The sequence below is a fragment of the Meriones unguiculatus genome, chromosome 14 (genome assembly GCF_030254825.1).
Source record: "Meriones unguiculatus strain TT.TT164.6M chromosome 14, Bangor_MerUng_6.1, whole genome shotgun sequence".
NCBI lineage: Eukaryota > Metazoa > Chordata > Mammalia > Rodentia > Muridae > Meriones > Meriones unguiculatus.
Window position 1 is genome coordinate 399,978 of NC_083361.1, and position 72,089 is coordinate 472,066.

At 45.4% G+C, this 72,089-nt stretch overlaps 1 pseudogene; it reads right to left on the reverse strand.

Annotated features, from left to right (window-relative positions):
- Positions 1–3,420: 3,420 nt before the first annotated feature.
- LOC132647075 (anthrax toxin receptor 1-like) lies at positions 3,421–50,770 on the reverse strand (annotated as a pseudogene).
- Between the last annotated feature and the right edge of the window lie 21,319 nt (positions 50,771–72,089).

Consider the following 72,089-nt stretch of genomic DNA (forward strand, 5'->3'; position numbering starts at 1 on the left):
CTGTTTGGGGCTATGTTTTATTGCTGTTTGTCAAGTTACACACTGTTTGAATGATTTTTTTTTAAACCTTGCTCATTCTAAAGTCAGCTCAAGCAGGTTTCTGCATTTTACTTGGCTAGTCTTATAGTTTATTCTTCCATATAAATTTTAAAATTATTTTGGTAACTCACATGGAATTTTTTTTACTGGGATTGTACTAAAAGAAAATGTTAAATTTAAAACAAATAATATCTTTGCAGTGTTCTGCTGCTTCTCTGTTTAGTGACAATGACACTGTCACTGCTAATAATGAAGTAACACCAGCAAGACTGTTCACGGCCATGCCTGTGAGTCCCCTGAGCCTCCTAACAACCTGATCCAGAAGCTGTTGTCACAAGCATTTTACAGAGAGAAACCAAGGCACAGAATGTCGCACACTGGGCACAGCAGCGGCTGGAGGTGAGGGAGCCAGGGCTCTCTCTTGCTGTCTGCCTCCAGACACTGCCCTGTCCCTGGAGTCCAGGCCTCACAGTTCTTCTCACTTTCTCTGTATTCCCCATAAAGTTTCCCCTTATGTGTCACTCATATGTCTTCTTGTATGTCTTTACAAATTGTTCTCAATAGATCTTGTTGTTACATTTTTCCCAGAATATCTTTATTTTAAAATATTTTACTTATTTTGTATGTATGTGTGTGTGTGTGTGTGTGTGTGTGTGTGTGTGTCTGACATGAGTTTTATTGCCTGACGCTGGAGTCACAGGTGGTTGTGAGCCTCCTGATGTGGGTGCTAGGAACTGAACTCAGTGTTGGTGCGTAGATACTCCTAGGTTGCTTAGCCACTTGTGATGCCATCATTGGTCGCCGCTGCCAGGGGCCTGGGATAAAAGGCCCCCTGCTTCTTACTTCTCTCTTCTCTTGCTCTCTCTTTGCTTAGGTTTCTCTCCCAGGGACCCCTTACCATCTCCCTTCCTCTTCTATGCTCTTCCACTGTTTCTTCTCTGACTCTTCTCCTTCCCCCAAATAAATCTCTTCATATTTAGATCTGATGATTGCGTGACATTTTTAAGACTTGTGAACTAACACTCAGGTCCTCTAGAAAAGCAGACAGTGCTCTTAACTGCTGAGTTATCACCCCAGCTCCCTGAGATATTTTCTAATGGTCACCAATGAATTCTGGGAAAAGGTACTGGTAAACATTGAGGTATTTATAGTTGGGGATAGTGGTAGGGGTGAAGACAAGAAGAGAACGACGACTAATAGATATAAAAACATCACAATTAATTTTTTAGTTATGTTAGTTTCTGACTTGAAAATTAGAAAAAATAAGTGAGGTGCCACTTCTGAAGCATCCAGTTTACTGGCCCCCGTATTGTCTAGCAATAAACTAATGACTCTAGTTTCCTAGGAATGCAAAGTCATTTCAAAGTATTTGAAGGTGCTGATGTCAGCAGTTCACTTGTGTTGTTAACGATGTCATGGCACTATCTGATGTGGCAGAGATGGCCATGTGCAATATGAACACAAATAAAATCAAGTGAATTTAAAATTGAATTTTTCAATCATGCAGCCAGGTTTCAAGTACTAACAGCCACAGGCAGCACGTGGGGTCACAACGGCTAGCTTTCTAGAACATTCCCACCATTTGCAAGATGGTGATGCCAGAACCATCGGGTCGCCATTACAGAGGAGCCAGAAGGGCCATCCTGCTATTTCCTTTCCAACTCTGAACTGACTACCTTTCATGGGGATTTTGTGTTAGAATGGTGCGGCTTTAAATCTGCACAAGGAGGTGCGTGTCACTGTGCTAAAGAAGTCTTATCTGACTCTTCACTTTCTAAGTCATTTTTAAAATTTGGGTTAACAGTGAGCTGAACACCTTCGGTGTCACCAGTTTTGCTCTGTGACAAGCAAGTTCCCTCTGGGATTGAGTCATCATCTCTGTCTCCTGCAGCCTCAAGGCTGTGCTGGGAGTGGGATGAGTGTGCCATTGCCGCTGCTTTCCTACTCCAGTGGCCTGTGTTTCTCTGTGAGGGAGGAGAGGGCAGGCCACAGAGTGCACACCAGGACAGGAAGGGGAACCAAGGGACAAGATCCCAGGGTTGACAGACCAACTGGCAAGTGCCAGCTAGAGGGTAGGCCTGTCCTGTGTGTGTCTTTCTCCCAACCCTACCCGTCATCATGCTCTCACAGAAGGCTAGTTCTGACAGGAAGGTCAAATCCTGAGTTTCTGCCTTTTCTTGGGATTGGTCTCTGGAGGGTAAGTGGGGTTCATTTACAGTGGCCTGGGAAGCAGCTTCCACACTGTGCCTGCTCAGGAACACTGACAAATCGTTTCAAACAGCACACACATTTGGGACATATGAGAACATTCCAAATTTTTAATAAAACCAGCTGAGTGCTTTCAATGTTTGATATTATCCCAAGCCAGAAATTCCAGATGTACGAGGAAGCCGCTGCTTGTGTTTAAACTATCAAGAGGGTTTCAAGGTGTCAAGGAGAGAAAAAAAAAAGGTGTGTCCAATTTTCCTAATTTAAAAATAGGTTCAGACCTACTGTCTTCTGGGGCTACAAGGGGAAAACACAGAGTGGGGGGTGAGCTGCCCGTGGGTGAGATCTGCATTCCTTCCCCCCTAAACCTCTGGACTGGACAGAAAGCATGAAGTAGGGGAGTGCACAGCCTGATGGAAAACGCAGCACAGTGGGGCTGCTGTTTGTCACTGCAGACAGGGAGCCAGTAATTGTGCGTGTGATGGACACCAAATACAGATAATAACCAGGCTCCCAGCATCTGCCCTCCTTGAACCAGACCTCCCATCTCTCCTGGACAGCCACCGAGTCACACACATGTCTTTAAACTCAGATCTTGCCAGCTGCAAATGTCTCCCAGAGGCCCCACTGTTATGACAGTTCCTTTTTCCTCATGAAATGCACTTAGTTTTACTTCCATATCCCTGATTTCATGTAAGAAGTTCATCACGACGAGAGTTTCATGGCCCCTGCAATCAGGATTCTTCCAGACTGAAAAAAGTCCCAGAAGCCACACAAGCGAGCTCAGTATTCTGGTTCTTGCTTTATTCAGGATTAATCAATCTAGACCATCTTGTTTCCATTCTTACTCTAGAGTGCCCAGTGCTTTGCCGAGAAGCCTCAAGCTCTCCAGAGAGTGAGTACAGGTAGGAAGCAGGTACTCATTGACTCCTTAGGGCTAGTTCAGTGGTGGGGTTGGGGGGGGAAGACTCTGACTGTTTGTGTCAAGCCTTGTCCTGATTCCCCAGCCTGGCACCCTTAGACCTACCCAGAGGGGTCCAGACTTAGGTCAGAACCAAGGGCATCAAGGGACCAGCTATTCCTCCCTGGAGGTCTCATCAGCATTGTAGGCCCCTGTTTGTAAGTGGCTGGCTGTGCTGGCAAGCCCTCCCTGTCCCCCGACCCTGACCAGTGTCACCAGGACTTACTGAGTGTGACTGAGTCATTGATCTTGAAGCTGCAGAGGACCCTGTCCACACTGCAGGCATGTCGGAAGCCATTTCCTCTCATGACCACTTGAAGGGACTCTGAAACGAGGAACAACAGCACACATTACTGGACCAGCACCTGCTTCCTGTCCACTACAGAGCCTCTGGCTGCCGTCTCAGAATCCCAGGCATCAGGTCAGGTAGGACAAGAGCAACAAGAAGGCTGCATTCCATTCTCTGAGCCCTTCTCCCCATGCTCTCAGGGAAGGCACAGTGCTTCCGGCTCCACTTCCTCATTTTGTTCCTGCCTGCAATGCCTTCCTCCCTCTGTTAGAGTCTTAGCCACTTTTTAAGTCTAGACAGTTCTAAAACAGCCATAGGGGACCCAGGGAAGAGTCCTTCACTTCCTCCCTAACATCCCTCCTTGAGTCTGATTTACATTTTGGAATATCCTGAAAGAATTTCTTCAGAACCCAGATGTCTCATAACTACAGCCCATGGCACTCAGAGCCTGCGCTAAACCACTGTTGGGCACTCAGGGTAATGTCTGGTTGTGCCCTTTGGTATCGTTCTCCCCCAACCAGAAAAGCGTTCCTTTAGGTCAATAGTGGTATGACGGCTCTGCACCTTTCCTCTCTCCGGGGTGCATGGCTGTCCCATGTGGCCTTGTGCAGGTGTCACTGTATTCAGCTGCTGAGCTTTGTGGGGGGTCAGGTGTCAAGCATGATGTGCTAGAACTGACACTGGGCCTTCAGTGAAGGGGCGTTTCTCTGGGCTTGCATATCAGTTTCCCATTGGTAGAATGTATGCCCATTATCAGTGTGTGAGACTGACGTTGATATATATATGTATATATATATTATACATATAATATATATTATACGTATAATATGTACATATAATATATATTATACATATAATATTTACATATTTTATATATATATATATATATATATATATATAATTTCTTTATAATGTTGTCCTACCAAGGGGTAAAAACAGTTAAGGATGTTTAAGAATACCTGTTCGCATTTGATGATCTCAAACAATTGACTCTGCTTGTTTACTTACTTATTTGTTTCTGGGCACCTGCCAGAGGACAGCCTTAGCTGTTGCTCCTGAGGAGCCGTCTGCCTTGGTGTTTGCAGCAGGGTCTCTCCCTGACTTGCTTGCCAAGTGGGCTAGGCTGGATGCCAACGAGGCTCAGCTGCCTTTGTACAAGTGTGTGCTGCCATGATGGCTTAAGCTTTCTTCTTTCTTCACCCTGTGTGGGGGGATTGAACTCGGGTCCAGGGGCCACACGTTTTTCCAGAGGAGCCGCCTGGCCCGCTCCCGCTCTCCTTTATCTTGACCATCCATGTATAAAATGAAACTGGGGTTTGGAATAGTGCTTTGGCAATATACAGAGACAACAAAAAGCTGGAAGAAAACTGCTGCGTTTGTAAAAGTGCATCTGAGGTAAACGGCTGCCCAAATAGAGACTGTTGGAGGAAGAAAGGGATTAAAGAGCTAGCCTATGGGGCTCTCTTAAAAGTTAAATAAATGCCATGAGTTTGTGTCACATTCATTCCCAAGGAACTCAGAGATCTTGTTCAACAAAGCAATAACGGATAGTTAATGGCCCCTCACTGTGCCAGCCCAGTGATGAGCGTTGTATGGATCTGATGTAATTTCCACCTGCCCGAAGGAGTGCGGCTGAGAGGGTGATCTCGGAGAAGTTGAATAATCTCTCAAGATCACACAGATAAAAGCCCTCAGACCCAATCTGGCACCCAGGGCAGCCAGGCACCAAGGACCACTCAGCCCTCATCTGCTACCTCTTAAGGCCACCTGGCTGAGACGGATGCTCACTGTGCTCTGACTGTGGAGTAGTTAAGGAGTCAGGCCAGGATGTCTTTAAAGCTCATCTTCTCCCAATTTTGGACAGTTGTGCTCATTTGTCAGCCTTGTGGAGCTGACCTACATATGGAATAAGAATCTGTGGGGAAGCTGAGGCACCGTGGGTTGGTAGGACAAATAAGATGGAAGGGGAGGAATCAGAGGAATGGGGACCAGGAGAGCAGGGGAATTAAAATTCTGACCTTTGATGATTTTCCCAGAACCAGCAAAGCTGAACTCAGGTCAGAGCCTTGGTTGGGAACTCGATTAATATGATTTGTCAGGACTAAAGTCTCAAGCAGTTAGGATTTATATATGCATGCTGATACTTGCACATAATTGCTAAGTTTCGAAAATCGGATTTAAAACTTTAGATGCTCTCCACCCCAGTGCATCTTCGTACATTGGCTGGTTCAATGGGCGGGGAGATTCTTACTGCATCTTAGTTTCTTAGCGAAGCTGGGAAAACCTATCCTGTGTTTCCAGTTTGAATGCAAAACATATAGACATCTGGTGGACACTTCTGCTGATTCCACATGTTTGCTGCCTCGCCTTTGGCCTCCCTTGTTTTCTCACAAATCAGCAAAAGGAGAGAAGATGCTGGAAACAGGCTGCATGCCAAGCTCTCGTCTCTAACAGCGTGTCCAGCACTGCCAGTTCAGCTGCTGAGCCCTCTCTAAAAGAAACTCCCCACGTGTCTGGTTGGCCCAGCCTCAGGAAGCTGAGGAAGGGAGACAGGGGGACCCACGATGGAAACCAAACCAAACTTAGGCCTGGAGAGAATTGCTGGGGTGAGAGGCGGGCTGCTGCCCTCCCTGGCACAGTTTCCATGTCAGCACACACATTTGGTTTGCAGAACAACTCAAACATCCTACCCAGAAGTCTCACTGGAATGCCAGATCCTTGTGCAAAGATGTTATCCAACTCTGTGCAATGAATCTGCAGCAAGAAGGAACAGGATCCCCCTCACCTGGGACACCCCGCTCTAACCCTTGTATCCTCAGAGCTCCGCACCTATTATTCACAGCACACACCTCAGTGCTCATAGGAAATGTGCAACTGACCGGCTCTAGGACACCAGCTCCTTCACGAAGTGTCGAGATGGACTGTGGGCCATCAGGAAACAATTATCTACTTCCAAGCGGTCTTTGATTCGATCTTTTGTGTCATTTTTCCTTTAAGGTATGTATTCTCAAGACCTATAAGCTCATTAGGATCCTTTTTGTGATTTTTATCCCTAATGATAATTTAAGGTTCCTGATGTTCTTCTGGATGCTTTCCTGTGTCTAACCTGAGGTAAGTTTACCTTCATGTAAGCTCCTTAGATGAATCTAAGAACAAAAGGGAAAAAATCAAGGTGCTCATGTGTTTGGGTCCCAGCCAGGTCTAATCTGTGCACCTTTTCTGGTCAACAAAGGGAAATATGTTCACCATCATTAGTCACTACAGAAATGCAAATAAAAACGGCGTCTCTATAAAAACTACTGTTTCCCAGCCAGTTCAGTATCTGTTCTGAAAGAGACAGGCCTATGTAGTGCCAGGTGCTCTGCTAGGCAGTGTGGCATGGAGAGAAATAAGGTGCTTCAGCAAAGGAGCTAATGAATTTTGAGACTTGAAGCTGCCCCTGCCCTGCAGGCTTCTTGATGTCTCACAAGGTTGCTGCATATCCAAGATTGCAAAGCCAAAGCTTGGTTTTTCTTCATGCATGAGATAACTTCACAATCAAGGGCCTTCCTCGGCTTCTAATTACTTTAAAAAGCACATTGTATCCACACACAACACATGAATAACTCAGTCCTCACAAGAAGCTCACAGAATTCAGGGGTGACTGACCTTGAAGTTGATCACGTCTAATCCAGTTTAGGCTCCGCCCTGCACAGGCCCTACACAGGCCCTGGCATGAGTTCATGTGGTCATATCTTTTGTCAAATTTCCCTCTCTTGTGTTTTTCGATTTATTCATTTTATGTGTGTGTGTGTGTGTGTGTGTGATTAGCCTGCATGTATGTGTGTGTACCATGGGCATGCTTGATGTCCTTGGAGTTTTATCAAAAGAGGGAATCAGATCCCCTGGATGGTTCCAGATGGTTGTGAACCATCATGTAGGTGCTGGGAACCTGGGTCCTTTGCAAGAGTGGTGAGTGCTCCTGACATCAGAGCTGTCTCTCCAGCCCACCCACTTCATTCTTACAAGGTACACTATGTAGCTTAGGTTGGCCTTGAACTCTCCATCCTCCTGCCTCAGCCTCCTGAGTGATGGGATTGTATGTGTATGTCCTTGGAGACATTCTCCTGGAGTGCCCCTGTGGTGAACACATTTCCTGTGTTGCCACCTGTGTTGCCAAACAACAACTTATTTGAACATAAAAAGAATATTTTCTAAATTGCTTATCTTTGGGAAATTAACACATTTCTCTGAATAGTTACCATGTATTTTTCTAACAACTTTACATACATGTGTATGTATTCCTGTGTGTATGTATTCGTGTGTGCACATATGCATTCACATAAGTATGGATTTAGGCATTGAGACTCAATAATATATATGTATGTATGTATTTAATGTGATGTTGACATAGACTTAGGGCCTACCTCCTTGGCCATTTTCAATTGCTCTAAAATGCAACCAATAATTGAGAAGGAAACCAGCAAGCAGGCCCCTCGATCACACCAGTAAAACAAGCAAGCTCTTTCTGCAGCATCTACTGTCTCATCAGGGTTGGGGGACATATTTTCTGTTGATAATTAATGACCAGCATTTGGTGTTCAGAGATACAGAAAAGGAGCATCAACAGGGGCTCAATAGTGAATGACAAAAGGTCCAGGGGGACAGGGACCACAGACTCCATCTTTGTTCCTCCATCACCCGCAATGTGCCTGTCCCGCAGCAGGTTAAAACAACTAGTAAATGAATGAAACAAGATTAACAGAAGCCTATGTCTGAGAGGAGCATGCTTGGAGCCCTAGGCAGCCCATTAGTGTGTAAAGCAGGGCAAGACCCCAGTTTTCACCACTTAGAGATGATATTGTGACTCAAAGAAAAGGCTACTCTCTAGAAATGTTTATCTCCATTGATGATAAACTGTAGTGGGCCTCATGGTGATGCCTGCAGTTCTATGCCACTGTTTTGTAAGGCCTGGTAGACTAACAATTAAGACAAATATATCAAACACACAGAGTACTTAACAACATTTAATGGGAGGCCCAGGGCTCACTGTGACCCTCTGGTGTGGAGTGTAGGGCTGTCATAAGGAAGAACAACTCTACTCACAGGCATGGTGACATGGAGATCAGCTTTGCCCTGACGTGAGAATCCAATACTTCTATCTTTTCTATATTTCTGTTTCTATACTGCTATCCCATGTCCCACGAGAGAAGGGGATTTTGACAGTCAATTTCAGGCTTTCCGGAAACTGATATTTTCTCCTTTCTTTTCCTTTCTCAACAGCAGATTTAATTAACAATTCTTATTTTTTTTTAAACACACCTGTCTCTTGTTCCACTTTTACTCCCTTACCCAAGAAGCAAATATAGATTTGAACCCAAAATACCATCAACTGAATGAAAGCGAATAGCACTTAATTTTGATTTACCTCCTGTGCATTTGGTGGATGGTTCAGCTGCTAGAATTTCGATGCAGGATTTCTTTGAAATCTAGGTGGAGAGGAACTAAAACAGGCAATTACTGGTTTGTTTCACTAAAGAAGAGACGAAGTTCAAGGACCCTGGAGTGCAAGGGAAACGCTGGGCAATGCATCGCCATCAATGCCACACATCAATAAGCCAGGCCGTGGCAGATGTGCCAAGTGTCCAGACAGCCATGAGAAACATTCATTGGCTGGATCCTCTTGTATTTATTATGGGTTTTAATTGAACCTATTACGCAGGAGTCCTTTTTTGAACCAAGCGATTCAATACGGCATTACAAATGCTATCTCTAAAATTCCTTCCCTGGAATTTTAGAACAATTTTATGAACAAGTCAACAATCCGTAGGTCCCTCCATGATGAAGTCTCAAAGGATGCATGGCTGATCTTTTGACGACGGCTGCAATTTGGCTTGGAGGATAGCTCCTTACAACAAAATGTGACTTTTATGTGACATGATAAACAATGACCAATCCTAGTTAGGAGCAAAGCCAAAGGGGCAGATGGCAGGGGATAAATTGGAGGGTTTATGGGGAGACAGTGGTGGGGCTCTAGGCTGAGCAGTCCCCAGAAAAGGGACTGTAATGGAGAGCAGTGCGGTCAGCTGGGTACAGTTGGGAAAGCAGGGAGCACAGTGGACATGCAGGGCACAACACAGTGGAGAGCAGAGAGGAGGGGCAAGTGCAGACATGGCAGGGGAGACCGTGCAATGGCCCTCCTGCCCCAGGCAGGGCGGCTCACTGCTCAGTTCCTTCCATAGAAAAGGTCTGGAAAGTTGACCTGGCATGCTCGGCTCAGCAAAGATCCCCTGGGTTAGGGTCACACCTAGGTACTTTGTTTTGTGGCTATTGTGAGGGGTGCTGCTTCCCTAATTTCTTTCTCAGCCCTTTTGTCTTTTGTATACAGGAGGGCTACTGAAGTTTTTGAATTAATTTTGTATCCTGACACTTTGCTGAAGGAGTTTATCAGCTGTAGGAGTTCCCTGGTAGTTTCTGGTGCTTCCTGGAATCCTGGGGTAGGGAGAATCCCCTTGGCAGGAAGATGATTTTTCCTGAAGGAGGCCTCCTCCACTTTTTGGGTATGGTTACTGTATGGCCAGTGTTTCTCAGGAATTGCCACGGCTCACCTCAGGCGTACAGACCTGAGTAGTAGCTGTGGTCTTTGTTTCCTCTCACCCGTAGAAGTCCTTGAGACAGCTGCCCCGCTGCTGGGTTTCTCGTTCTGAATTTAGTGAGCTGCTGCTGTTGTTACACTGTTTTCCAGGTACAGCCCTCTTGCAGAACCTGCTGATTCCCTAACTGTGGGGTTTTTCTCCAACAGGGAAACTCAGGCTGGTACCCTGGGCACACAGTTCTGTCTGGGAAGGTGAGAGGAGCGCCCAGCCAGCCTCTGGGCCAGAGGCTGAGTGCTCTGCTCTGGGCCTGGAGACTGTGCGCCCAAGTTTGAGATGAAGGCTGGTGGCACTGCTCTGGTGCGGAGGCTGTGCACTCCTCTTAGGCTGGCAACTAAGGGCTCTGCTCTGGTCTGGAGGCTGGGTGTCTCACTCTAGGCCAGAAGCTGTGTGTCCCTGTCTGGGATGGCGGCTGAGGGCGCTGCTCTGGTCCCGAGGCTCTGCGCTCCGATCTGGGCTTTTCAGTGTGTGTCTCACGCCTCAACTAAGGGCTCTGCTCTGGGTCGAGGCTTGGCGTCTCACTCCAGGCTAGAGGCTATGCCCCCCGGTCTGAGATGGTGGCTGGGGTCGCCGATCTGGGCCCGAGGCTGTGCACACCAATCTGGGCTGGCAGCTGTGTGCCCAGCTTTGGGCCAGAGGCTGTGCACTCCGCTCTGGGCCGGCAATTGAGGTCTCCGCTCTGGTCCGGAGGCTGAGCGCTTCACTCTGGTCCAGAGGCTGTGTGTCCTGGTCCTGGATGGCGGCTGGAGGCGCCGCAGGAGGCTGTGTGCTCTGATCTGGGGTGGCGGGTGCGCCTGCCAGTCCCCAGGACCTTTTCCAGGTTTTGACTGGGTGACCTGAGGTCGGTCCCAATTGATTTCCACACCGTAGGTTTCCTCTCAGTCTCCTGGTTGCTGGGCCGACGCTGCTGTCCTGCTCCTCAGACACAGTGTCCTCCCGGCACCACCATCTTGTCGACCCTTATCAATCATTTAATCAATTGCAACTAGAGATTGCAAAACAGAACTAAGCACTTGAGTTCCCAGGTTTCTGAATCAATCCTACCGTGTAACCAGGATTTGGTAAAAGAAATTTCAGTGACTCTTTGACTAAGACTCACTAACAGGATCTGTCACAATAACCACACACTATTATTTTTCTCGAAGTGTCTGCAATTAGCTGATAACTCTAAGGAGTGTATAAAAGGCCAAAAAAATGTCAGCCAAGTGATGTGATTCAATCAAGCACAAACAGCTTTCCCAGCCTACATTTAAAACATCTGGAGGAGACCATCGCTGCCAGTGGAGTAAATTCATCAGTGAGGGGTAGGCAGGATTTGTCTGGGCCTATAACTCCTGCTAGACTGAAATGTCTGGTTTCCAAAGGTATGACGTCTTGGTTATCAGCAGCCCAGACTATATTGTCATAAGTCTGCCTGAACTGCAGCCAACAGCAGATCAGTTTAGAGATTGGGGACTCTGAAAGTGAGGAGACATACACACGCACACACGGCACAGGCAGTAGTAGCTATAGAGGCGCCATTCCCTAAAATGGCAGTGCCACTCTGACACCTTGGGCGCAGCTCAGGCTGTACATGGGGTTGATGGCTGGTGGGTAGATAAAAGTGCACATGCAGCATTCCTTGGAAACCAGTCAAGAGAAGAGAAGAACCCCTTTCCTTACCCCTTCTTACCTGGACCTATGGGGTGGGTCTCTGAGCCCTGTTAACATGCACCTGTTCTCCACACCAAAGGCCTCCTGAGGTAGCTTCCTGGCTCTTCTTACCTCCCCTACTCCTCCACTGTGCCAGCTCCAACGTGGTTCCAGTTTCCAGGCTTTCCCACCCGTTTCCTTTATAGCTCCTCTCTGTTCCCAAGAGGTAGCCATGGCCGCTATAGGCTGTCCTCTAGATGACTTTGGCCACACCCTCTCTATCACCTGAGAGACAGCCATGCAGCTATCCTGTTGACAATAAACCTTTCTTTCCACCCATGGAGAGGTCCAGTTTGGTAGTTTCATTGCTGCTGTCACTTACAAAGTACATTGGGAAATCACTACAGGAAAAATCCTGAGTGGAAAGGAGGAGATTCACACAGGCCTGGGGCAATGTCAGAGGTGAGGGCCCATTGCTCCACAGTGGATACAGAGGCAGATCACCATGTGCTTTAGATACTCTTAAGTGAGGAGTTGGGCCTTGGCCCATGGTCCTTGATGATCCTTTGGACTTTCTGAATCCCAATTTTGGAAAGCATTTAAACTGATGATTAATATCGAGGACTCTAGAAACTGCTGGGGTTAACTTGGTCACAGGTATGGCCTTGGCAGCCTGGGTAACCCCTCAGAATCTACCTTTCCCATCAGGAGAAGTGAGGCGATCAAAACCTACCCGGAGCTCTGGCACGACTACGAAGATCAAGTCTAGTCAGGCAGGCTCAGCGCCTAGCCTATGGCAGCCTTGACTAGCAGAGCTGTGTCAAGAACCTGGACTTGGGACACGAAGGTAGATGTGGGTTCTGAATGGTTTCATGCTCACCTCCAAGCCCTACCAACTCCTGGCCCTGTGATCCTGGGCAGATTGGTAAACCTCAGAATCTCCATTTTCTCTTCTATATAGTGGGGTAAGGAAAACATTGGCTGGAAAGGGCTGTATGGAGTTAAATGAAATGGTAGACACATACAGATACTATGTTTGTAAAATCAATTAGACTCAAAATTTATTTTGGATTTAAAGCTGAAAGACTACACTTCCCAGTTTCCCCTGCAGACTACAAAGCTGGCTCCAAGCCTATAAGGGTACACAGCCCATCCTCTCCTGCAGGCATTTTGTCTGTCCACGCTCACAAAGTAACAAAGATGCCCTCTCACCATGGATAAACAAGGTCCCCCCGAGGATCAGAATAAGCCTCTCTTTCTGCCTCTGCCTCTCTACAGCTGCCTTTTAATAGTTTAACAGAAGGGAAGGAAGGTGAGATCAAGGACAACTACCTGGTTTTGGTAGAACCAGGCAGATGTTAACCCATAGTCAGTGAACTCCCCGGCCACCAGGCAGCAAGCAGATTTCATGGAAATACAGAACCAAGAAATGTGCTTCAGTGATGCTGGCAACGGATACCGGGTGACAAGCACATCCAACATGAGGTGAGCTTCTGCCCCGGCTGCACTCCCCAGCGTGGCACTGGTGTCCCAAGTGGACACATGTTTTGCCCCATCACTTGCCACTGACCTCACATTTAGCATTTTCTTAACCAAAGTTAACACCATTTCCCTGCCAATGTGTGGATGCATTTAAAAAAAAAAATAGGTGAATCCGTGAAAGCCTGATGCAGCGTGGGGCCTGGAGAGATGGTTCAGCAGTTAAGAGCAGTGACTTCTCTTCTAGAGGACCTGGGTTCAGTTCCCAGGACCCACAGGGCAGCTCGCAACCCTCTGTAAGTAACTGCAGTTCAGGAGAGTCCATGTCCTCTTCTGGCCTCTGTGGGCACAGCGTGTGTGGTGCACACACGCACCCGCAGGCCAAACACTCACACACACTAAAAATAAAGAAATCTCCCAAAACAAAACAGAGGCCGTGGATTGTCCTGGGGTAGTTACTCTTGAGAAGCTTGGATTTCTGGGGGAGCTGGAGGGACCGCAGAGGGAAAAACAGCGTCACCAGGCTCCAGGAGCTGATTTCACACATGCACACTGGAACCCGCTGTGGAGCTGCCCAGGCTACCTATGAGGGTTTCCATTTATCAGAAAGTTCTCAGTTTATGTAGAAATTTCTCAAGAATCTCTGAAAATAAAACTCTATGTGTAGTTCTTAACCCTCCCCTGTTGCAGCAAAAACTTCTTTCATTCTTTTTAAATTGTTTTTCTCCAATAAACAGCCAACCCATATTTATTTCTGTTGGAGTGTTTTGTGTGCTGTTTACAGGCTGGTCTCTTTCACCCCATCACAGCAGAGAGGCCTTCTGTGCTCACATGCCCAGACAGTCCTTCAGAGCATGTTCCTTGACATCTTACTTGTTGTAAGGGACCATTCTGGGCCTCGAAGTGGGCAGATCCTCAGGAGGATAATTGCCCAATGGCTGTCTGAATCTGTCCAGTTCTGTAATACAAAAACTTGGCCATTTTCCTTAGCTTTCTTTTCCCTGTTCTCTTCAGAAGCAGTTTAATCCCTGGCACTGGGGCCAGGTGAAGAAATCTATTCCTACCCACAATTCCAGTTAGCTGCTACCCGTCACACCTGGTTCACCCTTTGTAAGTGCACTTGTTTTCAATTGGCTGTCGCCTTTGGGTTATAAACACTTCATGAGTGAAAACTGAATGTGATCTTATCCACTCTTGTATACACAAAGACTAACCTGGCACATAGCAGGCACTAACTATTTATTAGATTAAACTATGAATTAAAGGAACACTTTCTGCGTGCCCTAAATATCGCTACCGACAAGTGCACTCTCTTTACTATCTGCACCATTCCTGGGCCTTCCCGATACAAGGCCATTGTCTGCACCGCACCTTCCTGAGCACCTTCCAGCCTGCGACTGCCTCCCGGGAGGACTGCTTTGCCATCTCCATCTTATTAATGGATAATCTGTGATGCTGTGATGTTCAATCTCGGGTAGCTTGCTTTTAAAAGACCTCGCCATCTTGGCTTAGGGAAACTCACAGAGCTCTGGCTTTAGAGGGTAGGACTCCAGAAGGGCCATACAGGGTCACAGCTGGTGGCTGAAGGCATGTTGGATAAGCCTGGGGCCCTTTGCCAGAAACAGCCAGACAGCCTGGGTCATGCAACTGGTTCATTAATGTTCCCTGGAGCATCATATGAGCCCAGATGACTTAATCTGTAATTTATTAGTTAATTAACAAGGTCAGACACCATTCCTAATTAAGTTTCACTTTAAACCCATGGACACACGTCTATTAGCAGCAGGAGAGGGCCAAGGTCCACGTCAGTCTTCAAAATAAATGCTAAGTATTTTACATGTGGCTTCCTGGGACTCAGTGATTTTATGTGCTTGAGACATTATACCAAATAAAGAAAGCATACGCTTAAAACACATGAATGTTTGGGGCCATATCTCCAGTCTGTGTAAGTATGTCATTTCTTTGTCACTTGCATGTGCAACGGGAGTCTGGTCTGAAGACAGACAAGACAAGCTTGAGAAACTGAGGACACTGTTTGCTTTCCCATCCAACTATGGTCCCACCATGTTTTCAGTAGAAAAGTTCTGACAGCTGTGCCATCACTAGATCCGAGTTTTCTCAGTAGGCAGAACCTGTCCTGTACCTCCCCTGCCTCCCACACCTGGACTGCAGCATCCTGCTAGCACAGGAAGCTTGCTTTTGAGAAACTGTTTTTCTTTAGCACAGAAAGCACTGCTGCTATCTCCTGGAGAGAGGAGGAAGGAGCTGCAGAGGCCAGGGAGGGAGCTGCCACTTGCTGAGATGGCTCCTGCAGCCTCTGCAGCTATGGGAATCTGTATGACTTGAGGCTTTTTAATAAGCAGAATAAGAACAATAGCAGGAGAAATGCCTGTCCCCAAAGTCTGCACAGCTTCAGTGTAATTAATGACTGCTGGGACAAGTGTTTTCCTTAAAACAAGCAACTCTCTGCTTTACTCCAACCACTGCAGTTTGATTGTTTTTATTTTGTGTTCCAGCCACTATGAACAGAGCTGAGAATGCCATCTCTTGTCTCTTAGAGCTGCATTATTGGAAGAAAGGGCAGGGGAAGGACTACCACAAAATGCCCAGCTATTGTTGAGCATGGGTCTGCCATGGATCATGGATGCTGGGCAGTCCTCTGGGCAGCTTTGTAATGGGTAAATATGTAAAGCATGGTACCCAAAACAGGGCAGATGGGCAGTCTCTGGGGTTGTACAACTTGGCATCTGTGGAGGGAGGGGGCTGACTACGGGAAGGGAGAGATCCAAGGGAGACTCCCAGAATTCCTGCCACTCTCCAGTGGCATTCTGGGAGGGATTCCCAAGAATTCTGAGAGGGGAGAGCAGCTTATGCTGCAGGAGACACCCAGGCAGTCTCCAGGAAGAGACTCAACAGTGCCTTGGGGAGTCTTGATACAGGAGCTGGATGGGGCCCCAGAAGGGAAGCTGTTCTGAAGATGAGAAATGAACTGGCTTAAGGGAAGGACTACCATTGCTGAAATGGTGGCTCTGGAGAGAGATTTTAGCTCTGTGGAGCAGGGACTGCAGGACTGGGCTGTGACGGAGAGAAACCCAGCAGTTCCCCGTGGGGACTCGCAAGAGTGGGTAGGAGTCAAGCCTAGAAGATAGACTCTGCCTTTTGACATAGTTTGCTAAGGTCCAGGCCAGTTTGCAGGGGTTACATCTCTTCTACCTTCCTCTGAAAAGAAGGGAGAAGTCAGCACAAGATAATAAAAAAATAAATAAATATACTTATGGGACAGATCTGTCCCCAGTTTGCTGATCCTACAGATTTCCTAAGAGGAGGCTCCTGCCAACCTTTGCTCAACACTCATTTATTGTTGACCAAACACACAGAGGCTGCATACGCTGACTCACGATCCAATTAACAGGAAACCAGGCGTGCTCTTAAGCACCTATCAGAAGGGAAGCCTCTGAGGTGCAGATGCCAAGGAGCAAATGGCTGGTCTCCCCTTCCCATAAATTCTGGTCCCAGACACTGCTGCAGTAAGTGGGGACAGCTGGGGACAAAACGTCACAGTCATTGGGCCAAGTGTCAAGAATCAAAGCTGCTAACCATTTCACTGTTGTCTGGATCCAGCTTTTGTGCATCTTCTGGCATCATTGCCCACAGCACTTTTGAAAGGGCGAACGAAGGCTCAGGAACATGACCAGATCACTGAGTCCAGGTTTCCCTGCAGAGCCGGTGGTAAATTCAAGTGGTGGTCAGTGGAACTTCCCCAGTGAACCGCAACGAGAGAAGACAGATGAGTGGGCTCTGTCTTTAAAACGTATCCCCATATTCCCATATTCTGAAGATGCAGTCCTTCGGGGGGCCTGAGAGGGCAAGCAAGTTCTGCCCACGTGTGAGGCTTTCCTTTCCACCTGAATGGTCCCCTCCGCAGTCTGTAGTCTTCCAGCTATGGGAGTCTTGTGCCTGATCTCAGAAGCTACGCAGAGCTGTGGCTGGCTAAAACTCAGATGGAAGAAATGATAGAGTAGGAGGAATGCCTCCCTAAAGGACCATGAAGTCTAGTCTAATTTACAAACTGTCCCTTTCCCATCAGCCACTGAGCACCAGCTGTGTTTGTGGAAGTGCTTCTACCACAATGGTAAAGGCAGAGAACTCCCCATCCAGCCTGCGTGCTCCAAGACTGGGACCCTGGACTCTGTTGCCTTTGTGTGACCGTGCGAATTGTGTTGAGATGTCTCCTGTGGTCTGTAGCTGGTCCTCAGAGGCTCCCTCTCTGAAACGGAGCTGTTTCTGGCTGAAACTCAGCAGAGCTGGGGGATCATTCCCCTGAGTGGACACAGGTAACGTCTCCTGAATCACCGCTCGCTTGCTGCGATGTGTGGTCCTGGCCAATTTACCACACACTTCCAACCACCCAACCAATCACTGAATGGTTTCAGTGAGGGTTGAATGGCTTGTTCAGCCCAGGGCTGCACAGAGTGGCTTTTACTTTTACTTCCTTAAAGACACAGAGAGAGGAGGAACTGTGGGCTTCCCCCTGGAGCTCTGGACATCAGCTTCCTTGCCAGCAAATGGCAACAAAATATGAACTGCCTGACAGTGATAGGGTTTTTAAATGGACTGATACTGAACAGGGTTATGGGGCATTTGTTAAAAGTAAGTTTACCCCAACTGCTGACTTCCTTCTGGCCTCTATCTCCCACAGATGGACACAACAGATTTTTTTTTTTTAACTCTGGCAGATAAGTACAGGGAGGCTTGAGGGATGTTGAAATGGTCAAAACAGGCATCAGAGAGAGGCTGATGAAGACCCGGGAATGACTGTCCCCTGGGAAAAGAACTCCTGGGCATCCAGTATCTACTCCCTGCTTCCCCAGCTGGAAAAGGTGGGGCTTCTGGAGACACCACTGGGTGTAGGTTTCCTGGCCCACCATTCTGAACATCAGGTATGGCAGTTTATCCAACCTGCCTGTAGATCCATGGCCTGGCCTAGAGGGATAATAGAGGCTTCCTCAGAGAGCAGCTGTCACCCTGTTTCCCGCCCTCCCCCCCCACCTCCCCAAGTGTCACTCCTAGTGACATTTCTTCTTCCTCTCACAGGCACAGACCTTGTCACTACTGGTTCTGAGTAGCTATTCATCTTCCAGGGGATTGTGGGTAAAATGCCACCATGACTTCTTTTCCTAAGCCTTGGGGGATGGCTTTTCTGTTCCCAGACTCTGAACACTGCTGTGCTAGAGCAAAGATTACAGCCTTCATCTCACCTGCCAAGCTCTATCTTACACACGGCCTGTTCATTCTACCATTCATCTCAAGACCACACTCCCTGCATTTCCACGCCGGCAGCTGCCTTTCATCTTCTAGGTTCTCTTCTAAGAGGAGCCTGGGTCACTGCTGTCCCCTTCAGTATTCACCTGAGGCCTATGTTATTTCTTTATACCATTTGTTACAATCTAACTTCATAGTTTTGGCTTTCCATGGGTCTCTCCCATAGGCTTTCTGCCTTTTCGGAAAGAGGTCACTTCCTGCTTCACTCAACTGAAAGGCCAGTATCTATAGCAAGAGGCTTGCAATCAGCATTTTCTTTTCTTTTTATGGTTCGGGGTAATGCTGGGGACAGAACCCAGGGCCTCACAAATGCCAGGCAAGCAACTGTGAGCCACCTTTCCAGCCTCCCAGTGAGCACCTGATGGGTGAATCAGTATGAGCCCTTTATTGGAAGCTCAGAAATGCAGAAACCTCTGTGACCTGTCTGAGTCATCAGAAGCTGCTCTGCAATAATAATTTTAGATAATTAAGTCCAGTCCTATTTTATTACGAGAAGATGTCCAGCCACAGTTCCGTGATCAGAATGAGCGGGAGTAGATCCCTCAGGTGTTGGGGGGAAATGATGGCTTTCGTTCCTGATACTGGAAAGGAAACAGAACCCACCTCTTAAAAGCAGCCAGCCAACTCTTAAGCCATAATTATCACTGTCTGACTTGAGAAGGATGAGCACTGCCAAACTTGTCTCTCTCTGTCCAGGCAAACCAGTTAACAGCCACCATAAACACGGGGTTCCAGTCTGGGGAGGATCAAAACCGATATTACTCCCAGGAAAAAGCTCCTAAGAATGCCGCCATTCAGCTCAAGTCTGGAGACTAAAGTCTGCAATTATTATTATTTTTTCCTTCTCGGGACACTGTCCTGCTAGAACCTGTAACACATCCTTGAGTTATTTCACTTTGGGGGTGGGAGCAGTTTTACAAACAGCCTGGCTCACATTGAGCTTGGGGGGTCATTAATGTTGGCACATTCAAGGACAACCCAGATTCTCACAGGTAGAAATGCTGATTATTTGTGTAGGAACTGACTCATGAAAGACCCTGGTCATCTGGCTCACAAGAGCTTCAACGGGGCCAAGAACATGGCTCCATTCAGAAGCTGCCCCGGTGTGGGTCTCTGACGGAGCTGCTCTCTCTGGCGCCTCTACACTCCTACGCACACGCATAGAGAAAAACTAAAATTCCCCGAACACAGAAACTGGTAGAGCACTGAGGATGCTCATGCCCTGGTCTGATCAGGGCACGGTGTGTAAAGGTATTGTGACGTCACACTGTCTGCTGTTGTGTTTCTATGGAGCTATTACACTGTTGTGTGTACTGAGGCAGGACACTCTCTGCAGTTGTATGTACTGGGACGTCACACTGTCTATGGTATGTGTATGTGCCGGGACGTCACGGTCTGCAGTTGTTTCTAGGTGCCGGGACATCACGGTCTGCAGTTGTGTATCGGGATGTCACAGTCTGCAGTTGTGTATCGGGACGTCACAGTCTGCAGTTGTATATCGGGAAGTCACGGTCTGCAGTTGTTTCTATGTATCGGGACGCCACAGTCTGCAGTTGTGTATCGGGACGTCACAGTCTGCAGTTGTGTATCAGGACATCACAGTCTGCAGTTGTCTCTAGGTGCCGGGACGTCACATGCCTGACCTTTTGTGTCTGTACTGAAACATCACATGCCTACAGCTATACCATGCTGAGTGTATCTGATCTCCTATGATCTCGGAAGCTAAGCAGGACTGGGCTTAGTTAGAACTCAGAAAATAAAGCCTTACTACATTCGACCCCCCAAATCTGCAATTATTTTACAGGTTAGCTAAAACAAGTGTTACAGTGACAACTCCCACTGCCTTCGGGTGCAGTTAAAACTCTTCAATGCTTTTGCAAATTTGTTCCAGGCCAATGTGCTGGCTTATTCTCTACCACCCCCGAAGCCACCCACAGTCAGCACTGCCATTACCACCCCCAGGATAAGCTCTGCTCTTCTCCAGCCCCTGGGGCGGAGGCTGGAATCAGGCTTCCTCATCTCTGGGTCACCCACCTCCCTTAGTGTTTTTCAGCCCTCTGGTCAGCCCACCTTCTCACAAAGCACCCTCCCCCACCCCACCCCCCTGCACAGCTTCTACAGGCTCCATGGGCAGTACAGAGTCCTTCTGTTAATATTTTGTAGTATGAGGCTGCTGTTTCACAAGGTGCTTGAGTTCTGGTTCTTATATTACCAAGTAGGCCACGGTGACCCCAGAAAGTTTTACACACGTGTGCAGAGTTGAGGGGCGGTTAGAGGAGCTGGTTCTGCTTCCACCATGGGGGTTCTCTGGGGATTGACCTCAGGGAGTCATGTTTGGCAGCAACCACTTCTACCTACTGAGCCATCCTGCCCACCCATCCAAACATTCTTTAATGTAGGAAATTCCTCCCCTGTGGACTAACAACTGGGTGGGAAAGCCCTCTATTTTCCTAATTCTTTCCATTTTTCAGTAAACAAAGTCCATACACATTTAAGATAGACATTCCCAGCCTGAAGTAAGACTGCTTTTCATATTCTGAAAACATCTGCTTACAGGTATCCATGGTCTAAAGCACTCCTGGTGTGTGGGTTTCGGGATCCACATTGGCTGATTGCAGTGGGGAGTCTTGGGAAAGATCTCAGCTGACTTGCATTGCAAGTGTAGCTCTGCCTGACTTTTTGTTTTGTAACGATTTACTTTGTAACTAGTTAGATGCTTTTTACAAAATAGGTGTTACCTTGGCTGGTGGCTGCCTTGTTTAGTCACGGCTGGGTGAGCTAGGAGCGAGTCAGGAGGCCCAGACTCTGAGAACACAGGTTGATTGGGGTTTTGGCTTGCTGCCGGGGCAGAGTCCTCTTCAGCTTGTAGAATAGAGTTGGCACAGGAGAAAGAAAAGAAGCAGGGTTGAAAGGCTGACGGCAGACCTAGAGCACGGCAGACACAAAGATATGTGAAGGAATGCTCTCTCATGCGGAAGAACTGAAAGGGTTAGACTAACTTTGTAACCTGTATGTCTTCTAAAGCCTATAGTTTTGAGTTTTAGGTCCAGGTTAAGCTAAAGCCTCTTAGTACCTTTCCAGAGAGTGAAGGAATATGACCCTATCTGTGAGGACAGATATAAAAAAAGGGCAAGCAAGCAATGACCTTCACTCAGCAAAAGGAGGACCAGACCCTTGTCCTTGAGATAGCGTTTCTTAGCAACAAACCTAGACTTCTTCTGAGTAGCTTTTGACCTCCAGCCAAAAATCTGTAGCCCCTAATCTTCAAGGATGAGCTAACCACCCCCACCTTAAATTGCAGCTGCATCCACACTTGGCAGGACTGGCCAAGCTTGAGCACCTAAGACTAACCAATTATCTTACTTTATAGTTTCCTCATCCAATCCTAAATTGCCAAAACTAGAACTTCAAATCTCCCACAATTTTTCTTTTAAAAACCTAAAGGTTTTTGTCTCCCGGTGCCACTCTTTGCTGACCGGCAGGGGTGACCCCGTTGTACAATGGTTAATAAACCTCTTGCTTTTGCAACGAGTCTTGGTCTGAGGGAGTTTCTGGGAAGGGTCCGATTGAACTCCTGAGCTGTGAAACCTGAGCTGTCTTACAGAACAACCAAGTGTGCATGGCGGAGTAGGCAGGAGTCGGGGATGCTGGGAGGGAGAGAAATCTTAACCATAGATCAGCTGTTCAGAGGAAGCCTGCACTCACCGAGTGGATGATGCCTTGAAGAGCCTGGAAGCCATCATTCACAGGAAACATGTGGTCCTTACTTTCTGTGATTTGAGCCAACCGAGAACACACAGACACACAAACATGTGCAGAGACGTCAGGCATGGAAGACGTGGAAGACTATGGAAAGTTACTATGTGGGCACAGGGCAGGGACATCAAACCAATGTTCTGAACCCTGAGGAGCCTGGAGCCTTCACCAGGCTCAGGGCCTCACTAAGGGGCCCTCAGAGGCATTGAGCTAACCAGGGAATGCCTGGAGCAGGTGAGGGGCAACACCAACTCTGCATTTGTTTGAATCTTTTCCTTCTTGGGAGCAGAGGTAAGACTGGCCAGCTGGATGAACACAAGACTTGGGGTGAAGCAGTAGATATGGGGACCACTGGCTTGTTTCTATCCAAATCAGACACACTGGGCTTCTCTCAGAGCAACCTGAGAACTAAACCCAGGCCTTGTTTTTGCACCAAGCTGATGAAAGGTCTCAGGAGGGACAGGTCCATTGTGTCTTCCATTTCACGAAGCAGGAGACCTAGGACAAGGAGCAGCTGACCAGGGACCCCAACATTCATAGTTCTGGGACTGCAGAGGCTGTGGCAGTTTTAACATTCTTTTTCATTGTTTTCACTGATTGCAAAAGTAACACACCGATTCTCAAAAAAAGAAAATTTAGGAAAACTGTAAGAGGTAAAATGAAGGAAACCAAGGCCTGTTCATAATGGACTCTGCTTGTGTATTTGTAGGTGATCCTTATTGACAGTTGGGTATGTATAGACTGTCATACTTTTTCAGTGCAAATATGTGTGCGTTTTCCCCTAAAAGTGGGCAGGACTGTTCTCACTGCTTTGTAATCCTATGTTATTCACTTAATAACTTAGAGTACTGTGCCACTAGAACAAAAACAGCAATGAGCCGCAAGGGAGAGCTCTTATTAGGATGGTAGCAGGTTTCTACTTCCGGGCACACTTCTCCAACTAGTCTTACATTTTTGCATTGAAAACACATTACATTTTTAACAAAGAAAAAGTATTCACTTGAAAAAGAAAATTGTCCCATAGTAAAGGGAACAAGGACTATTTCTAACAGGAACTCAATGGCTGGCTCTTTGATCTCCCCACCCCCAAGGGAGGAGCAGTCCTGTTAGGCCACAGAGGAGGACTTTGCAGCCAGTCCTGAAGATACCTGATAAAACAGGATCAGATGAATGGGGAGGAGGTCCCCCCATCAGTGGACTTGGAAAGGGGCACGGTGGAGATAAGGGAGGGAGGGTGAGATTGGGATGGAATGAGGGAGTGGGATACAGCTGGGAAACAGAGTTAATAAAATGTAACTGATAAGAAAAAAAATAAAATTACAAAAAGAAAATTAAAAAAAGAGAAAAAGAAAATTGTACTTGTCAAATTAAAATCTTTAGAAAGCATTCTAACTTAATTGAAACCTGTGTCGACACCTTGGTGACTCAATGTTACCAGGAAAGTTAAACAAGAGAAATGTGCCCTGGTGCTCTGTGCTCTGACCCCCAAACCTCAGCAGAAGATGTTGCATTATTCACACAGCCAGAAGTTAGTTCTTGTCCTAGAGAAACTTCCTACTTAAGGGATAGGCATTCTGCAGTCGCCTCGGCCATGCTGAGTGCACTCCCTGCCCACTGCTCCCGAGCCCAGCATGCTTCCAAACAGGTGGAGAGCAGGGCTCATACCTGAGTTTCATTGAAATCCTTCACGCCAAAGCAGTAAACGATCACACCAAGGTCTCGAGGTCTGTTGGCCTGTGTTGAGGAGACAGAGGATGTTAAAGGGAGTCATAGAGACAGGTGTCTTTTCCTTGATTTCAAGACTGCCACCAACAATGCAGTGTTCCCTGAGCACCTACCGTGTGGCAGATGATGCAGTAAAGGAGCAATCTAGATCCCAAGGAGCCTGTGCTCCATCAAAGGCTTATGTAAAGCATGTGGACCAGAAGGTAGTTTAGGGGGACCCCTGCCAAAGCAGGCTTGAGTGACAGCTCTGGAAGGAGGAAGAGGAATGACTGATGCAGGTAAACCACATCACACATGTAGGAAAAATGCCCACCATTGTTGTTCCTGAAGTAGGTTTATTGACTTCTTTTCTGTTTGGGATGGCCACACAGGATTAGAAAGGAATATGGCTGTTGGTATCAGATGTGCTTGAGTGGACGCTTGGCTTCATTCTGTAAAGTGTCCAGGGACACTGTGCAGAGCTCTCTGATAGGGTGATGCTGTAATAGGCAGAATCATTTATGAACCAGACCTTTCTCACAGCTGTGGAGCAAAGTGGTCTAATGCTAAGTCCATGTTTGAATAGGTAGCCAGGAATTTCCCTACAGTAATCATTGAGAAGGCATCACCTGAAAAATATCCAGGTTTTGGCTGAGTGATATTTGACTTTTTAAAGGTATTTGATTTGCTTTGGTACTTCTTTTCCAGGTTTCCTGTGTCTAGGATAGAAAACAGGAACACACAGAACAGGCACCCCCAAAATAATAAACACTAAGCACCAAGTGCCAATATGTGCATACTGGTTTGGTTCATATTATCTCTCTCCAATTAGAAGTCAAACCCACTCCTTTCCCACAGTGACTTCTAGACGGGACAGAACTTGTCTTTCCTCCTTGATGTTGGGAATCTTTCCTGCTGTATTCAGAATGAAAAGAACTTTTAAGACCCAGTGCAGCCCTGGCCTCATCCACATCCACTCTGGGACTCCTGTCCTCTAGCTGGGCTTTGTGGGGTGTCGTTGAGAAGGGAGGGTCCGTGCTCTTTGTCTTGTCTGGGAACACTTCCTTCTGTTGGCATCAGCATGCTGAGTGCCTTCCAAGTCTGTATGTGCCATACTGAAATTGCTCCTGGCTAACGTCGACTTTAAACCCCTCTCACTCATCATGTGCTTTATTTCCTTATTAGGACTTTTTACTGCATTGGACCATTTCTTGGTGCCTGAATAAGCCGCTTCACATTCCACCACATGGTTTTAAGTTTAGCATACAGAAATCTACTGCTCCCCAGATGGCTAGGGCATCTGTCATGTTAATTTGTGTTTACCAGGCTAGGCATGTACACATAGGAGAGAGAAGGAAGGCATTTCGTGGTAGTGCCCAGCAACCATGCCTTGCTCTCTCGTGTGTCTCTACAGCGTAGCCATTATAAGCTCAGAATGAACAAACACACCACGTCACATTTGTGGATGGAGCTCAGTTTAAAGTAAAGAGTGGGTAAAAGCCCTCGGGAATTGTAATGCTGCCATCAATGTCTTCCAGTATCTGTCCCACCACAACTCCGTATCTTTTTCCTTCTGTGTAAAAGTCTCCCTGGTTCTGAGAGAGCCTGTGTCTGTGATGAGACTTCAATATATCCATGGGCTCATGCACTGGGATACAGGTCCTCTACAGTGACTACACCTCTGGAGAAAAACGACTCTTTCTCTCTCTCTCTCTCTCCAGCCATCAGCTGTCAATAGCTTCTAGGGGGTGAGGCCTTGGGGATCCCTCCTTCTGGACAGTAATGTTTGAGAGCATAAAGAAAAGGAAAGGAGTTATTTATTTCCTGTGTTTTCTTGAATGTAGCTAGTTTTCTTGGGTTGTATTTTCCCTTCCAGTGTCTTCTGTAATGCTGGATTTGTATGTAGGTATTGTTGAAATTTGTTTTTGTCATTGAATATCTTGTTTTCTCCATCTATGAGGACTGAGAGTTTTGCAGGGTATAGTAGCCTGGGCTGACATCTGTGTTCTCTTAGGGTCTGCATGATATCTGTCCAGGCCCTTCTGGCTTTCATAGTCTCTGTTGAAAAGTCAGGTTTAATTCTAATGGGTTTGCCATTATATGTTACTTGGCCTTTTTCTCTTGAAGCTTTTGGTAATTGGACTGAAGAATTCGATGCTATGATGGAGCAGCTGAGAGTGGCCATTCTACCAGAGTGGACGCAGGACTAGCCACAGGATATCATCATGGATTGCTGCAGCCATGAATCATCTGAAGGAATGGGCGGGCATGGGAGCGTTAACAGGCCTTCTGGTGTTGGTCTCCTTGGTTTGCCTGTGGTGTATATGAAAGATTAGAATCTCACAACAGTGTAATGCAGCCATGATCATTCAGGCCTTTACAGCCATTGAAGCAAGACAGTCTCCCCAAGAATGGTTGGCTACCATCAAAAGCTAAAATGTTACGCTCAGGATGCGAGGCTAAGCACTGCACTCAGGGTCAGCTGCTTTGGACCCAGAGAAGAGCATGTCTGATTGCATGCGGGTTGATGCCCCAGGTCCTGCCTCTGAGAAAAAGGTATCGGTCGGGTCTGATGCTCTTTGGGTGGATGACACCTAAATGAACATCGGTACAAAGTCCCAATTTATTTCTAATATCAGAGATCAGACCTCTACTCTTGCCTGATGTGTCTAAAACAAAAAGGGGGAACTGTGGAGAGCTGCGTAATGCCGCGCCTTAAAGATGGAGCTGGTTTCTGCCTTCCACCTTCCCAACGGTGAGTGCTCTCTGTCACAAACAACTCCATATTTGGCTAATACTGAGGATCTGGCTTGCTTCCGTGTATGTGGACCTATCTGCATTGCCCACGAGGCATGCTGGGGTTGGCTACCCAGAGGCTATTTTAAGCTTTGGGCTGGCTTTCCCCAGGGTCAGAAGATTGTTCAAGGTTCCTGAATAAACTGCATTGAGAAGAACAAAAAAAAAAAAAAAAAAAAAATCAGAAAGAAGGATAGGAGGACCTCCCCTATCAGTGGACTTGGGGAGAGGCATGCATGCAGAAAGGGGGGGGAGGGTGGGACCAGGAGGGGAGGAGGGAGGGGCTTATGGGGGGATACAAAAGGAATAAAGTATAATTAATAAAAGTTAAATAAAAATTTTTAAAAAAAAGAAAAGAAAAGGAAAGGAGGGCTGGAGAGATGGCTCAGCAGTTTGGAGTGTGCAGTGCTCTTTCAGGGGGCCCCGGGCTGATTCTCAGCACCCACATCAGAAGACTCACAGCCAGCTGTGACTCAAGTGCCAAGAGCATTCAAATCTCACTCCCATAGTGGCTCACAACCACACAAAACTCCAGTTCCAGGGCATCTGGCACCCTCTTTGCACTTCTACAGGCAACATAATGCACATACATATATGTGGGCAAAATACTCATACACAGAACAAATATTTTTGTAAAATCATTTTAAAAGATTTTAAAGAAGAAAAAAAAACCTTAGTAAAGGGACGGGAAGGAGAAATACAGAGAGCTACAAAGAGTGTTGCATGAGCTCTGGTCAGCTTGCTTTCCTGGGCTGAGGATCTGAACGTTACTCTGGCAGACTAGTTCTTATGCACCTCAAGAAGCTCTTTCGCCTCAATTGCTTTGGTAGAAAAATATGAGGGGAAAAGGAAGAAAATTGCTGCCAACACTTTTTTCTTAAAATGGATATGACATTTTGAAGCTGCTGAAGTAATAAAGCGCCTCAACAAAGGCATGGTAGATTGTTTTTGAAGTAGGAGACAGTTTGCCATGTGTGAGATGCGAACATTGGCTTTAAAAATGAATTATTGTGATTATTTTACAAATGAAACTCTTTCATGTTTTACCAAGAACGACTATTGTTTTGCCTGAATACAGAGCGGGCTCATGCCAGAGAAAGGCCCTGGTCTCCTCACACATGCCAGGCACACATCATGCTCTCCTGGGCCTGGACTGCATGCCAGGTCCTGTCTCCACACTGAGATATGACGGTAGTTACTCACCTCTGTCTCCAAGTAGCAGAGGCCTACATTTAGCTCCCCATTTGTCAGTTAGTGCAATGATGACACTCGCTGTCCTATATCTTGCTCAAAACAGCAAAACCCTCTCACTCATCCTGAGCCACCAGAGGCCGCCCCACTGCCCCCTGAGATTTTTATCTCTTCATAAGCTCAGTCCCTGAAAATGAAGATGGGGAGAATCACCGATTTTATTTTCATGTGTGGAAGCATCTCCAGCGTGGAGAATGCCTTTGCGGCGTCAGACTTCCGGGTTTCTCAGCCACATCTCAACGTGTAGGCTGACCTGATGACACGGCTGCTGAGCAGGTCAGGCACTGCAAACAGCTCCAGTCACGGGCCTGTGGCGAATTCCACACTTGGACTGCATTGGTCCTTCTTGAATGCTATAGCTGACCACACGTGCCACACTTGGAAGACAGCTTGCTGAAAACATACCATTTATCAGAATTTGCAAGTTGACCAGATGTGTTACAGCTGTTGGAAAAATCTACTGAATTCTTCCAATATTTAGACTTCCGGTAAGAGAAGATTGATTTTGCTCAGTGAGTTTGGGGCCTACCCTACTTGTTGCAGTTGTTACAATCAAACAGGACATGGCTTTTGGGGGATTCCCAGTTATATGGAATCTCATCGAAGAGACTAGGGTGACATACTGGAATGTTCTCCATGAGGGAGATGAATAATAACCAGAATAATGATGATCATTGTGTCTCTCTTTCTAAGGACATTGTTAAGCATACTTTAGGTGTTCATATTTCAGTGAAAGGACGTTTAAGCTAAACTTGATCTAAATGTCAGATCCAACCGCAGGAGCCCAGAGAGAGACAAGATAATTACATCTGACACAAAAACCCAAGAGCTTACTAACCCAGCCAAACATTTATTAATTTAATGAATTTGCCATGCAAAGCTATTCATGGGAATTGCAGACTGTGGCCATAATGGAATCTTAATTGTTTTTATAACATGTTTCCTGGCACGGCATGGTAGAATTTGGCTTGATATAAGCCATCTTTCTAAGCATTCCTTCGTATTTCTTCTTTGTGATAAATGAATGGAGAGGTTTTATGGACCGTGACACACATGTACTTTGAAATGTGAAAGAATTCTCTTCCAGAAGCAAAAGTTGAGAGATACACGTGAGACACTGCACAGTGTTGCTACAGTCTTACCTTGACTGCTTTCATGGTAAATCTGCTCACCGGCCTGAAAACACATGAAGACGCCGCTAGACCATTAGCTACACAACGCTGCCTGCCAGGTCAGGAGCACTCATGCAGGTCCAGGGAGCTGGCGTCCATATGCTGTCTTGACTCTTAACGTGACTGCTCCAGGTCTCTCTAAAAATGCCAGTGCTGATGTCCAGGTAAAGGGACTCTCACATTGAAGTCAGCTAATTGCTGACAAGGATGGAGCTCTTCTCAGAGTCTTGGAAAGATTTCCTTTAAAGCCAAAGGTACTGAAATCCCATCTCAGCCATTGAGGCTGCCAGCCACAAAGGTCACCTTGGGAACTGAGGGGACTTGTGTGGCAGAGTTCATGAATGACATCTAAGCACTGGCTAAGGAGGAAAAACCATTCCCTTAGTACTTTTGAATGCAGCTGTTATGAGATTATGGGGTGGGGAAATTTTTGCTCTCACATTACTGGGCATAATTAGTCTCCTCACTCCATATGCTCTGTCTCATCAGCCGTCCCCACACCGATATTCCGATAGGATGCTTAATACTTGAGAGTTTCAAGCCTTCTTGAATTTACCCTTTCAGATCCTTCGTGCATGTAAGTGTCTTCTCCTGGCAGAACTTTCTGGAGTTCTTCTAGGCCTTGATGGATCTGTTCCCTGAAACCCAAAAGTATCTTGTTAGTCTCACGAGAGTATTTTCGCCTTGCTATTGACAGCCACACACACCAGTTTGAATACCACGAATAGGCTGTATTGCTCTGATAGTTCCCAAATGCAGTAGAGGGAAAAGCCTTTGTGGTACGTCACCCACCGGCTTCAGCCACAGCTAGAGTAGAATGAGCCGGATTTCGACAATGTAAGGAACTTTCTGCAGGGAGCCTCCATTTACTTTTCAGATTTTCTTCTTTCGTAACATGGACAAAATTTTCTTTCCACACTGGAGGTGAGCCTTGAAATGTCCCTGCACCTAGTGGGACATACAATCACACTGGTGAAGATGCTTATATGAGCCAGAGAGTGATGAGCACCAAGAAACCAGCCGAAGCCAGGAAAAGCCACCTCAAAGATGTGGCTGGGAGGCAGCCACACAAATGATGCCAAAGGGAACTGCACAGTCAGCTCTGAAAGCAAAAAGCAAAGCAAAACAAACAAACAGAAACAGAAACAACATGGAATCCACGCGTCCCATACAAACAGGCAGGAGCAATTGGTGGCTGTCACCATGTGCTCTTCTGCTGTTTGGTCTAGGTTGGGGCAGGAAGAGGAAGTGGGGCAGAGGATGGGAGGGGCTGGAGTGGCATCTGGGGCCACGTGGAGTCCTGCAGACTTCTCCCTGGAGGGCAGGATGTGGATGCCCACACTCACGTTTCTAACTCTGCAGCAGGGCTTGCTGAGCGCCCCAACCTCACACGGAAACCACAAGCCTTTGGGAGGGGTCAGGATGGCCTTCCTCCCGATTCAGCTTCATGGTGGAGATGGAAATGCACAACTTAAACAAGGAAGAAAGAGCCTTCAGGTCAGAAGAGACTCTACCTTTCCTGGGGAACACGATACAGAAAGCCCTGCTCAAAGATGCTGCCTTCACCTCTCTATAACCTCTCTGAGTGGGGGCTATTCTCCTTGTATCAAAGAGATAAAACTTGGGCTCAAAGAGGGCAAGTCTCTGCTCTCAGAGACCCGAAGTTAAAGGTGCTGACTCTATTGCCACTGCACACACTGGCTAGGAACTCTCACAGCCAGGCTCTGCTGAGTACAGGCAGTACAACACTCCCAAGAGCTCCCACCTTTTGACGGCTCTTCAGTGCCACAGCTAAGGACACTGATCACAAAAAGCAGAAGGAACCTGTCCAAGCACTCACGATTAGACAGTGGCAAGGGTGAGATTCCACCCTAAGGTGCTGCTGTGATCTGCGCTGATAAACTTTTTCTTCTGAATGGATGATCCAGTGCATGAAAACCTGTTCACCTCGGCAATTGTGTGGGTAGAAGTTCTAATGAAGACTATTAATCTTGGATGAAACTGATGTGAGAGCAGGCCTGAAAGGAGCCGAAGGGGTGGATTACCAGGCTGTTGGAACACTGTAATGGCACAGTGAAAGGGCCTGGCACAGGTCCCTGTGGTTGCTGCTCTCACGGGGACTACTCCACACCATGTCACTCAAACTTTGGGACAGGCACAGAGTATTCTCTGGTTGTCTCATCAGAACTCAGCCACGAAAACTGGGAGCCCACCCCTCTCCCTGCCTGACTCATCAGCAAACTGTGTTGGTTCACCTTCAGAACTATCTAGAAATGGATCCACATCCCAACCCGACAGCACTAGGGGCTGTGCCACCATTCGACCTCACAAAGGCCGCTGGGACAATACCTGCCCCTCTGCCTCCTCTACCACTCACTCTGGGTGAGGCTGCCGGAGCCTTCTGAAGATGAAGATCAAATCGTATCATTCTTGCCTCTGTCCAAGACCCTCCTGTGACAAGTCACTGCCTCCCTGTCCAAGCTGCCTCCACTGCTCCAGCCTCAGTCGGTCTTCTAGGACTCCCGGTTTTGACAAAGCCTCTGCATCCACAAGCCTGACCTTTTCCTAGGCCCAAGTCTGTTTGGGTCCCTGCTGTGTCTTCTAGGTCTTGTGACTAGAATTTAACAGACATTCAATAGATTCTTGTGAAGTGGTGGGTAGAGGAGCAGGCATCACTACTGTCAGTCATCTCGGGAAGAGAGGAGACTTCCTTGGCCACATAGGAAGGCCAGGCTGAAGTGGGTCTGGTCACTGGCCCTAGGACACATCTGGGCCCTTGTGGTGGAGGGAAGCCATTGTTTGTGCTATAATTCTTTCATCACCTCCAATATTTCAATATTTCATCAAAAGGCACAATTTCAACTGTGTTGTTTTTGTTTTTGTTTTTTGATGAGAAAGAAAATAAATAACTCATGCTTTAGTAAAAGAGGCAAAGATAAGAATGGTGTTCCCCAACAAGGCCACCAAAGGTGCAGAGATGGGGGCAGGCACCAGAAGCCACCTAGCAGAGCTCTGTCCTGTGGCTTGGCACTTCATAAGTTCCCAAAAGCAAAGGCAGGAATGGGAAATCAGAGTCCATTCCTGGGCATACAGAGATGGTAGCTCCAGGGTCCTTCAAAATAGCTGGGAGGAGGGGATGCCACGGGAGAAGAAGACTGTTTTCTTAGAAAATTAGATTGGGTGTTGAAATTAAATATACAATCCTAAGACACACAAACAAAAACATCGTGGGAGTTAAAGCAAACTCTGGGGATGGGGGTGCAGAGCAATGCTGGTGACTACAATTCTTGACTTCAAACTATACTACAGAGCCATAGTGACAAATACAGACAGGTAGGCCAATAGAAGATTCAGAAATAAATCTGAATAAATCACAGCCACCTGATTCATGACTGTATTAAAAACAAAACCAAACAGCATACATTAGAGGGCTGGAGAAATGGCTCATTGGTTAAGAGGTTAAAGTCTGGTTGTCAGACCTGATATCAGGTAGCTCAGGATCACCTATAGCTTCAGCACACGTGAATCCAATGCCTCCCTTCTGGCTTCTGAGGATACCTGTATTCATGTACACATACTCCCCCAACTCCTGCATACATAGAATTAAAAATAAAATAAATCCTTAAAAATACACTGGAAATAGAAGACAGTCTCTTTACAAATGATGGTGGAAAATGGGTTATTCACATGTAGGAGGATGACATTTGTAGTAGGCTCTGGCCTACTACATAAATCAACCCAAAATGGATCACTGACTTAGTTGTAATACCTAAAACTCTGAAATTACTAGAGGAAGAAGCAAAACACTTCCACACATAAGTAAGACAGGGACTTTCTGAAATGGGCTCCAGCATCTCAGGAAATAATAAGAACTGGCTAATGGGATTATATCAAACTAAAAATATTCACAGGAAAGGAAACAGCTGAGCAAAGAGCCTAAGAATAGACTATCTTGGCCAGTCATCTGGCAGTCATCTGGGAAGAACTGAAAACAACCCTCTCAAAACCCACCAAAGTAACAATCTAATCAACAGAGGCAAACGAACTTCACAAATGAAGAAAAACAGAAGGCCAAGATTTATGTGAAAAAAACGCCCTATACCCTCAGCCACTAGGAAAAGGCAAATGAAATTACATTGCAATCTCTTCTCACCATAGATCGAATGATGGCTGTCACCAAGAAAATGATGGATGCCACCGAGGAGCTCTTCTCCACTGCAGTGGGACTGACAAAGCCACCGTGGAAATCACTACAAAGTTCCTCAAACAACTGAAAACAAAATCGGCAATGACAAAGCTATTCCATCACTGCTAACACCTGAAGGAGTCAGTCAGTGGGCCTCAGGGCTATGTGCACAGCCGTGTTTGTGGCTGCACAATTCATGACATCCAGGAGACAGAACCAGTACAGATGTCCACCAAGAGATGGATATACAAAGATGTGGTACATATGTGCAGACACACACACAACAGATACCATGACCAAGAAAATGGATAGAAATAGACTATAGAGGTAAGTGACATAGCTAGATTCAAAAAGATAAAGATCACACGTGTTCACTCCTATGTGGAAGCCAGAGGAGAAAAACTTGAATAGAAGGGGGCTGTTAGAGCTGTGGATCGGAGCAGAGGGGGAATAGGATGATCAGAAAGCACAACAGAGGGGACATGTGACTAAGGTGTGTGACATGCAAGTAGGAAAACATGGTGAAACTCATCATTTTAAGTTTAGTGAATACTAGGAGAAAAGTGCTCTCAGCGTCTCTCTCCCTCCCTCAAGAAACTTCCCAGCTACAGCAACTTCTTAACTGGTCCCACGCCTTGTTGCTTGTCTCACCACTCCCTGCCCCTTCTCTTAGTGCCCAAAACATCCAGGCATCTGAAGAGAGATGGTGGCCTGGGAATTCGTGGTTCTGCTCTGACACTGGGACACCTCGTACTAAGGGGTGCCTCCTTCTGCCGTCTTAGAAACCTAAGGAAAGGGAGCCTGGCCTTTCATCGGGTTATCACCTCTCCAGAAATTCAGTTATCAGCGCAGCACAACTTCCTGGGAAACGAGTGGCTGGGAATCCTACACAAGAGGCTGTTACTAAAATGTCCTGATTTCCTTGCTGGTTTCTCCATCTGCCAGTGTTCCTACTTAGAAGCTGGGGATTTTCGGGCCACACACGTGTTCCTTTTGGAACACACAACACTTAATGGGTGTAGCGTGGGTGGCCGCCATCTGACTGAGTCCAGCTCTCCTGCACCATTCGTTCATACGCCGCCACTTTGTTCTCCAGCAAGTCCAGGCAGCAGCAGAGCAGTGATCTGTTAGGGTGAGGGGTTGGTCCCAGTGCCCTGGGGGCCTGAGGATGACTTTCTGTAGGTGGGAGGCAAGCACGTTGTTGCGTTTGATGACGTCTGCTGATGAAAGCCGCGAAGGAACTGCACACATGAGCAAGTCAGGATGCGCTTCCCATGTCTCCACTGGGAAATCCTCCTTGGGGTTACACAACATCCATTTTTGTTGTTGTTGTTGTGCAAAAATGACCCCACCGCCCACAGATACCCAGCGTGAGGTCTGCACGGTCAATCCGCAGCCCCCGGGAAGGAGTGTCTGTGGAACTGGGCTTTTCCCAAATGCCTTGTAGCTCTTCGAACATACACGACTGTTCATTACCCAGCCAAGCTCCCAGCGTTTCCGGGTGGCCGGTGGCTGCAGCATGAGAAACAGACGCGCACAGGTCTCCTGTCGACTCTTGCACCATCAAGTTTTAAAGCGAACGGTAACAATTTGCTTTTAACCCACAAGATCATGGCCTCCTCAGGCTTCTCTCTGGGGTTGGCAGAGGTGATGAGTGTTGAGGCGCTTGCTTGAGAAAAGCTTTTCTGGCCTATTCCTGAGTTTATTTCTAGAAAGGACAATATTCCTTTGTCTTCTCTGATCTCTACAGCAGGATCCTTTTTCTTTTTTCATTCCTAATAATACCAGTGAGTTATATTTTCTCTTCACTTTTAAAAACCAATCTTTCCAAAAATGTATCAGTTCATTCTTCTAAAAGTCTTAACTCATAATTTTTACTAGGTTTTTGTTTTGTTTTGTTTTTCCTTCTTACATTGAGTTTGGCCAGTGCTTCCTTTTTAGCTTCATAAAGCAGAAAAGCTAGTTACTGCTGTTAAGTCCTTTGCACTTCTCTTCCTAGGGGATGCCTCCCACTCACTGACCCACAACTGCTGATACTTGAGTTTTTCACTGTGGTTTAGCTGGCACCACCATCTATTGGGTTTTCATTGCATTTCATCTATTGGGTTCCCTTGGCAACACTGGCTAATTTCCTTTTGCTGTTTTTTTTTTTTTAATCGGTAGCTAATCTTTGACATAATGGTCTTTGGACTTTGCCAAAGTTTGGGCACAGCCGAGTTTAGGATTCTAATTTGTGTAACATTAATATATCCATCTCAATTCTTATGATTAATTAATGCTTGTACAACGCATATTTTCTATTCTTTTCCTTAGCCTATTGCTTTTATTTATGTCATGAGTCTCTCGTGAGTCATATGAAATTTTTTGTAGAAGGCTGCTCTAACAACGCCTCCAACCTCCTGGTACCCCCTTTGCACTGGGCTCTGTGATTCACTTTAGCCTGGAAGACATCAGCAAACACCATTACCCAGGGCTCTGTGATTCTTTTCTGTATGCAGCAGTTTGAACAGTTGCTGAAATGAGCAGCAGAGGAAGAACCTGGGGTTCATGTTCAGGACCTGCAAAAGGCAGCCCTGAATGCAAGCTTCAGCAGGTCCCCTCACTGTAGCAAGAGTGAGGGCTCAGATGAAATGCATAGGGTCACTGCTTGATGTCACCAGGATTGTTTTGGGGGAGTGGGGTGGTAGGGACAGCAAAACTCTGTGACTGAGCTTCTGTCCCTGGGTATGAGAATACAGCCACAGCTGGGGCCAGTGGCCTGATGGATAACACATATGACTAAGGGAGATTTGGGAGACAGCCATTCTCAGGTTGCTCTGACCATGCTGACGTGGTCTTCCTGCTTCTAGGCAGACATCAGAAATGTTCCTGTCCACTTTCGTTCTTTGTGTATTTACTACATGAGGGACAAATGGCACTTCCTGAGTAAGTGTAATTTATCAGAATCTCTGATGGGTGTTTTCTATGCATTAATTCACAGTAGCCTCATAGCTGCACCCTGTGGCGAGCACAGGAGAAAGCAGATACTGGAAAGCCCACAGTAGAGCCTGGAGATGAACCTCGGCACAGTCGTTCTCCTGATTTAATTTGCAGTACCCAAATTGGGTGCATACCAGAGAATTGCAGCCAAAGGCACAGGGGCATACCACCTTCCCCTCCTGAAGCCTGGTCTTCAAATGTTTGAGAAGCCTCCCACTATCACATTTATATGAATACAAGTGTTCTCATTTTTAGGTAAAAAAAAATCTTGGGAGAAATGTCTTGCTGTATCAACAACTTGGGGTTTGCGAGGGTCGATTTTACTTTCTCTTATTCACAGAAAAATACCAAAAGGAGAGTGGAGATACTGGCTCACAGACTTGCAAAAGCATGTCTGCGGGTCTGCCTCACGGGCCCAAGGTGGACTATGTCCACGCAGTATGACTGAGACCCTGGCTGAGAGACTGTAGACAAATGTGCTGTGAAGACATGGCCTATGTATTCTTCTCAGGAATACACACCATTAGACAAAGAAGCAATGGCTTTTATCTTACCTTATTCTGAAGAAGTATTCTCTGCCTATATCTGTGTATGCAGGGATAGGCCGGCCAATGTTCAACGCTTAAGATAAGATAAGATAAGATAAGATAAGATAAGATAAGATAAGCCAGAGAGTACTGGACTCACTATAAATTCACTGTTGGTCACACTGTGATGAAGTGAGGTGGGATTTAGATTTAGATTTAGAGTGAGCCTTAGCTGTTGATCAAAATTCCTAGCAACAACCCCAATAGTAACACAGTTAACTTAGCACTAAAGACATGTCTGCATCATGAATCCTCCCAGCATTTTAGATTTGATTTTCTCTATCTAAAATGTTCACATTCTTCCAAACACTAAATATGTGAGGCTCCTCTCCCCTTTCATTTTAAAAATTAGAAAGGTGACATGAACTGTTTGGCCTGCTCTTTGATCACCTCCCCCTGAGGGAGGAGCAGCCTTACCAGGCCACAGAGGAAGACAACGCAGTCACTCCTGATGAGACTTAACAGACTAGGATCAGAAGGAAGGAAAAGAAGCCCCCCCACCAGTGGACTTGGGGATGGGCATGTGTGGAGAAAGGAGAGGAAGGAAGGGATTGGGAAGGGAGAAGAGAGGGAGCTACGGGGAGGATACAAAGTGAATAAAGTGTAATTAATAAAAAAAATTAAAAAAATTAGAAAGACATTTAGAAGTGTCTGAGACTCCTCTTCCCTTTTTTTAAAAAATTAGAAAGGAATTAGGAGCCTATCTCTCAGGAATAGCAACCTGGAATCATTCTGCTCCGAAACCAAGAGCTGTTGTTCCCATAGCATGACAAAGTTTGGTGCTACAGCCAGCTCAAGTCACTGAGAGGGGCACAGTCAGTGTCTAGATTTCCATTCACAATATAAGCTGGACATTCTAGGAGTCCCTTCTGCTTGCTAAAGCAAGACCTATAGCCTACCCTTGCTCCTCCGTGTATGTCAGGGACATGGCTCTTCCTGCTCTGAGGTCCACTGAGATCCTAGGGCCATGAGAAAGGCTCAAGCACAGGCTTTCAGGGAGTTGTTTCCTGAAGCAGCCAGGGAGCTGGGCAGTGAACCGTGTGGCCCTGTTTTCTTAAATTTAAAACTGTACATAAGAGTGAAATTGTGGGAATTTCCTGAGTATAGTCATCAAGCACAAGGACACAAGCGCTGCACTTCGTGGCCCCCAATCCAGGTTCCCTCAGTTATACAGCAGGGCGGCCGCCAGTCTTCTCTGCCTGGGTATCCCCATCTATAACATGATACAATGAAGGATGCGATTCTAATGAGAGCCTTACAAATAAGCATTATTATCTCTGTAATAGCTGAAGAAAGTAGTCTATTCACTGGTACACAGCAAGCCCTTATGTAGGCATACCCCATCTGTTGTTATGTATCCACATATGTGGCTTCATGTGAGCCGCCTCAGAGATGACAGAGCAGAGGGAAGAAGGCTGTATGCAGTAGGGGAGGAATAACTGAGTTAAAATCCCAAATTTGTGACTAAGACCTGGCGCTGAGCACATACGCATGTGCTCAGCACAAGCAACCCGACCCTTCTGGGAACCTTTTCCTTAGTAAAGGAGCCCAGTGGGTTGAAGAAGATGTGATAATCCTTTGACCCTCCGCTGTTTTGTTAGGCCTTGTGTCTGACTCTTGGACGGTTTGGAAGAAAGGTGGAGTTTCCAGTCAAAAGCAGTCCTGTGAGAGTGCACATCCAACTTCACTGCCTTTCCAAACCATCACAGACACTCTATCAGGATAGAGCAAACAGTTTGCATTGCCTGATGGTAAGTGAGCAAATGATGAGCTGGCGATTATAGAACCAGTCTTAAATGTGTTCAGAGAACCTCAATAAAAACGATAGACTGGGACCAGAGTGATGACCCAGGTAGTAAAGTGCCATGTAAACATGAGGGCCCAGGGTTCAAACCCCACCACACACACTAAAAAGCCAGGCATGCTGCGATGCACCTGTAGCCTCTACTGTGAAGGCAGAGGCGGGGCTGCCTGGGGCTCTTTGGCTAGTTAGTCTTGCTGAATTAGTCAGCTCCAGACCAATGAAAGCAGCTGTCTCAACGCTCCCCCCGAAAAAATTATAAAGAATCTCAAAGAGCAAAAACAAAAAGTGTTGGAGAGCAATGGAGGAAGACACCCAGTGTTCCTCCCTGACCTTACATTCAAGTGCACACACATAAACACACACATACACACATGGCAGAAAATGAGACAAATCAGACATATGCTTAGACCATAAAAGACAGCTTGAGCAAGTCAGAATAGGAACAAGAAAGCCAAAGAAGAAAAAGGTGTTAAGCTGCAGAAGTTTAACTATCAGATAGGATGCTTAGATACTCTACAAAGTCACTTACAGAATCAGTGAGACAACGCATATATATTATTAATATATTAATATGTTATACATTCTATTATTAATTGAAATTATTAATGCAGTATATAATGTTACATTAATAATTTTTAAAATATTTGAGATAAAGAAAGAAGTCGCAAAAGCTTCCAGGAAAGAAAATCAAGGGCTGTGGGGCTGGATCACACAGCGCGCAGTTCCCGTGGCAGTCCACCGGCAAAACGAAGAAAGCCAGAAACCAACACTCAAAAGCTAAATTATCCAAACCGCAGTATTTGAAAAGAGCGGTTGGTTCTGAAAACTGGGGGAAGGGTAAACAAAAATCAAGTGGGAAACACCTTTCCAAATCATTATATATCAAGGGTAAAGTTATACCTACAAATGAGTCAGCAGTTAGCAGTGAGAACAAGACATTTCAGTGAGCATGAATGTCAGCTCCGACAGTTTTAAAGTTCAGTTTATAGCAACAGCAGCTTTTATTATTAACAAAAGGATAAGACACAAACAAGCAAACAAAAACCTTCCTTCATATTAAGATGACAGAAAAATAGTGAAACTATAGGGCACAAGAAGAAACGAGAATCCATAATGGTAATATATAATAATGAATAATAAAATTTAAAAACGTACAAAACAGAAGTGTTGATCAGTGTAAGACATACCATTAGGTAACTGAGAAAGTTAGAACGAATAAAATATTTCATTAAAATGAGGGCGGGGGGTCAACTCTACAGGGCTGGGGCTCAGTGGCTCAGTGACAGAGCACTTAGCTAGCATGTCCAAGCCCTGGGTTCCACCCCCAATTCCTCAGAGAAGGAGGAGGGGAGAGATAGAAGAAAAAATTCTGTAAAACCAGTAATTTCCCCCTAAAACATTATTTCTTAAGCTACTTCTGGAGTCGCAGGCTGAACTACTGATTATCCATGTAGATGATCCATGGATGCTCCTACGAGCATTTCATGCTGCTTAGTAGAAGCTGGCGGGTTCCGAGCACCAAGCCCACCATGCCTGTGTCATGGCAGCCCAGATGAGGTAGCAGGTGATGTTCCACTAACCATGCGAACACGGTTAACCAACACTGAATGCAACTTAGGAAAAGAACAAAACCTTCCCAGTGGGCGCAAAACAGAAGTGCTAAGTACCCTTAAACAGGAGTGAATGCTGCACAGTAAGAATCCAGTGCCGTCGGTGCCGGGACTCATCGACGCCTCTCAGACTGCGCAGATGAAAACCCCAACGGTATTTGGAACATTAAATAAAAATCTAAAAGCACATGGTTGGAAAAATCCACCGAAGACCAAGGCGATTTTTGCTCAGTACTAGAAATGAGGAAAGACCAGTCCTCCAGATGTTGAAACTAATTAAAACAATGTGGTCAGAGTGTAGAACTGCAGGAAAACAAAATGGAAACAGAACAGAAGAGAAAACCAAGCCGTGCCCAAATCCACGCAGGCTGATTTTAAATGGCTGGCTAAAAGGTTGTTCCACAAGAGCGCTGGAAAAACTGGTTCCCAGTGAGGGGAAATGTCGAATGTTAGCCCCGTATAGTACATGGCAATAAATTACAGTAGAACTTAAATTTTAAAATGCATACTGTCATAAGCAAAAGTTGAATAAGAATACTAAATTTCTGAATTCCCTTTCACATACAAAGAATATACCATATACCAAATACAACCAGAAATATGAGAATCAGCCAGTGTCTTAAGATCTTTTTAATGGATTCCACTCCATGGTATGCAAAAACAAACAAAATATAAACGACCACCTTAACACACACACAAGCACTTCTCCAGATTTCCATTAAAGAGCCAGTTGAACTGCTCGGACACTGTCTCTTTTCCAAATGATAAAACATTTTAAGTCTTTCAGATAATTTCACAATGAGGACTTGAATTTTTCAGAAAATCATCTGCAGTAGTTCCCACTAAATTGCTGTATTATGATAATAATTCAATGAGCATCATATACTCTACAATGCTAATGAAGTGGCCCACAGATCTTGGGTTGTTTAAAATGAGGAAGCCGAGAAACCATGGAAGGAGGACATGATCAGACACAGACTCTGACTCAACCAAGTCCAGAATCCAGAGATCAGAAACCAGTTCTTACATTTGCCTGTTACTGGACCTCAGCGAACTTCTGGAACCTCAGTGTCCTCATTAATGAAAGGGAAGGAAAGCCCACAGCCTGCCACAGACTGCCACAGCATAGCAGCAGCCACAGGAAGGCCTAGAAAGTAAACAAAGCTATAAGGAAGGGAGTTGAAACCCTAATGGTGGCTACATAAGTGAGTTGCAGATTTTCACTCCCTCTTTCTCTCGTGGTCTTAACCTGAGGACACCATTCATGATGTGGTGGTGGCTGAAGTGGCTAGTAAAAGGCTGAGACGATCTCCATTTGGGGAATCCTGGAAAGAGGGGCCCCTCCTTCTCTGGCTTCACCTCGGATGAGGGCTTACCCTCAGCAGTCTATCTGACCAAAATGCCAACAGACACCCCTTCTTGGCTAGATTCTTGGGGTAGTTCTGGAGTGGCTGCATAAGGAGGCCCCCAGTTCTGTGCCAGAAGCTGAAGATTCCAGGTCACTTCTGTGCTGCGCGGTGGCAGATCCAAACCAGCCAGGTTTCCTGCTTATTAACCAAGAGGACCCTAAAACCTCCATCCACACTAGAGCTAGAGGAGAGGCCTGACCTCAGGTTACATCTAACTGAAGCAAAGAAAGGAAACAATCCAACAAACCCAAGGTTTAAGCAATGTAAAAATAAAGCTACACTCTAAGATACTCGACAAATAAATGCACCTAAAAGCATGTAATCAGCTCTCATGGGGAAAGGCGACTTGCCAGGCCAATCCTGAGAGGTTGGAACCCTGACAGCCTGAAAGCAGTGATTATAACCACCCTGTGAGGTCACTGAGAACCCTTGGAATAAAGATGAAGATGAAAAAAAAAATACTTGACAGAAACATGAAGGTTTCAAGAGGAACCAAATGGAAGATGTAGAAGCGAAAAAGTAAATATCTGTAATAAAGAAGTAAGCAGAGGTGCTCAATGGCCAAAGGAAGACGACCAAGGAGCAGCAGAAATCACCCACTGATGACTGAAGAGAAAACTGGAAAAGATATGAACCAACTTTAGGGCCATATGGAGTAACATGGAGCAGCCATCATCTGGACCGTGAGAGTCAACAGAAAGAGGAGAAAGTGAGTGCTACAGCTCATGATCCATCAAAGAAAGTACAGTGACCACAAAAGTGAGGGAGGCTGTTAAGCTGAACCATGAGAGAGAACAGGGCCCCGAGGAAAGAAGGGCTAGCATTACACATGGCTTCACGCTTACTTCTCTCCCAACCACAAAGGGAAGATGGATAGTCTTCCGTCAGATGAACACTTTATGAGATTTTGTACTACATAAAGAGACATCTTCAGGGCTTGGTGTGTGCGGATTGTAAAACCTCGAGATACAACATAAATATTTAATAAGATGATAAAAAAGCTTATTTATTTCAAAAATAAAAATAATAAAACCCCGACAGAAGCAGTCGTTAACTTGCCAGATTCAGTGAAAGACAAGAATTTACAGATTCAGTAAGCTCTGCACAGCCCCCCCCCCACATCACCAAACTGCTGAGAAGTCAGGCTGAAGGAACCTTAGAAGTGGTTAGAAGGAATTGCGACCAGACTGCCCACAAAGTACGAGTGTAAATGTCGCCGCTGCCCTTGGAAACTGGACAGGAGTGTGCTGTCTTTCCCCTTCGGCTTTCGTACTGTGCCTCCACTCACTGTACTTTCCATTTCATTTCTTTAGTCTCCCCATAGTTTTCCTGTCCGCGTTTTGGATTCCAAGAGCATAATGGAAGACATTGCAGATACATCTTCGACATTATGTCTTCTGATTAACAAAGTTGTTTGTTTGTTTGTCTCTCTTGTTAAAAGGAGACTCTTTCCTGAGCTTCCTGACCGATGCCCTGTTGTTTTGTGCGGGAGTGTGTGGGAGTGTGTGTAGGTGCGGGTGTGCATGTCCACAGTGGGGGTGAGGTGGATGTATGCGTGCAGATACACACTGTGAAGTCAGTGGACAGCCTCGGGTGCTGCCCCTCAGGTGTCTTCCTGAGACAGGGTCTCACGGGCCCATCACTTTGCCGACCAGGCTTGTTAGCTGGGGCTGAACTTGCAGACATCTGCCTGTCCCCACCTCCCATCCAGCCAGGGCTGGGATAAGACACACATGCAGGCGGCAGCCAGTCTGACTTGTTAACGTGGATCTGGAGCTCCAAACTTGGGTCCTCAGATTTGCAAAGCAAGCATTTTACATCTCCCCAGCCTGGTGGCCTTTTATTTTAACGAGTTTCTTTTAAAATTCCAAAAATTTCCTCAAATACACACAGGGTATAACAGTGCATCCTTTACTGTCTTGGAGAGATATGGTAAAGAGCAAATTCTCTCAGAGGAAAAAGATGGAGGAGATTCCTGTGCCCAACAAATCACTGTAAGACAAGTCAAGTGAGAGATAATCAAAAAGCCTGATCCTCGAAGCCACTCTCCCGAGGGTGTCTGAGAGCAATCACTAGTCTCCTCCTTACTTGGTCAGGTTGGGTGCATGTTGGAGCCATGCTTGGCCAGGCCATGCAGTCACCACAGGAGATTCAGCCTTCAGCATTAAAGCCATTGGCAGCAAAGTGGGAGCACTAACCTCTGCTTTAACCTTCTTTGCCACAAGAAACTAGTGGTAATAAAGTTAAGGCACAAACAATTAGACTCCAAGCTGACTAAAAGGAGTGCTGTCAGCGTGGCATTCTGATTTATTCATCTCTCATCCACCCTGGCCAGCTGCCCAGAGGCCGTGGAGTAGCTCACAACATCTATCGGAGCTGTATGTGCTTCCTCTTTCGGTCACACCATCATGTCCATAGGGTAATTGGCATGAAGCAGTGCCAGGATACCACAGTTACAGCAGGATGTGAAGGACAGGGGAGAGCTAGTTCTGGTTTGGGACTGATGATCCAGACACCTCCACACAGATGGTTAGCACTCTCAGGCATGGATTGGCTCTAGTTTCTTCTGATCCATGTAGGAGAAGAGCTAGTGGCCAAAGAAACCGTGGTTGACTGGAGGAGCCATCCACGCGCAGGGTCCTAGCTGTGTGCACCAACGCACCTGGCCTGGTGGGGTGAGAAGGGTGTGGTGGAACCAGCAGGCTTTTTGCTTAGTTCTCCATCCCTGGTCAGAAGCTAGGCCTTCTGAAGGATGGTTCATGAGGACCAAGCAGGACCCTGACTCTCACACAAGGCCTTGTCACTCCTTGGAGCTTCCCAAGCTTGGCCAACCCTGAAGGAGGCTTCCTGGACTTCAGGGTTCTCTCTTTAGAGAGATTATGCAAGAATATGGGGAAACAATGGAGCCTGGGCCTAGTCTGGGTTCTGCTTGGTGTCTGTGGGAAGGAGACATGGTCTTTGCTCCTTCTGTAAAGAGAAAAGGACACCCACTTTTAAAATGGGGTTTCTGGGCATCTCAGCAACATGCATGCATGGAGGGAGAAAGAGGATTTGAAAGGAGAGTCATAGATGGGAAAGAGGTGTGGAGAGGCATGGGCACTGGCTTGGACTTGCTGGTCTGAGCTGGAAAGAGTGTTAATTCTATTCTCATTTCTACAAGAGGATGGTATCAGTGAAGTCTTCCAGCCCTTCTCACACTTACTGCTATGGTTTAGCTGGAGGGCTGTGAACTGGACACTTGGTCCTCAGCACAATGCCACTGAGAGGCAGCCACTAGAAAGTCGGGCCTTGGAGGACTAACTGTGTCACTGGGGGATGGACCTTGAGATTAAAGTAGCTCTTGTAGGACCCAGACTCTTGCCCAAATTGACTGAATGAAGACTGGGCCTAGCCCTTGACTCTCCTGGCTCCATCTCTCTTTGTGGTCTCTCCTACCATGATGCCATATGTCACCTCTGATGTATACATGCTGGCATATACTCCTGACTCCCCAGAAATGTGAGCTAAATAAGTACTAAGTCTGCGGCATTTTGTTAGAGTAACAGAAAATGGACTAATACTTGTTTCCCTCCTCCATTTCTTTTTCCAACCTGCCATTTTAAGTCAGCCAGGAAAGTCTCCACAGTGCTTCCCTCATGTGGGCCATGCCACCACGTTTTTCTATAAAGTTCTCTCCCATGTGCCATGATAACTGTGAATGAATGGTGCATATTTGCCACCATGGTCTCCTTTTGTGGAGTGGAATATGGATAACCCCAGAGAATGTTCCTTAACTGACATTTTCCCCATGCTTGATTAAAATTTCCTCCTATTTAGTTGGTGCCACAACTTCCTGTTACCATTACCATCCTTGATAATCACTCGGGACACATTTCAGGCTCTTATCTTTCTGGTGGAGTTTTACTGTGCTTCTGAACTCTAGTTTACAGAACAAAGCCAGTTCAAATGGGAGAAAAACGCAATTCCTGAAAACCTAGTTTGCCAACATTTGCTCCAACTCAGCAGATGGAACTAACATCCAATGCAAGATTCACTGTAATACAGTCCAGCCATGTAAAACTTTTCACCAGAAGTCATTGAAGAGTGAGCCAGCAGAAGGGCCCAGATGCAAAGGTCAAGGCTCAAATTAAGAGAATGTTGTTAGATTAGAGTGATTGTTGGCTGAGACACCAGAAGGCACACATTTCATGGCTACTTGGGAAGAGACAGACTTTGAAAAGACGCAGATATGAAGTCTCCTTTCCTGTCCTCAGTCAGTTTCATTAAGGTTGTCCCTCGAGTAGAGAAGACAATGAAAGACATCCTGAACTGTGGGCTGCAAAGGAAAGGAACTCTGTTAGGTCAGCCAGAACACCTGGGGTATGTCAGCCCCCTTCCCTGCTTCCTTCCTGTTTTTATCTTTGTATCACAGCTCCAGAGCTGAGGAACTAAAGGGGAGCTCCCAGAGGGTGTGGCAAGGGTTTAGCCAATGGTCAACTTGAAGGTCTGTGTCTCCTTTCCAATAGGACCCTGTCACACAGCAGATACATCACAGTAAGAAAGATGAGCTCCATCCCAACCCAGAACTAGAAGGGGAGGGTGTCTATGGAACAGGGAATCCTGGCAGAAAATTCCGACAGCATCTTCAAAGAAAAAGTCTATCTCAGAAAGTGTCACAGTTTGCTCAATCCCTTCCTTGCTGCCTCTGGGCCACAGGGGGTCTTTCCTGCTCAGTGGAGACATGACTCATTTTTAATGAATAAATCAGCATCAACATTACACACAGCACTCAAAAGTTTTCCGTGTAAAATTCACTCTCTGGGTAACAGGGCACTTTTATCTGGCAAGAAACACAGGATATCTGCACAGGGACTAGCAACTGGCTGCTATCCTGTGGGGCCCTTTTGGGGAAGCCTACTGGTCAACCAATGTAGCACCAACCTATGTCTTCACAAGGCACTGACCTCCCAGAGCTGATCTGGCTCTGATTCTTGCACACACGGGCCTCTTTTCATGGCTCAGCTTCAGACCTGTTCCTCAGTCACCTGACTCTCCCAGCTGTCTCCCAGCATCACTCCTGACTCTGCTGCATTCTCCATGTTGCTCCCCAAATTATATCTCATGAAACAGAAATCAGGTATGTTGTCACTTAACTGCCCTAAGAGCTCTAATGGCTCTGGCTACTCTCAGGATGAACTTTCCATCATTACTATGTGCCTGACATATCTTTGATCAGGGTTTTTCTGTCACTCTTTTAGCAGAGTTGAGACACAAAGGATATTAGACAGGGGTGAGGGAGTTGGCAAGAAAAGTAGAAGCTAGAAGAGGAACCAAGGCATCCATGAGACTAGAGACAATGGCAAGGGATGGCCAAAGAGGGAGAATGGCTTAAAGAGGGACATCATGGATGAAGGACATGGACGCAACTCTTAGGAGGAGGACTGTGTGCTGAGAGAACATTTGTCTACTTTCCTCTAGGCTCTCAATGACTAAAAAATGAGACTGTTTTCCAAGAGTGATGGATGTGAGGTGTGGGTTGGGAGTTCAAGGAAAGGGTGAAGATTGAGAATCATCTTGGGAAGCTGGTGGGAGTAGTCAGAATAAAGGGAGCAAAAAGGATTTCAACTCAGAAGGATCCCTGTGCAGTCAGCAGTGACATATTTGTGCTGGTATCAGCCACCATTATTGCATGGGTTTCCTCTACCCCAGAGTATGTTACTTAAAAAATAAAACCAATCATCCACTCAGCTTTTTGAGAAACTTCCACACTGATTTCCATAGTATCTGCATCAGTTTTCACTGCAATAGCAATACAGGAGGATTCTCCCTTCCACACATCCTCACCAGCATTTGTTTTCTTGGTAATGGCCACTCCAACTAGGATGAGATGGAGTCTCAAAATAGTTTTAATTTGTATTTCCCTGATGGATAAAGATGTTAAGCACAGCTTCAAATGTCTGTATCTTTTTCCTTGAGAATTCTCTGTTCAATTCCATGGCCCGTTTTTTTCTTAGGTTATTTTCTTGATGGCTAATTTTTGAGTTATTTATATGCTTTAGATGTTAATCCACCTTCAGACCTGTGTTGTAAGTGGTGATTAATATTTACTTTTTATTTATCTTCTGGTAATGCTTGCTGTTAATCCTAAGCAGCTGTATAACCAAATCACCACATAGACACTGGGCTTATTTAGTTAACCTAGAAAACAATGCTGGGCAATAGCTACTCCATCCTTAACCTTCAAGCCCTCATAATCTCCTCACATTTAGATTTCCCACATTATACTTTCTTTTTGTGATATCTTAGGTCCAATCCATTTCTCCACGTAGTTCCAATATCTCTCTCCTCCAGCTCTCCTCTAAGCTCTCCTCTTGCCCCTTCTCCTCCCACTCATTTCCTGCCCTTTAGCTCCTCCCCTCTTTCCTGTCATTTGGCTCCTCCCAGCTCAACACTGAGTATCACAATGCAGTATTCAGATTGAAACCAGAGTGTGTGTGTGTGTGGGGGAGAAATCAGCATTTGAATGAACAAGGGTAAGGTGTATACATTTCAAAAGAACATTATACCAACATTTCCCCCTTTAAGTCCAATAAAAGGCTCCTTTTCTTTCAATACAATAATAATTACGAAATTATGAAAATTGTCAGGTAAAATCTACATGTGCAATGTCCTGTCCATGTGTATTTAGCAACTTAGGAGAAAGTATCTGATTATCCTATCTATCTTGACAAGTTAAAAGTTCTATACCTAAATTAACTTTTCTCCTTATTGGTATTCCCTATATGAAAGGATTTCTTAACTTTTAAAATTAGTTACTTGAGTAAATAGGAAGTGCATGTTAACAGCTTCCAAAAAATACAAATTTGACAGAAACAGTTTGCTGCCTGAACAATCACCCATAACTATAATGTTGGGAGCATCATCTTCAGCCTTCTGGCTCAGAATATTTGACAGACATACATGTGAAGAAGAACTCTTTAGAACTTGCTTACCCTGTCTTGGCAGAGTTTGGCAGTCGACTTGTCCTGCATTTAAGTTTGCCCATTTTTGGCAGAAGTTGTCTGTTGTGAAGTGAGGGTATTTTCTTTATCCGAGTGGCTTGTTTGCCACATTTGAAGCCATCTCCATATGGAGGTTCTTTGATGCTCATTATCTTCTTTCAGTTAGGTGGGGTGCTGCCAGGAAATGACTTTCTCATCGTCAAAGAATCTTTAAAATAATAAACACATTTTTAAATGCCATATTCTGTAGTTCTCTGAAGTTTTTGAAAACTACCAAATCATATCTATCTGTTAAACCTAGGATGTATACTCCTGTGATAAATTAGACTAGTGTCTGACATGACTATGAGTTGAATAACTAGCAATTAATTTGCATACCTAATATCCTAACAAGTTTTTAATAGCAGTTTAAAAGTATTGGAAGTAACCTTGACTTCCTATCGATATACTAAAGCTTATACCAATGTATTAAAAATACTTATTTTTGCATCAATATGCAAAATCCTATACCAGAGTTAAAATTAACCTTATTTGGGAATAACAAATAAAACCCTAAATTGAGTAGATTCAATAATCTACCTTTTTTTATTCCTATAAGATATCCCTGTATATTCCTTGTTTCACTTTGAATAAGACCATTAATAATAAGCATCTCCCAATGACAATAAAATTTCATAGCTATAGCAAACAACCAAAAACATACCCAACCCCCTTTAAGGAAAATTGGATGCTGTTCTCTTAGATTTCTTCTAGCTGACATTTTGAACATGTAGAAATCCTGTAGGGGGCCAAATAAAAATCGTTAATTAAGCAAGCAATGACATTTGTGGTCCAGTCTTTGAGTGTTGATAAAAGTCCTTAATAAAAGTCCTCTTTAGAACAGTCTAAAATGCTGGACCAATTAAGATTAGTAGCTTTCTTCAAAGTTCTCTTGGGAGCAGGCTTTGAAGAGAAAACAGCAATTGAAGCAGTTGAGGCAGGAACAAGCAGAATCGGGAACATGCAAGATGCTGGAACAGATGTGTCAATGTCTCAGCATGCTGATGAATGATTCTGTTAGGTTTGATCCAGCATCTCTGGTATCCAGTTCTTTTGTTCCACAAACATAATTTCTCACAAGCATTATAGAGCTCTGAAATTATAAACGTATGAGATGTGCAGGATGAAACTAAACTGTAAGCCAATTTTATCTATATCAATTAAAAGGTTAGCATGATTCATTTTGAGGATATTATAGCCAAGGATGTATTGGCCAAGCATTATTGAAGTTTTGGCTGGAGACATATTTTTATGTCTCAGTCAGTTTCAGAGTTGTTCCCAGGTAAAGGGATTAGCAACATAAGTTACTATTATTATTGAACATACAATCATTATCATCAAAACAAGGTTGGATAGATTAAAATATCTTTTCAGGCTCTTGCGGCCTGTTGTATTAGGCCAAGTTGCTACCTATTTCCCTAGAGAAGCCTCCCATTAGAGAGACAAGCTGGTTGCCTTGAGCAATAGAAAACGCATGTTTTAAGTAAACTTTATATAAACTCCTTTTTAATTTAGAATATAAGCATACTATAGGTATCTTGTACCTGTTTTGAGGTTTAGTCATTATGAATGCCAACTTTAGGATTAGACGACTCCAGTTTCAAGCCTTACCTCAGTCTTTGACCAAGCACTATGAACTTGGAAAGAGAATTTAAATCAGTGAACTCTCTGAAGCTTGGTTTTTATTAATAAAATAGGCATTAAATTTTATGCTCACAGAAATGTTCTAAAGATCAAAATCATTAACCAACATTTGGCATTGTGCACCAGACAATGAGTGGTGATAAAGATGCTGCTGCTGACAGTGATAAGGATGATGGTGGTGAGAGGGATGGTGGTGATAGAGATGGCGATAGGGGTGATGGCAGTAACGATGATGGCCAGGATGGTAATGGTGGTAACTGTGACAAGGAGGATGGTGATAGGGATGATCATGATAGGACAGCAGTGATGATGACAGGGATAACAATAATGACAAGAAGGATGGTAACAGTTGTAGTGATAGGGTTCATGACAGAGGTGATGGTTATAGAGGTGATGATGATGACAAGGATGATTGTCATGGTGATGATGGTGACAGGGATGATTGTATTAGTGGTAATGGTGAAAGAGATGATGATGATCATGATGCTGACAGTGATGGGGTGATGATAATAGTGATGATGGTAACAAAGATGGTGGTCATGGTAGACATAGCGGTGATGATGACATCAGTGGTCATGGTGCTGGTGGTAATAACTAACCCTAGAGAAATGTTGTGGTCCTCTAACAAATGATGCCTCCATATCTTCCAAGCAATGAAAACTATCTGGCTAGGTAAGAGACATATAAAATCTGTTTATTCCTCCTCCTTCTTCTCTTCCTCTTCCTCTCACCCATTCTCTCTCTGTATGTGTGTATGTGCATGTGTGTGTTGTGTGTTTTGTGACATGCTCTCACATAACCCAAGCTGGCCCTTCAACTCCTCCTGGCAATCCTACTTCTGTCACTCAGGTGCTGGATTACAGGCCTGTGCCATCACACCTGGCTCAGGGATATATCGGATCAATTCAGTATTTAGGAAACAATGCCTTAGGAATGATAGATGCCAGGACATGTCCAGTTCTCAAGGAGCTCAAGGTCAGTGGAAGAGGCAACGCAAGAGAAATGCTAGTGAAGTAATCTGGGTTAATAGGAGAGGGATGTTGGAGGTTCTTTGGACCAAGAACTTGGAAACTGAGCGAGATTTTGTCAGACGATAAAGAAACAATGTAAAGGAAAGCCAAGTGACACATACTCTTGCCATGTGAGTGTGACAGGGAAAGAACCTAGGAAGAATTTGGCTTTTATCCCTCCAGCAATAACTTTGAAGATTAATAATTTCATTTTTTTTAGCATTAGGAATTTCAGAAAACAATGGTATCCAGTAGATGTCACTATTGGATATATACCCATGACCTATTTTTGTGGTGGGGATGGAGATTAAAAAAAAAATAGTAAAACTGGAAACTTTGTTTTGAGAAGCAAGATTTGAACAGTTGGCTGAGTGTAAGGGAGGGGAAGCTGTCTTGGAAGAAGAAACTGCACTCAGCAAGGCAAGGCAGAGTGGTGGGGAGGGGGCCAGTGCGGGACAGTAGCATGGGTGGAAGTGGGGGAAGAAGGGAGCCAGGAGAAAGATGGTCATCAGGGACGTTCGCCCCTAAAGTCATCTCCTCTTGTGGGTCTGGTCTCAAAGGATGACACTTCCAGTAAGCCAGGCCCTTCAACTGAAGACCTGGGAGTAATCCTTCCTCACTCTGTAATACACTCACCCCTGACCTGGGTCTGCCCCATTCTCCACATGGGTATTACTTTAGCTCAGGTTTCTACCATTTTTACCAGTTCAGCGAAATCATGCCCAAATTGATCTCTTTTGGTACCTCATCCATCTTATCTTCTGGAACTCAAGTACCAATCAATCTTAAAAAAAAAAAAATCTAGCCTTGACACCAACTTCCCTAAGCCTTGGCTCGCATACATGCTCTGAACATGGTTGGAAGCTCTTTCAGCAACAAGTGTGAATGCTTCGATAAGACACTAAGGACCGTTATTGCCGTGTTCGCCAGGCAGTTCCCAAGCTTCCTCTCTTGCCACATCCCACACCTTTTCAACTTAAAATCCTTTTTCTGTGCGGGTTCTAAAACTAAGCCACGCCCTTAGCTGCAGTCAGTCATCTCCACCTAAGTGATCCCCTTATCTTTAAGACGTGAGTTGTGGGCTACTTATGGCCCCCAAATAATTAAGTGTAATCACCCCTTTGCATTGCATCTTGACTTAAAATCTCTTGTTCAGAATCTCCCAACCTCAAACAACTTCTGTCCTCTGACAGCAGTGGGGTGGTCCGGTATTGAGATGGAGAGGAAAAAAATGCTTTGTGTTTGTCATGAACTGTAATTGTTCCTTTCCTAACTCCACCATGGGGAGGCAGCATTGCATAGCGGTCCTGAGCACAGGGTTCAATGCTAAAGTCTTAGGGTTGGCAGCAGAATTCTGGATTGTAAGGCTAGACCAACTGGATCAAATTCCAAATCTACCACTTAATAGTGTCAGTGCATCCCTGGACAGGTTCCTTAGGGAACCCAGACAGCTCGCCTGTAATCAGGGAATTGTACGGACCATGGAGCAGAGTAGGGCAGAGACAGCGGAGCTGGCCACATCCAAAGAGCTAACTGCTAACTAAATGGCTCTCAATGCCAAGTGCTCAACACAATGCCTACTGCGCAGTAAGTGCTCAGTACACAAGAGGTCTTAGTTATTAACCTCTGCCGATTCCAAAGAATGGACTAGGCACGTGTGGCCGGCTGAATGAATGAATGATATTCCGAAAGGAGGCTCACGAAGATGAAGACAGAGAAGGTGTTTTAGCATCGGGCCAGGAGAGGATTCATCGGTGCTCACTGTCCTGGCTGACAACCTGGCAGTCTGAGTTTACTTCTTGGGACTCATGGTGGGATGAAACCAGCTCCTGCAAGATGTCCCCTGACCCCACTATGGCATGCGTGTTCTCCCTCAAAGAAGTAAATGCAATAGATATTTAAAGTAGAAATGAAGGCATTAATGGCTCCTAGAAGTATTATTTGGGGGCATCCTAAGTGCAAAACTAAAACTTAATGATCTGAAGAGCTCAGTGAAAGTTGAGAAGGGGAAGACAGTTACTGAGTTCAGGAAAGGAAGCTAAACATAGACAGCTTCCTCCCACTCCACCTCTCACCAATCTCTCACCTCTCACCAATGCACCCCAATCTCTCAACAGAGGTCTTGGGAAGTGACTAAAGGAGCAGACATCCCATTCGGGGGATGGTGACACATGGAGCCAATAGGTAATGAGTGTGAGAATCAAAGCAGATGGACCGAGTTTGAAAGAGGTCAGCCAAGGTCTACTTTTCAACCTTGTTGCCAAGTTGAAAAAAAGAGACAGAGAGAGAAATACTTTTAAGGAGTTTCTTGAACAGAACCAAACAAAGCCAGAAATAAATTTGAAGTACGAGGTAGTAGAAATGGAGTCTGAATGGGACAAGATCATCCCTTGGAGCCCAGGCGCCACTGTGTGCTAGCACTGCACAGAGGAGCCGTACAGGAGAGTGGAGGCATGCTCATGCCACAGAGAAATGGCCCGGGTAACTGCAAGACTCTATCTGGCATGGACTGCAGGAAAATGGGAGACTTCTGTCCTTGATTATGTTGCTGAGGTAGGATCCAGAATGAGGCCAGGTATAGCACGAGAGAATCTCAGGTAGAGATCAAGGAAACAAGGGTAAACAAGGGTAAAGTGTTGTAAGTATGTCCAGAACAAAGCAACCAACCTTGCAAGGACGATGTTCCCTTGTGTCAAGGACCAAGGCCAAAGGTCAAGTCCATCCCCAACTCTTCCTGGCCTAACAAAGACCGTTTACTTTAGCCCATGGAGACCAGCTGCATGCATTTCCTAGATTAAGTTCTTGTTGGAGCTTAAAAGTGTAAGCGGGTACAGTCAAACTACTGTACAGTCATTGGCTGTGTTTTGGAGTGGAGTTACATTTACATTCACGGATGAAGGTGGAGACTAAAGATTTTAACACTGTAAAATACGTGATTAAATAAAATTGCTGAGGCATAAGTAAAAGAAAGTCAGCCAGCACATGTGGCTTTAGTGAAGTAAATGAAACAAGAATTTGTGAAACAGGAGATAAAATATGAAGTGGAAAGCAAGGGACCGAGGACAATTAATAAAGTATAAAACAATAAAGAGATAGTTACAGGCACCCAAGAACTAAGAGGGAACAGAACTGGCCATGTAGAGAGTAAAACTGCAAAGGCGTGCTTGAGGAGTCATAACTCAAAGAGGAAACGGATGTAGTTAGATGAAAGCAATGGGGGGGAAGACGATAACAAATAGACAACCGGAGTGCCAGATGTTTCTCACTGCTGAAGGACAGCCTGGAAAAATCCTTTAAAGACTCAATAGAAGACAACGGTTCTACTTAAGGACGGCCTGAAAATACAGACTGGAGAGGTCCCTCAAAATTCAGTGTTTATCTGAAGAGACTAATACCTAGGCATTTTTCTGGTTGGAAATTAGTTTTCAAGACAAAAGAAGAAAGAAAACACAGGCTACCAGAAACATTACATGCAAAGAACTGTGATTGCTAAAACTCATCTTTTATAATGGAAAAAAAATATTTTGATGGTGTCAGTTGCAAGCAAAGAAAACATGAAAGTATTTTCAGATATAGATAGTTCTAGAAAGGAAAGTGTTTGTGTTTTTTTTTTTTTTTTTTAAATAAAAACCTTCCGAAAGCATGAGTGAAGACTTAGAAAAACATTTAAACTGTGATGCTGAGGGTGGGGGTGGAGTTTCCTGCGATGGTACCTCTCAGAAGGCCATGCCAGGACGATTGAGAATTCAAGGCCTGTCTGGGCTATACAGCCAGACACAACTAATGAAATAAATAAAGAAATAAATACTAGCTATGACCACTGAAGCCTCTTAAGCAAACAAGTCTTGCTGATGTTTGCAATGTTGAGTTGATAACTGCATCGATGAACAAGAACAGTTTACCATGAGAAAGAAAAGATAAAGTTTTTGGGTGAAAAGCTTACACCATATTGAAATATCCCTGGGAATAATGGCCACCTCACTGAGGAGTGCCCAAAGGAGGGTCAGTTCATCTAAAGGCAGTTTGAGAAACGTCTCTAAGAACAGAAAGCATTCAGAGACTAAAATTGTAGGAGAGGAACATGGAATACTCACCGTAGGTGAAGTACGCTGTGGCTGCACGTGAGTGCGTGCACACGCAAGCAGGCGTGTGTGTGCGTCTGACATTGATTTTCAGGAAGAGGGAACACTCATGAAGGACACAACAAATAAGTAGATAATTATCACTGGAGAAATGTTACCTGAGCTAAAGAAAGATTGGCTTCTTCTGTCTAAATGATTCACTGCTGGGGCCAGCCGGGCAGAGTCGAACGGTTCTTGAGTTGGGTGTGAGGATTAAAATTAATAAAATAAACACACAGCACACAGGAAACTTTTTAAAGGTCCAGACTCAAGGCAGACTGCTGCAGCAAGCAGTGCCAGCAGCCAGTCTCAAGTCTCTGCCTGCCTCCTCTGCCTCCAGCCTTCTGACCACTTTATTCTTTGAGGAGTTACTTTAACCAGTAAAACATCTCAGAACAATAGGTTAATTTGCACAAGGAGCCTGAGGAAGAGGTGTAACCCTCACAAGCTATCCCACCTGTTGTCACAAACAAAAGGAGATGGACTTGCAAGTTCTCCTCTGCCATTAGTAAAGGCCTGCTAAAAGCCATCCCTCCACCGAGATTTAAATATCAAAGCAGGCTGCTGAGTCGCGGCTCCCGACAATTCACCAAGCACTCTGTGGAATTAATTTTCAAATGGTCCTCAAATTACTTGATCTTAGACAAATTCCTAAAACATGAGTAATGAGTAAGTAGAAAAGTCAACAGTCTTCCAAAAAATAGTGGACAATAGATTTCCCTGCTCCCCACAAAGAGTAAAACTTAGATTGGCGTTTATTTATCTTTTTTTACTCTAATATCAGTTACTCTAAGAACCTCAGTTCTTACAGATCTTGAACGAATGTGGCTTTTAAAGTCCTCAGCTAGCCTCAGACAGGCACATTTCAGAATAGGTGCCATCCCTGGACCCCTGCTGAAAAGAGTACTTAAGAGATTGTTATCAAAATGAAAAATACATTTAAGTAAGATGTAAAAAAGAAACAGAAGCAGGTAATAGACCTAACAATGTCGCCAGTGTGATTATGGAACAAAAGTTAAGACTTGGTTGATCTTCAAAGGAGAAAGCACATTTTTATGTAAAATAACCAAAATTTCTCTTACTGTATTTACTTAAGCTAAAAAAAAAAAAAAAAATGCTGTTAGCTTCTTGCTCCCATATGCACCTGCTGGGTGGCAGACACTAAAACACCCTAAATTTTGATGATAATCACCCCATGTTATAGATTCCCTCTCCAAGATTCTTTCAGGTGGGAGGCTCTACCTTTTATACCTTACATTTCTTCGAGGGAGACTGGGAGGGTGGGGTCCTTTGATTTGGGCCACACTGGCTCCGACAAAGTTTGTCCGTGTCCTCAGGGACTAGAAGATTTCTGTACTAACTGTCACAGAAGCAGGCAAAGACAGAGGTCTTCTCAGTTTGTTTAGGAAGCTCTCATGTATCCACTGCAGATAGCATGATCACGGACAAAACTGCCTGCCAAATTTTAATAAACACCCTGAATCCCAAATTTAAAATATCAACAAAATAATAGTGCAGTAAAATAAGAGGATCCTGAGCCTTGACAAAATGATGACTCACGGGACGTCGACTTTTACGACGTGCCAAGATGGCACCCGTCTGCTGTGTGGCTATGGAGACCTTGGCATCATCTATTCTGACTCTGAAAGAGGTCTCTGTATACTTACATGTTCTGGAGACAGAGAGGATATGAATAATAATTAGTGAGCTTGACTTAATGATATATTTTAAACCCTATACCCCACAGAGAAAAAACTTGCCTTTCAAATGCCCATGAAATATATATTATGTCATAGAGAATGCCCCACGCATCCCAAGGCACAGGGATTCCCATCCACATTCTCAGTCACAAAGAACAGGAAATGATCAGCGAAGTCCCCCAGAACCTCAGCTATAAGGAGGACAGGTATGCTTTTTATATCAGCATTGTGTGGGGAAGATAGGACAATACACAAACAAAAATTTAGAAGGAAAGTGGCTGGCTGTCTATCACAGAAGTTGGCAAACTATGGCTAGCCCCTGTTTTTCTAAATAAAATTTTGTTGTACCATAATCATGTTTATTAGTTAGGGCTCAATGTTGTTTTTATGCTTTAAAAAAAAAAAAAGCTTCTTTAGGTGTATAGACTTCATTATGTTTATCATATCTTGTAGGTCTATATAAGCGAGTATATACCATGTTTGTCTTTCTCCTTCTGGGATACTTCACTCAGAATGATCTTTTCTAGATCCCACCATTTGCCTACAAATTTCATGATTGCCTCATTTTTGATTGCTGAGTATTCCATTGTGTAAAAATACCACAATTTCTGTATCCATTCTTCCGTTGATGGACATCTGGGCTGTTTCCGGATTCTGGCTGCCTCACTTAGAAAGCAAATGGGATGTGCATGGATTATGACAGGAGTCTACCAAAGCAGATACTAAGACTCATAACCAAACCCTCGGCAGAAGGGGAGTTAGTATGACGTGGAAAGGCTAGGAGCTCCACAAGGACCAAATATATCTAGGCACAGGGGTTTTTTCTGAAACTGTTTCTCTAACCAAGGACCATGTATGGATATAACCTAGAACCTCTGCTCGGATGTAGCCCGTGGTAGCTCAGTAACCAATTGGTTTCCCATAGTAAGGGGAACAGGGACTATTTCTGATAGGAACTCATTGACAGGCTCTTTGACCTCCCCACGCCCTAAGGGAGGAGCAGTCCTGATAGGCCACAGATGAGGACTTTGCAGCCAGTCCTGAAGATACCTGATAAAACAGGGCCAGACCAAAGGGGAGGAGGTCTTCCCCAATCCGTGGACTTGGAAAGGGGCAGGGAGGAGCTGAGGGTGGGAGGGTGGAATTGGGAGGGAATAAAGGAGCGGGATACAGCTGGGATACAGAGTTAATAAAATGTAAATAATAATAATAATAATAAAATTTAAAAAAAAGAGCTGTTGACATGAAGGCCATATGTTATGCCACCTCCTCCAAGGGGGCCCCCAAAATTTTTACTGTCTTCACAGTAAAAGGTGACTGACCCATGGACTGAGAAAACGTCTGAAAGCCATAGGAATGTGCACAGAGCATCATTATCGAGGCTGGCCTTCTGGCCGTGTGCCTGTACGGTTGGGATCCGCGCCCTCGGTGAGAAGGGTTGGCGTTTGGCCACATGCTCTGCTATTGCCATCTTGAAATCCTTAATAACTTTTCGACAGGGGCCTTGCATTCTCATTCTGTGCTAGTCCCAACTGCTAACAAAGGAAATCACAGGAACTAGTGTTTCTAAAGTTCTGTGGCTTGTTACTAAATACATTAAAATTCTAATGAAATCCTTGGTCCTCCTATGTCCCCTGTCTACCCGATATGATTCCTCCTTTGTAGCATCGGTCCTAGTCCTCCTTTTTTCTGAAGTTCTCAAGGAGCAAAGGGGAGCTCTGTCACATTACCTCTCTTGGGCACATTTCTTGAGCGAGTGATGCAGAGAGGATCACTTCCTGTGCCATTGCCAGAAAGGAACGTGAGACAGAAATCCACAGTGTCTTCTCCATTATGTGTCAAAGGACACAGCACAAAAGTGTTCGACTTATTGGTGGTATAAAAGTGAAAAGAAATGGAAGCCAGCTAGTGTGCAAAAGGAAGACATCCTACTTCTGTCTGAGGCTTCTGGAGCATGGAGAAGATGCAGACCTTACAGACGATGTGAGCAATATTATATGAAAGGAAATAAGAATGTGCTCATAGGGGAAGAGATGAGGGTCCCTGGTCTGAAGATACATGCTTGGGGGAATGTCTGGGTGAGGGTCGCTGCAGGGTGAGGCTCGCTGCAGGGTGAGGGTTGCTGCGGGGTGAGGGTCACTGCGGGGTGGGCAGTGCTTATTTCTGATGGGGAGGGGGATGCAGGGTGAGCAGAGCCCAAGTCTGACTCAGGTGTGGGGGGAGGAGATTCGGGGCCAGCAGAGCCCATGTCTGACCTGCAGAGGGAAAATGGGCCTCAAAGTCTGTCTCTTTGTCTTCTGTACTATGTTTCTCGGTGAACAGGTTGTTTTGACAATGCTCCATTTTAAAAACCTGTCCCGTGGACCCTCAGTCCATGTCATTTCCATACAAGTGACAATTTTTCATAGTGGCTGCTTTTGGGTGACATTAATCCACCCCTTCTTAGCTCTCTGCGGGATGCATTGCAGCTTTCATGGAGTCATCTCTGAACCTGGAGAACATGAAAAATGAATCCAGGGTCATGAAGTTCAGCCAAGGATGGTGCCTTTTATGACAATTTAATATTTACTGTCTTAACAACAAAGTCACTTTTGTTGTTGAATTTGCACCCAAAACTGCCAGTAGTTGATTTGCAAAAAATGTGTGTAAGCTTTTCCTCGTTATGTGCATGCATGGGTGTGTTCATGTGTGGGTATATTCCTGTGTGGGTACATGTATGTAAGGTGTGTGTATGTGTGTGTGTGTGTGCGCGCGTGTGTTAGAAAGGTAGAGTGGAGGAAAAGAGAATACCTATCTAGTTAAAATACCTTTTGAATCGTGATTCACAGGAAAAACAAAAACAAAAACAAAAACGGATTTTATATACTAACGTGGATCCTGAACAGTACTTGCACAGTCAACCAAAGATTCTCTAAAACACTGCTTTCTGTTACTTTCAGCAGCGCATTCTGGTTTTTCAATCTTATTATGTTTCACTTCTTTGAAAAAAAAAATGTTAGCAACACCCCAATAGCTGATTTCCCAACTTTCTAAGTGCATTCTGCAGTGTGAGCATCATTGTTTTCAAAGCCATCAGTTGGCTTGACTAAGGGGAAGTCATATGACAGTAGGGGCTGAAAATCATGGCTTCACAGTGCCACATGGAGCAGGATGGGTGTCCCTAGACAAAGGACAAAGAAAGGTGCTCAGTGACGTGGTTTGGATGTGAACTGCCATCTGAAGTTGAAGCAGAAGTAGAAGTCAAGGTCCAGGAGGGAAGCTTGGCTGTGGCCACAAGAAAACAGATGATAAAGGCCAAAATGAGGCTCCAACTTCTTGGGATGTAGAAAGAGGAGAGAGGGAGAGAAAAGAGGATAGCGGAAGAAGCTGGGAGAGAGTATATGGTGGCAAGAGAGCTTTGGGTCCACCCAATGTCTCTGAAGCTATTGAATATATCTGTACCCACCCAAGAGACCCAAGATGGTCACTGGCATCAATTACTTAAGCCAGGTGCAGCTAAGGATGAGTGGAGACTTACCATTTTGTAATCTCTGTCTTGGCTACTTTGCCCTTCCGGGGGAAGAGGTTACTGGTAGTGGATCCAGCCACAGGCCTGCTTCTCCTGTTCATTACAATCTGGCTGCTTGTGTAGCAAATGGGTTTTCCAAGGCCTTTAACCACAGCGGGGTTAGACACTCTCAGAAACAGAAACAAATGCAGTTTTGTTCAGAAAACAAATGGATATGATCTGGGATTCTGCTTTGGGCCCTACTCTTTGTGTTTTAGGTCCTTGGAGCGACTGGACTGTCACCTGAGGGCAATGCCAGGTTGTTCCACACAGAATCCCTCAAAGAGTGTGCTGTCAAATGTTTCTTGGCTTTTTATTTAAAATCATACTTCAAATGCTGGAGACTAGAAAAACAAAAAATAAGTAAGGCACCTTGGAACTGCCATAAGCAGTGACCATTGGCAGGGACTTAGAGTGGAGATGAATGGCTTTCCCTCCCCTGTGTGTGGTGAGCACTTTTGCAAACCCACCTCAGTAGATACTGGGAGAGGACAGTGACCTTGGCTCTGATTGGATCCCAGGGTATTGACTGACTCTTCAAACAAGGAATTCTGTCATTCGGTCCCTAGGCAGGATTCCTGGAAGGCTATTTTAATTCCAAATTATGATGAAATTTGTGCTTGCAGATTAGAGACACAAAATCCCAAGAGGCTTCTTCACTAGCCCCACCAAGTCCAATGGACTGAACATCTTTTGTTGTTGCTTAGATCTCGGTTTAGAAGGTAGTTTTTGTTTCTACCTTGAAGCTTGGGTTCCTGTGCAACCCTAGTGATCGGCTTAACCTTGGCCGACCCCCAGCTTCTGGAAAAGGCTCATACGAAGATGACATGCGTGTGCGTCCCGTCCCCCAGCATCTCCCTAGAAGCGGGTCTCCAGCACGCCTCCCGTCCATCAGCAGTTCCACACGCTTCACTATCTTAGAGTCAGAGACGGGTGGAGCCACTGAGAGAACATTTGCCCAGGCCCCTGCTTCACAAGTGAAGAAAGAAAAAACTAGGGTCATCTCCCATGCCTTGCTCTAGACCTCAAGGTCCTTTCCTCTGGCCCTCTCCCTCTGGATTCCTTAGCCATGGACTCATATCAGTCATCCTTTCTCCTATGACAGACCGCTTGGAAAACAACCTAGGAGGAGGAAAGTTTATTTTGTCTCGTGGTTGCAGAGGTTTCATGTCATCTAAGTCCGCTGTTTGTGGTGAGGTAGAATATCCTAGCCCATGTGGTGTAGCAGCACTGCTTGCCTCACTGTGGGCAGGAAGCAGAGACAGCATCAGGCAGGGACTGGAGTCCTGGCAGGACTTCAAGGGAACACTCGCAGGTACCCACTTCCTCCACCTAGGTTCCGCCTTCCACAGTTCCACTACCTTCAGCAGACTTTTCAGATATACTGAGCCACCAACAAATCCCGGCCCTCATGATCCAATGGATTTGCCCAAATCCTCACCTCTAAACATTATTTGTATCAGCCTCCAAAACATAAACCTATCAGAGAGATACTTCATATCCAGACCATAATAGACCCTCAGTGTGTGTGGGCAAAACTGCCACTGAGTTTGTTTCTGAAACAGTCCAAAGGCTGTTGGCATTGTCAGGTACTAGGCAACACTCTTGAATAGTATTGTCAGCACATGGTGCTGGGAAAACTGAATAAGTACATGTTGAAGAAATAAACTAGATCCATATCTCTCACTCTGAACAAAAAAATAAACTCCAAATGGATCAAGGACCAGAACTGAAAACTTGAAATTCTGAAGCCACTACAAATGGAGGCATAGGCAAGGACTCTCTGCACAGGACTCTAGTTAGTCAGATGACAAAGTGAGCAATTAACAAACGGGGCCTTACGAAATTAAAAAGTTTTCCAACAGCAAAGAAAACTGTCAATCAACTGAAGAAGCAACCAATAGAATCAGATAAAGCCTTTGTCAGTTACAAGTCTGTTGTAGGTGTGGATTAATATTTACTAATATTATCTTTTAGTAAAGCTGCTGTTAATCCTATGCAGCTGTATAACCAAATCACCACACAGACACTGGGTTTATTTACTTAACCTAGAACACAATGCTGGGCAATAACTACTCCATCCTGAACCTCCAAGCCCTCACAGTTTCCTAACATTTAGATTTCCCACATTATACTTTCTTTTAGTGACATCTTAGGTCCAGTCCATCTCTCCACGTAGTTCCAAGATATCTCTCCTCCAGCTCTCCTCTCCAAGCTCTCTTCTCACCCCTTCTCCTCCCACTCATTTCCTGCCCTTTAGTTCCTCCCCTCTTTCCTGTCCTTTGGCTCCTCCCAGCTCAACACTGTGTCTAGGCATCTTGTATCCTTACTAGGTTTATGTAAAGAGAGATAATGTCACACTGCTCTGGAAACTGCCTTATCCTTTTAAATGTGAGACATTTTCATGGGGGGAAAATATTGGTCATGCTTGTAAGACCTGGGGGCTCACAGCTCAGAAGTTCAATCGCACCCTTCCCAGAAACTCCCCCAGACCAAGACTCGTTGCAAAAGCAAGAGGTTTATTTACCATTGTACAATGGGGTCACCCCCACTGGTCAGCAAAGAGTGGCACCGGGAGACAAAGGCCTTTAGGTTTTTAAAAGAAAAATTGTGGGAAATTGAAGTTTTAGTTTTGGCAATTTAGGATTGGATGAGAAAGCTATAAAGTAAGATAATTGGTTAGTCTTAGGTGCTCAAGCTTGGCCAGTCCTGCCAAGTGTGGATGCAGCTGCAATTTAAGGTGGGTGTGGTTAGCTCATCCTTGAAAATTAGGGCTGTGGGCTCTTGGCTGGAGGTCAAAAGCTAATCAGAAGAAGTCTAGGTTTGTTGCTAAGAAACAAGGGTCTGGTCATTCTTTTGCTGAGTGAAGGTCATTGCTTGCTTGCCCCTTTTTTTATATCTGTCCTCACGGATAGGGTCACATTTCTTCACTCTCTGGAAAGGTACTAAGAGGCTTTAGCTTAACCTGGACCTAAAACTCAAAACTATAGGCTTTAGAAGACATATAGGTTACAAAGTTATCCTAACCCTTTCAATGCTGATGCAAAAAAGACACAAGAGGCTTAATGATGGCAAAGCACATGCCAACCTAATTTAGTCCTCAAAACTCAAAAGTTATATTCATATGTTAAAAAACAAAAATGTCCATCCCATATTAAAAAGAGGACAAGCCAAGAATAGCCACTATCAATGTAAAGCCCAGGTACAAGATGCCTAGGGCATGCCTAAATGCTAAGGGTAAGAGAGTTTATATGCTAATGCTAAGAGAATTTATATAAAGTTCGGCTATAAAGTAATAACTGTCCAGTCAGTATAAAAAAAGGGCAAGCCAAAAAATAGCCACTATCAATGTAAAGCCCAGGTACAATATGCGTAGGGCAGGCCTAAATGCTAAAGGTAAGAGGGAGCGTAAAGCCCAGGTACAAAGTACCTAGGGTAGGCTTAAATGCTAAACAGTTCATTCTGGAGTCTTAAAGGAAAAGGAGCCAAGGTCTGTCCTAGTAACTGAGTATCATGGCTTGTATGTGTATACAAATTAAGATTTGTCAACACTGATGCGCAAAATATGGCCTCCCTCATCCGTATCGTGTTAGCTTCTCTCATCACCATCCAACCAAGAACTCTCCCCAGAGCTCTGTTTGGAGGGACATGCTGCCTCAGCTACCGTTTGTTCTGTGCTGAGGAGGAAGGCCATCATTGCTGAGCACGGCAGCTGTTCTTGTCTTTCTGCTCAGCCTCACGGCTTACTGTGAGAGTGAGGGACCCACACTTCAGTCATCTGGGGAGCTTTTATAAGACACAGTGCTTGTCCTGTGAAGTCTGGACCAAGCCTGGGCACAGGTCCTCTGCTTTAGCAGATTCACTTGCACAGTCAGCACTTCTCACTGGTCATCTTACTACTTCTTTGCCGGGAGCCAAGGCCAGCTACTGTAAAGTTACAGACAGCTTGCAACAAGGTCGTGGGGGAGAGATTTATGTTTCCGGAACTTATGAGACATCTGTTCATCAGGGTAGACATTTTTTGAGATATCTTAGCTGACATTCTTGTAGTATCTCTTTTAGTAAACATACTTGTGGTATTCTGCATCATCATCATCATACCACCCTGTTTGTTATCTTTTGTAAACTATTTTGCTGACACATTTTCCCTTCCTGCCTTCTCCCTATAAAGTTGTGTGAAAAGTTTCAAATAAACGAGAGCTAGACCCGATTATAGACTTGCTCTCCTTCTTTGTGTCTCATCCCATTCCATTCTATTCGTCCCTCCTTAGGAACCCGTTGAACTCCCGCTGGGCAAGGTGCTTCTTCCCCGTGAGGACAGCTCCTCCTGGTCGGATGTGTCCTTTTGTAGTGGAAATCAACAAGCTCTTTGTTTCGTTTTTTTTTTCTTTTGTTGGGGGCAGGGTTGTTGCAGGAATGTCAGTGCCCCATGCTAGTGTCTGTAGAGGCCAGAAGCTCACCCTGGCTGTGAGTCACCCTGTGGAAGCTGGAAGACAAACCCAGATCTGCTGGAAGAGCAGCCAGTGTTCTTAACCATGGGCCATCTCTCCAGCCCCGGAAGCAACAGGCTTCGCATGTGTTGCTCTTACTTTACAACCTTCATCTGGGATTCTCAACATAGTAGATCCATCCCTAGGTGGCTCTTGGAAATAAATGTAGAGGCAGCTATTAATTTTTGGTTATCACAATGATCAGGAAGAATCATGCTATTTAGAGAGCAAGGGTTAGGAATGTTAAGTACCCTTTACTCCCCCATAATGGAAAGCTGTCTCACTGAATATGACAACTGTATCTCCATCAAGAAGCAGGGATGAGAGCCAGACACTCCAAAGTCACCCTCTGAATTAACTGCTGTGTGAAAATTCTCTTAACTCAGCTGCCTCAGTGTACCAGGGCTGTACTCACCGTCCAGCCTATCAAGTTCCCTTAGATTTCACCAACTATCCAAGGAGAAATTATTTTCTTTCAGATATGTTCATGTAATACTTATGGGCAGGGAACCACCTTTGACATCTCTTTCCTCTTTCCACGCAGTCATGTGTAACCTGTCCCTGAGACTCAAAGACCGCTCATCACCCAGCATAACCCAGCTTAGCTTGTTCTGACTGGTGTGATGTTCTTAATACCCATGGCATTAAAGGTTTTCTCTTAAGTGTGGAGGAAATGGAGAAGGGAAGAAAGAAGAGCATCGCTGCCTTCCGGGAAGATCTGAAATGCTATGCCCGGTAGTAACTTCCGATTGATTACTATGCCCTCGATCTAGCTCCAAACTGACCCCTTCCAGATGTGTTGGCTCCTTTTCCTACTTTAGCTGCTCTTCCTGCTCACTCAGGCCAGTGGAGTAATTATGTTTGCAGTAGAGGCTGCAAATACCACACATTATCTGGTGTTTCTTTCCTCTGGAATACATGTCTTAAGTCCCTTTCCACAAGGTGAGGGGACATGACCAGTTTGGGCCAGTGGGCTGTGAGTGGAAGGATGAAAGTCACTTCCCTCTTCAAGCATTTATTTCCTCGGCAGCTGTGATGGAAAAGGGACTTGCCAACAGCCCTCTCTCCCAGGAGCGCCATGAGTGTAGCCTGTTACTGAGGCCTGAAGGCTGCTCTTCTGCACAGCATAACCCAGCTTGCCATGACTGATTTAATGTTCTTTTGATTTCTCAGTCTTGGCACCTTTCAAGTAAAACATGAGTTTGAAGTTGGCTTTACCCCTTAAAGAGGTCTCAGGAAGTTTCCCCACCAGTCAAGTGTTGATAGTGATGGTATAGATGTTTCGGGGACTGCAAAGACTAAACAGGCCTGTACTGGCACTGTTTATGCCATAGTGCCTGGCACAGAGCCAGGGCTGTGACTGCCGCTTGTCATTCTTCCTGCCGATCTGAACTTGACTTTGCCTGCACTGCCCCAAATCTTCACTGGAGCCTTTAGCTTTGGATTCCAAGAGTCCTTCTAACATCCCTAAAAGGCCACCAGTCCAGACTGCTTCCGCCTTCAGACTTCTCTGCACCCCCCTGAACAGGACATGGCTTGCTGTAGGCACTGTGCTATCTGGGTTTTCACTGCTGGGCCAAGGGCTTCAATCACTTTGATCACTATTGAGAACACATCTCTGCCAAGTACATGAGAAGAATAAGCCAAGCGTAATGGAGAAATCGAATGACTTTTTCAATGAGAGCCTGGCATGTCTGAAAAACATGTCAAAATGTCCAAATATCCCCTTTGTGGTGTGTTATGGAATAATTAAATTAGTACAAGTGGCTAAATCTGCTCTTTTGTTCTGACACCCCAGACACCCACTTATATTAACATAAATGAATTTAATCTGCATTTGTGTGTCAACGTTGTCTGTTCAGGGAATACCGGGGTTTGTCCCTAAAGTGCTGAGAGATAATTACAGATTATAATTATAGGTCAGATGCCTTCTTTCAGCCCCCTGGACTCTATTCTCAGCATAACTCTGAGTTTCCCCAGGTCTCCAGAGTTAAGAAAGGCAGAGGTAATTTACTTGGTAAAAGTAGAGGTGAGTTATTCACCCAGAAACAGAGAACAACTGCTTTCATCATCCTGAGGTTCTGTCTACACACTAACCCTTCCTGTTCAGATGCAGTCCTGCCACCCATGTATCGCCTGATCTCATAGGCCCTCTTCAAACTGGAACCAAGCTGTTGGAATGTTTGAACAAAATGAAATCCTGGCCCCAGAGAAATTTGTCCTGGTGTCTTTCAAGGTTGCTATTGCGTCTGTTCAAAGCAGCCTCTGCTGCACACTGCTTCCCTCGCTTGGCGCTAGCTCTGCATTCTCGTTCCTCTAAACGGCCTTCTGAGGCATTTCAGAAAACAAGCTACATCTGTGTGCCTTGAGGCATCTGCAAACTTGAATTTCGCCTTTCCACCAAATTCAATCTCAACAAACCACTAATTCGTTGGACCTTTAAGTGCAGAACACAACAGAGGCAGTGATCACACCCAGAGTGTGAGTCAACAGCCCCAGGTCTCTGGAAAGTGGGAAGGGTGGAGGCAGGATCTTGCAGAATCTCCTACTAGCAGTAGCTGATGAACAGTGGTCCAGTAGCTACTCCATAATTGAGCAGTCTTAACTGCTTGGGTTCCATGATTTACTGAAGCTCTAGTGCAGTGTTTTTCAGTTCCTGGAACCCATTGGATCTCACCGGCTGCACTGCCATGTGCTTCTCATTACAGCCCCATGGCACAGGAAAGAGATGAGCAGGAAAGGCCAGGCTTGGAAGTGGGAGCAGACAGAGCTAGTCCTGATTTTGGGCAGTTCTAACAGGGAGGGGGTGCTGAACAAAAATTTTTCCCATCTACAAAATAAGAATCATCCTGCCTGCCTCCAGACAAGGTGCCTTGGGTCTTCGTGAAAGAGAATGGAGGTCTGGGTGGCTCACCTAAGTTTGGACTCTCAAGCTTTCCTTTGGTAGTCAGTCATTGGGAACCTAGGTCTTTTCCCAGAGAAACACCTACCTAGTGAGGTCCCAGTCTAGGATGACAAACATGTCTGTATCCATTCCACATGTGTCCTTGGCCCTGGGGTACCACACTCCCTCACAGCCCTGCAGACCAGCACCACCTTGGAATGCCCAGTGGAAGTCTGAGGAACTGACAAGCTGGGCTTCCTTTGCTTAGGGCAGGGACACCGGCTGAGCAAGAAGTACGTCTTTACCCCTCCTCTCTTCTCAGTGTTCTGTTTTTGGAATCTTTATGGCCTGCATATCACGACCACCGTTTCCCTGAGACTGGAGATGGAAACCTGCCTTCTTCTCTCCATAAAGAAGATTAGTATATGGCGTGTAAATGCACAGTTCAGGGACAAAGGACCCTGCCAGGAAGGAAAAGCACACCCATGCCTATGGTGGGAACTGAAGAACCCTGGGATACTCGAGAGAGACTCCCTTTTGTTCTTTTCTGGATGGGGCCTTCCGAGTCTGACTTTTCAAATCCCTGATTGAATTCCCAGCAAACTACTCTTCCCAACTCTAACCAGAAAAGCATGTTTATATAAACACAAATTCTGTCAGTGTAAAGCACTGTGCGGCCCAGTTGCCAGAGCCCCTAATAATGCCCTGTTGTGTTACCGTGGTGTTCAGGGTTATCATTATACAGTCTTTGCTCCTGGTTGAGAAAACACGATGTTCCATTAACTATATAATCTGAGCTCCCTCCAGGCCAGAGATACATCCTGCTCAGAGCCAAAATGAGCCAAGCTTTAATGCCACAGAAAAGTGAACTGACTCCAGGAGGAAAGGGCATTGCAGGAGTGGGGAGAGCAGCCACAGACTCCTTCCCTGTGATCCACTGTTCTGCCTGTAGCCAGCACCCCAGCAGCCAAGGGTCTCAGAGGCCCAAGCACAAACGTAGGCAGCATTCTTTCCCTTCCCACTTTGCTGCGGTCAGTGATGCACAGCAGTGTCTGGGCAGTTCCTTTCCAGGACAGAGGACTCTGTAGGGACTACCCTGTGGCCTGTTTGCCAGGCATGCCTCAGGGTGGCCCATCCTCCAGCTCTGGACTCAGAAATCACATTGATTTGCCTGTGGTAGGGGCTAAGCTGGAGATGTGCACACAACGTAGAAATTCAAGCACACTTTTCATTCAGCACAAAAATACCGCAGAGAGACGATGATAGGAAGCCAGAGCCCTGGAATTAAATGAGAAAGGGGTAGAATGCAGATCATAGACCACAGCTCCTCTCTGTACAATCCTTAAGAATCCAAAGTCACATTTTGTTGAATATAAAACTGGTATGTTTATTGTAGAGAAATTTGGAAAATCGGATGTTAGAACTCAGCTTCTGGAGAAGAATGCCATCCTAACAGTAGGTGTAAACACACACACACACACACACACACACACACACACACAGGGCTATTAGTTTTGTTTTGCTCTGTTCTGAGACTGGATCTAGTTATTTCGCTCAGGTTGGCCTTGGTTTCCCAAGTGTTGGCATTAAGCCTGGCCTTGCTTCTTACAAAGGTGGAATGCACACATTGTTTGGAATCATAAGAGTATTAGATATTTCTCCTGAAATCTCTTGCAAACATGCACACTGTACAATGGGCGTCCAGTGCTCTGCATGCTTCATGGCTTACTTAGGTCCCATTGTTGGACATTGAGGTAATTCTCAGCGTTTTGCTACAAGCAGCACTACCACAGGCAGGAAGGGGCTCCTTTTGAATATTTTTTTTTTTAAGATAAAGACTCGTTGGATGGAAAAGAAGACCTTTAGCTGTGCCAAAAGCACATGACACTTTCTGCAGATGCATCTTCACTAGTCCTCTCTGTTCAGATGGTGGCCATATGAGACTATTTAATTTAAACAAAATTAAAAGTTCATGCCCTCATTTGCACGGGGAACACATATGGCAAGTAGCTACTGTTCTGGGCAGCAGGAACTCAGCTCTTCCGTCTTTCTAAAGAATTCTACCATGCAGTTCAAGTCCACAAGACCACCAGTCCACACTGACCCTAGCAAGCAAGGACACAGGTGGCCAGTACTGGACACTGTGATGCCCTAAATAATTCTGCCAGCCTAAGGCACACTATCCCCTTTGAGCCTTTTCATTTCCTTCATTATTAGCGATTCAGAATGCTCTTGTTCATATATTAACTTTCACATATATTTTTCTTTGGAAATTAAGATGTTAGGCTATTTTCTGACTAGCTTTTCCATACCAAGATCAGTCTTCAGAGAGTAAATTAGGTTGCAGAACCTTTGCAGCTTACTGCATTTCCCTTATGCTAGTGTTCACCCGCTGAAGAGCACAGTGCTCAGTTAGGCAAAGCTCCCTCTAGTCTTCTTCCTGGCTTGTGTATTCCTGTCATTCTCTGTAAGACACAAGCCTGAGGCTACACAGATATCCTCACCATTTGCCAAAGAACATTAAAAAAATTAATAATGACCTCATTACCCACTTATTTAAGTGCTCACAGGTACTTATGTATTTTTCTACTTTGTCCACATACTCCTTGAACTTGTCAGACAGTTTTCAAAAGTTTGTCTTCTAGTACATTTCAGTATTTGCAGAGAAATTATGTCTTCCCTATTCTTTTCCAAAAGAAAAAAATTTATACCTTTTGATCTAGTCGTTCTCCTCTCAAAAATAATCCTGAGATGAATCTTTTGAACCCTTCCATCACCTGAAGAAATTTCATTTATAAATTGGACCAGAAGTTCAGTTCAAATTATAGATTTGGTGTGGATGTGGGACACACAGTTATGTTCATAGCAGCAGGGCCGTACTCTGGGGACATGGTGACTTTGCTTGTTCAAGTTTCCCAGGGGCCCCTTGGAACTGGTTGGGCTGTGGCTTTTGTTGTTATTGTTTGTTTGCTTGTCTTTTGAGGCAGTCTTAATTGGTAATCCAGATTAGCTTCAAACCCTCTATGTAGCCTGGGAGCCCAGGAGCCCAGGATTCCCTTGAACTCCTGCTCCTTTCCCTCCACCTCCCAACTGCAGGGTTTCCAGGCATGCACCACCTCCACAGTGGGTTATGGTACAGGGGAATAACCCCAGGCTTAGGCACTCTAGGCAAGCATCCTGCTAAGTGAGGGGCAGCTCAGGCCCCAAAGCTCCTAAGGGCACAGTGGGGAGCCCCTTTGGTTCCAGACACAGTCCCAGAGTCTCCCTGACCCAGGAGAGCCAGCTCCCACCTGCTAAAGTAACAAAGGAGTTCCATTTCTTAGCCCAGGCCTGAATTCCAGTATCCACCTTCTTGTAAATCTGCAAGAGAGAGAGCTCACTTTATCCAGAAGAACCTGGAGCTCAGCACAGTTTTCCTGCGGAAAACAAACCCCAGCAGTAAGGGCGAAGCACATTTGGTGTCCAGCAGCCAGCTTATTTTTCAGGACTCTTGTTCCAACTCCCAAACACTTTCCAGTCTGTGAGATTCATCTCCCCACCACTGTAACGGCCAGCGCCTCTCCTGGCACTGGCACGGAGCTAAGGAGCCTGGATCTTGAGGGACTTTTTATTGTTGTAGCTGCTTCTCAGCAGAGCGCCTGAAGCATACTTGAGTGACTGCAACTTGGCAACCCTGTGGGGATCTGGAAAGTATGGAACTGGCCTTGAGTCCATTTTAGTCAGGAGGCCAATTGCACTGGCTTCCCTGGCAGCCCATCAGTCAAAAGCCAACAGCCCAAACTCACCTACAGCTCAGTTCTGAAGGCAAAGGGCTCTGGGGGCATGTGCCAGTATCTGAAATCATTTTTGGTTGATAAC